We start from the raw sequence: 72,089 nt of genomic DNA, 5'->3' as shown, positions 1-72,089 counted from the left end.
CTATCTATCTAAATTGCCTCTAGTGTCCAGGATAACATAAGATTCGTAAGGCACAAAGCCATTTTTGCTCCTCTCCCACATAATGTGCTTTTTGTGGTGCATTAGATTTTATATGTAAAATTAATTTATTTTTAAAGACACTTAAGCACCCTAATCTTTGGAAAACAGAAGCCCAAATACTTTTAAAAGTCTAGCCCATTATCAGCTGGAAACCTGGTCAGATTCAAGAAATTGGTAAAAACAATTTCAGTCACTTCTTTCTTTTCTCTGTTCATCATCAATACATCTTTTTCATATATTGGTCTAATTTAGACTGCAAGCTCTACTGAGCAGGGAATATGTTTTTACATTTATAGAGTGCCCCATAAATTTATGGCACTAGATGTGATTTTATAATAATAAGTAAGAAAAAAAAATCAATTATTTCAGTGAAATGATACTTTCCTCACACTAGCAATTGATATTAACGCCTCCAGCAATAGCTGATGCTGGCTATGTCAATATCAGAGCTTCAGAAATATCCTGGAAATTGTGCTCGTGTTTCTGTAGTGTTTGCATTTTAGACTCTTGGAAAGTAATAAAGCATTGCAATACAAGATGTCTCTTGGCTCTTTGCTGACATAAAGGTACTCTGCTTATCAGTGAATTAAAGGCAACTTCTTACATTCACATGGCGAAATCATTACTGATACAAGACCATTACATCAAATGACTAGGACACGTGCAAGTGCAACACACTCAGCTTTTGTTTTATTATAAATTTCTTTGAACACTGATACAACGGCTGTACCTCCCTTTATGTAGGCCTTTTGTCCTCTCTCAGCTTTTTTAAGTGCTTCTCTGGCCCATGTTGCAGGACACACAGCGTGGTTTCAGGCATATAGTTTGCTCTAATGGTATGCATGCAAAATGAATGCAAAATACGAAGCCAAGATAAGCCCTGGCAGATCTGCAAAGCAGAGCAGAAGAAATAATTTTGCTCCTAAATCGTTACCTTTAAAATCTCTTCCACTTGAAAATTATACAACCGATAGAGGGAGAAAAGCACTTTTCTTTGCCAGAGGTGTGTATTTTCCTGTAATCATGTAGAACTTTCCAGGATGCCTACTCCCTATTCAAATCCTTAGGAATTAATTGTTTTATCCACCCATTTCCACAGGACAAGGCCCCTAAATAATGAGACCCATAACCCTTTATAATTAAGGAAAATACAGATAACATAGAAACAGGCAGAGCCTTTGGTGGCATAAAAGGACACCCCTAGCTAGTTAACAGAAATAGCCAATGCATTTCTGATCATAAGTGCAATGATTTTAACAGCTGGTCTCACAAAATAGATCCCATAATTAATACATTTGAAACAAACTTGAGTTGCTAGATTAGGGCACTCTGTTCAAGCAGTGGGAGCATTCGTTAAATTGCACATCAGATATCCATTGTCTGAACGTGGTACTGATAGTCGCATTGTAAAGCTGATTCTCTAATATTCTTGGGATGCAATGTACTGCATTTTTTTCATCATTTCCTCTACATGTAAACTGATCTCCTGCGTTGAAGCAGTACTATTTAAAACAAAAGGGTTTGATTTATAGCCAGTCCCCAGCCTCATAAATCACACCTGCAGTGTGGTGCTCTGAGCTCCCTGTGTTCTGCCAGCATTTACCTTTTATAAATGATTTGGGTTTACCTCCCATTGTGATGGAGCCTAATACAATTGCATTCTTCTCTCCCAGCATTCACTCTTGCTGTTGCTCATTATTCCCACTGGGAATTCAGACCTAGTTTTTGCAAGCTTGTCGGGGGGAGGGGACTGGTGGTGGTGTGGTTTTTTTAAATTAAGGAATGTTGAATTAAAAATGTATGTTCGCATTCTGTAGCTTTTTCTATCGCTAGACATACTATGCAGCAGACTTTTTTTCCTCCCCATTGCCTATGCTTATATTTAAGTTCCCATTTGCTAAGCTAATGATTTGGAACTTAAGCAGGACAGCAGCTTGAAATGTCCAATATACAGAGTATTTGACCTTCAGAGTAACCCAGGTATGCACATCAGCCATTGTACAGACTGCATAAGGAGCTTAAATTCTCATTTAAAAAAAAAAAAAAGAAAAAATTACTTGAGTCCCCCAAGAGACTAAGTGCAAGGATTTTCTTTTTAACTCTCAGAATCTACTGAGGTGCCCAAAAGATGTTTATATAATATTTTGCAATTGTGTCTCAAGTTCTCAACCATATAACAGTTCTAGTTGGTTAAGCACAGTTCAGATGCTTGGAGAAAACAAGACTTGCTCCTTAGAGCTGACAGCCTTAAGTCCTGATTCAGGGAATTATTCCTAAGTCATGGAACCATTTAACTGAGATTGATGGGATTTGTGCACATGCCTTGATTTCCTCTGTACCAAAACAATCAATGATTTAATTTGTTCAATTAATGACCATCATCGCTGCCATTTTTACTGTTAAAGAATACTGCTGCTACCATACCTGCAGCCAACAAAGAATTAATTGTAGTTTGAGATTGGTAAAAGCCAGAAAATCTAAGTTACATTTCTGTCACAAATACTCAATACAGCTTAGATTCAGTTTTGGAGTCCAGTCTTCCGAGCATTTAAAACAGAGTCTGTTATTTGATGAGATGGTTGCAAAATTTAGACTTGAGATTTGGAAGGTTGCAATGCATGTCAATTGAGATCAGGCTCAGACCTAAAGTAGTTGGAAAAATATTTCTGAAATGAATAGCAGTTATTCAGAAAAGCTACTACTTTTCCAACATAACTCACAGGTGGACTGGAATAAGTGGACCTGTTCCAGTTCAATGAAGGATTAAGCTAAACACTTCTATTTTCAAAGTAGATTAAGTGAAACAAGAAGACATTTTGATTCCCAAATTAGAACTGTCCACACATGCACTTATGCAGCAAGAGCTTTTGCTCTTTAAATGCAGACCTTACTTTCATCCAAATTAACTTTCAAATGAAGGCAGCAAGCTTTGAATTATTGTGTCCATTGTATGAAAATTCATATAAAAGTATTTGTATGAAAAGTAGGCTTCCCAAGTTCATAGTGTGGGCATAAAGATAATCAGTTGTAACAGTTCTTGATAGGTAATGACTAGCCTAATTTTTAGAACCTATTTTGGATTTACAGTGTCTGATGTGTAAAAACTAGTGATTCCAATACGTGCTTCCAAAAAAGAATTTAGTGAATTCAAATGTTCTGAACAACTGTTTTAATTCTTCAGCAGTTCAAAACCAGACTTTATTCTGAGAAAAAAAAAAAATAACAACCTAAAAATCGACTCACAATTACTGATTGCAAACACCAAATTTTTAATGCCAACATTTGTTACCTCAAGTTTAAATTTCTTGGATTTGTAACCCAAATTTCACAGAGCCATGAGAAGAGATGGTAACTTTGCAAATATTGTCCATCTGATATTTTATCTTACTGCAGGACAAGGTAGGAAAATCACTGCATGAACCTCCTCCCTCATTGCAATTATTGTTTTATCCACAGGTTAGTTTTACCATTGGATTTAACTGCAGTAGGGTGCAATTATGCAAATCTTGGTACACATGCATAAGGTTAAATTACGTCTTACTGTCTAGCCTTGTGCTGCCCCAAAAGCAACTCTGCAAAGTATGTAACTCCATGGGCTGTTACAAGTCCTCTATTCCAATTTGGTTTATGAAGTACCTTCATATATTCAGCCTCTCATGAAAAGAGGTCCAGGATTATGGGCGTCATTTGGAAGTAGCTTTACATGCAACCACGTCCACTGAAATATTAGAAAGTTTTATTGCAGGTTTAGTCCAGCAGTATTTCAAGTCCTTTTTATCCAACTGCATGTGAGGCAGCATAGTCATGACATATAACATATCCTTATACATTCATTTCAAACAACCCTAAAATTCCAATGTTTCTTCCTGAAGGCAATGTCTTTATACAAGTTCCTATCAAAAATAAACCTGCAACAAAAAAATGTTTTTGTAAAAAAAGAGATTTTTAGTTGAATACATAAAGCCTGCTCCTCCATTAAAGCAGTCATTTGGGTTAACTTTGAAGCTTGATTTAAATGTTAGCAAATGTGCAAGATTTATTGTTGTCTTTACACAAAGCAAAAAGGCATTAAATATGCCCCAATGTCTTCAATGAATGAAACTCATTTCAGTAAATGTAGATATGTTTCAGTTAATGGCTTTGTTTATAATGTGAAGCAGCAATTATAAGCTATATCTGGAACACTGATAAACTCATCCAATCACCTCTCAGATACTGGCACAACCAATTTAAAGGGGACTACTAAACTTACGCCTGCTAAATTTCCATTTGCACACACAACTGTGTTAGCTGGAAATGTGTAGTTTGATTTGTATACACAGCTTTGACTTCTTCACGGACAGCACAGTTACCTAGAACTCTACTGGAAATTTGGCCCCCTGTGATTCCTTACATGCTAGTATTCTTGACATGGTCCATCCAGCTGTTTTCTGAGTTCACATTTATATAATAAAAAGTCTTGCAATCCATTATGTTATTGGAATCCATATGCCTGCCCCAAATGTTCCTGTAATAGATCTGATACTTTGAAAATACATTTAAATATCTAGACCTAGCAAAAGAGGACTGCCTATTTCCACTTCTGCAGCTCATTTACCCCTGGAAGAAATCAATAAAGAAAATTTAACCAAAAAACTTGCAAAATAAGTATCTGATAGATCCATTAATATGCAATAATAATCAATAAGGAGGGCTTTCCTGACAGTAAATGACTAGCTGGAGGAACCATTAACTCTGAGAAATTTCCAATGCAGAGTGCAATCTGATCCTGAAAACACTTATTCACATTATCAGTCCTTATTCTTACAAAATAATCCTGATTTGTGAGAGCCAGATTTACTCATTAAAGTAACATCCTAAGTACTGTAACACACCTATTGTTTCTTAGGTACGTTAATAAAGTACCACTTTTAGACCATTTTTTTAAAAGTTCTGCAAATACTACTTATAAAATTACTTTAAAAGAAAAAAAAAAAAGGCAGTTGCTTCCTTAAGAGCTTTAAATTTTAAAGCTGAGTTCTATGTTCCTATGGTTACACTGCTGTGGTCCTATAATGGTCTTGCTTCAGCACAGTAAGCAGTAGGGAAACGGGACTTACTCTCAACATTTCAATTGGCTTAGCACCTTCATTAGCTACATGCTCCTCCAGTGGTGCCCAATGGGATACATTTTTTTTTTCCTTTTCATTCTCAGAAAGAACTAATTGTTGTTTGTGGCCCCGCAGTTGATCTCAGCACAATAAATACACAACTGTGTAATTTCTCCCCAATACACCCCAGGCACCTTTCTCTGGCTGGGTCACACAGTGTCAGGTGGTTGCAAACTACTTATCATCATCCCAGATCATTTGTACAACAGTAAATATCATCACTGACACCCCCCCAGAAATGTGAAGTTTTTAGTTTATACACAGAACCTTGTTTTCTAGAAGAATTCCTGGAATGATGGAATGATTATCAATGCAAATAACAATCAAATGCCTCTGCTCCAAAAGAAATGAGTTATTCTCAGATGTTGCATCAATCCCATCTTAGCCAATTGTACGTGAGGAATAATTCTCTGATGCTACAGGTTGTTCTGCTTTCTTGTTCTTTGATGATGATCAGTATGCTCCCCAGGATAGGTCTCAAAGACATTTTTAAAGAAAGTTCTTGACAAAGAGAGAGCAATCTTGGAAGAAAAAGAGCCTATAAAGAAAAATAATTTTCTTTAGATGCAAAGGAGGCAGAGAAGGGTAACGTATTTCTCAAAGGGCCAGTAATGGAATACACAGCTTTTCATCTCTATGTCACTAGTTCAGATATAGCTGAGGTTGTCAGTGATCAGAAGTGGTGAGTCTACAAATCCTGGTAGGCTGCAAAACATCTAAGAGGCAGAGTGATTATTTACAGCAGCATTGGAGATGGAAAGGAGGTGAAATAGGGTTAAATTAATGTTAGCTTTCAAAATAACATGAAAAGACATCTCTAGACAGAATACAGTTAAGAGAAATCCTGTCTTCAGGGAGAGGTGGACTAGTGACCTAACAGCTGTTTTCTACAAGATGTTTTCAGATCTAACAGGACCATTGCTACACTCAGGTCAAATGAAAATTTTCCCTAGACTAACTTCTAAGATTGCTGCTGATCTCTCAAACATTCATCAAAACTCCTCTATCATCTGGTCCATAAAAAATTAATCATCTATGTTTGCTAGGTTCAGAATGGCCAGCAAAGTTCATTATAAAGTTCTTTTTAATTAAATATTATTGTCAAGTTCAGTATTTAAAAAAATCATTACTACATTCAGTATTTTTAAGGTCTTCCAAGTGATGCTGAATCTCAATGACCATAAAGCTAGCCTGTGCATCCCGTATCACCATCAACACCATTGTTTTTGCTTTTTACTGTCTTCTTTCAAGTTTCATGTAGCCTCTTCAGCCCTGGGGCTATGTCATCCTATCTACTAACTAGTACATTGGATTCTGATACTGCCTGGGCTTTCAGGACACTGCTGCAGAACAAATCGCCATCATGATCAATATCTGGGGGGCTGTGACATTGCTAGATGTGAGCTTGGCTCAGTGACTCCATTAGCGCCATCAATACACATCCAATGGCCATGTGAGCAGCTATGTGATATAGTAGCAGTCACTTCAGAATAATCATTGACTGACTTGTGCACAGACACAGAACTGACAATTAAATGAACTAACAGCTTCAATTTACTTGCCATGATCAATTCAAGCTACAGTGCAGTCATGCGGGGAAAAGTTAGGAGCAGCATGACCAAGCCTGAACCACAGCTCCCATTTTGTGCCACAGTCTCCCAATAGAGAGCTTTTCTGTCAAGGGCAAATAAGACATCTTAAAAATAATTTTTCACAGTTAATCTTAAAGGTACTCTTTCACACACAAGGAAGATGATTTTGGCCAAGGAAACTATGGAACAATTAAGTGGATCAGCTGCTGAGTGGGCTGCAGATCTTGCCTGCAGTGAGCAGGGAAACCTCCTGCATCTAGAAGGGAGTCTACTGAGTATTTGCATATAACCCATACCTGGGTCTGATTCTTTGCTGTCTCGCATAATGGTATTTAAATCTGTGCAAGGACCGTGAAACATGGCCACTCTGAGCAGACTTTTACAGCCACTTTTCAGCCCACAGAACAGGACAGTGGAGAGCTGGTCCACATGCCAACACAGCAGCTCTGTGCCATTACATGCAGTAAAACCTACAACATTTACAATATGTTTTTCCATGCTCTCCTCATCACATTTTTTTCTTCCTTCTGGATACAAGAATGTATTATTTACTTTTCATATCCCTATCCTGTCTGAAAAAGGTACAGCACATGTTAAAACTGATAAACAACTAAGTCACACTGAAGTGGTTTTGTGAAACTCATCCAAGTTCTTCAGTACAATTGACGTGGTTTCCTTTTAACATAGATGTGGCAGAGTTGAATAGACTCCCTGGAGATTCCACAGTTATTTTCAGTAGTGACAAGAGCCCATCCCAAACATAACTTTCAATCTGTTCATCCCTCCTTGAACACTAAGTAGAGCCTTTTCCTCTTATAATGTACTGAAACCAACTCTGTATAACAAAAACACCTCCAGCACTCCAATACCACCTGAATTACTTTCTAAGATATGTGTCCTAATGCCACAATTGCTCCCATTGTTAGATGTAGATCGGGCCAAAAGGACTGCACACTACCTTTTATCCAACCCTACCAGCATGGGAAGTTCCACTGCGAGATACACATTTGTGTCAGAGGCAGCATATAGCATCTTGAAACTTAAAAGAAGCACTAATGAAGAGAGGATGCACCCAGAGGACAACCAAGATTTAATGCAAGCCAGAAAGTGTTGGGAGTCCTAAAAAAAACAAGTTAACTTTTAAAATAAAGTGCCAACTTAGTAGTAATTCTATGTAACAGCATCAGTCAAAAGCAACAACAGAGAGAATTTACACCTTTTTGTTGTTGTTGTTGTTGCCAGTGACTCATATTTTTACAGGCAAGTAAGACAATTCTCCACCATTGGTCTTTTAACCCATTTGTATAGATATAGGATCTCTGCAAATGTAATGCAAATTCAGTTTTGGCAAAGCCATGGTTATTATGGAAGCAGTAACTTTTGATTTTCCCAGTAACTGCCTGCACATAATCTCACTAAAGCCTTACACTACAACAATAAAGTTTGGAGACTGTTTTCACGGTGTTCATATTATTTTCTTCTGGATTGCAAGATTATTCTAAAGAAAAGAAAAAAATGAAGATGCATTGTTTCATTGTGATCACTCATTCAAACAAATGCATCATTTACAGAACACATTCTTCTCACATTTTACATGCTCCAAGTTTATATAACAGTGTGCCCCCTCTTTCCAACAATTTGCATGCAAAGTCTGAAAAATTTCTCTCCTACTAGGAAAAAAATGCTACCCACATACATGCTAGACCCCTTTTAATGTCTTTTCAAAAGGATATGGGTCTCAGGATAAAATGCAAACATGAAAGGCCAAAGACTGCATGCAATTCTCTTGTGAAACAAGAGACATGATGCTCTGACTGCAGCCAGCCTTTAAGCATTACTATACGTCTGCAACTCAACCTGTCTCCAGTCCCGCAGCACAGCTGCAGTCCCAGGGGGTGGTTTCCCCCAAGCCCATAACGCCAGGCTGGTTACTGGCTCTGACATCCCTGGCACCAGCCCTTTCACAATGCCGCGTGTCTCAGCCCCTCTTCCAAGTGCACGTATCCGAGTGCCGGGGGCTGATCAGCCACAGTACCCAGCACAGAGGACAGTGCATACCTAGAATATAAAAGGGGATCTGAAGAATAACTTACCCTGACAGATAACAGAGCCAATTAAAAACAGTGACACGACATATGCACAGCTATACAGAAATCTATGACAAAGGAAGAGAAGCGCAGTGCTATCCTGCTATCTCTGCTCAGAAGAGAAATTCTACCGACTTTGCTGAGCATTGTATCAGTCAAAAAGTAGCAAAGACACAGTATTTTGTTGTCTTAAGAGACTTCTCAGTTGCATGACACATGCATTCAAAAGATAACAACTTCAGTTTCCTGTTACTAATAATGCATGAAGCTGTGTTTAATAACAAGCACAGCATCATAAATATTCCTGAAACCATTTTGTTTATCTTCTGGCATTGAATTTGATATGACTAGAAACACTTCAAAATTTGTTAAAATAATTTGTAAGCCAAATATTATCATCATGGAAGCTCATGCAAGTGCTCATGCCCATGTACTGGAAAAATAAGAATATCACGTTATATTTTGCATGATTATTGGGTGGCAGTAAAATATTGTAGAACAATTTAGAGTGGTACCGAATGATTGTATTATTAAATTTCATCATATTGCTTCAGACAGCAAGTACATGGTCTCTTTCTACTTTTTAAATTATTATTTATATGGACTTAGCTGTCCTCTGTTAAATAATATATACCCACTGGCCCAAAAAAGCAATCGATCAGCTAAACAACATAGAAAGATTTAGCATCTGTATACAACACAGCAACCTTTTTGCAGTTTGTGTACCTAAGATGAAGTACTATATAACACCACCAGTGCCGTTCAGAAAAATGCATCTCCAAAGGAAATTAATTAGAATTACTTTAGTTACCTTGTTCTAGGATTGCAGCCTAATGCCAAATTTTGCCAGGAAACCAGTCCTGATCTCTTCCTATTCCTATTGCTCACTGGGGGCAGGCAGGAGGTGCAGGGGAATGGACACTTTATTTTGCATACATTATTGACTTCCCAGTTCACAGTTCACTGTCAGTTTCACTTCAGTGGGAGTAGTGACCAAAAAGTAGATAAGATTTGGTGTGTGATCAGCTCAAAAGACAGTTCATTCTCTGACTACTAAACATTATGTAGAATATGAAGAACAAACTTTTGCAAAACTTAACCAGTATAGGCTTTGTTGCAACTGCTGAAAGGTGTACGTTACCAATGTTTACACTACCAGCCGTTTACTAGTGTTCACGCTACCTCCTATAGTCTTCACACGTCCTCCTTGGACAGGCAGTCTCAATGCAATGGTCCATCCTGCACACTCAAAAGCTACACCACCAAGAGTCAAAACAGTTCTCCCTCCTATTCTGTACTGAAGGAACTATTATTTTAATGTGCCACACAACTCACTGCTGATACCAAAGGCCACATTCCCAAGAACAAGATTGGGTAACAGATTTTGTTCAACGCTTTTAAGCCTTTGAATGACAAGATGTCAGCAGCCCTGATCAAGCAGTCATAGAATCACAGAGTCATAGAATGGTTGGGGTTGGAAAGCACCTCTGGAGGTCATCTGATCCAACCACCCTGCTCAAGTAGGGCTACCTGAAGCAGGTTGCCCAGGACCATGCCCAGACAGCTTTTGAATATCTCCAAGGACAGAGACTTCACAGCCTCTCTGGCCAACCTGAGCCAGTGTTTGACCACCCTCACAGTGAAAAAGTGTTTCCTGATGTTCAGACAGCACCTCCTGTGTTCCAGTTTGTGCCTGTTTGAGTCCATAGCCTGATAAAAAGATGACAGGGAACGACCAGCTGGGGTACTAGGCAGAGTGGCAAGACAAGCAAGCATTGCTATATGAGAAGACAGAAACTACTCCAAACCTTTCTATGCACAGTTATATGCTCCATACACATAGGTACCAGTTTTTCACTCCTTCAGTGGTTCTGTCATGAGGTTTGTGATACAGCTTCTGTGAAAAGCTCAACTTGCACCCTTCATGCTCTCCTACCCCTATCAGAAGATCAGCCTCAATCTCTGTAGTGACGGGCACACTTAAATAAATTACAGTGAAACTTCTGCAAAACGTCATCTGGAAAGGGCCAAAAAGACTAATTTTCTTCATTATGGAAGCTTGGAGGCAGGAGTTTGAATCTTTGTTCTGTTTTTTTTTCTCTGGTAAAATATCAGTTTAATGTTTTTGGAAAGATTTTGCCTTTTTTTTTTGTGGGCATATCATCAAAGCCTATTAGTGTAATACTTGCTATCATTCATTTACTGGAGAAAACTCGTTAAACACATGTCACTGCAAAACTGCATGACATAACATGAAATTGAAATGACCTTTATTTTGGCACACTACTGCACTGAGTTAGAGTATTACTAAGTCCCAAGCGTTGCCTGTTTACGAATGCCAGTCAGGCTACTACTATGGCTCTAATGTGCTCAGAGATTGTGCAGCCTATGAGCAACTGTAACTAACTGCAAATAGTGAAGTAGCTGTGGGGGAAGATACACAGCTTACCAGGGGGAAAAACCACTACTTGGAGACAATGGATTAATTTATGTTGGAAATTTGACCAAATAGAAGTGGAAACTTTGACCAATTATTCACTTTTGTCAGATGCTGTTTCAGTGTTTGGCCTCCTGTCTTGCAATATCTGTGAACTTGCATCTTGGGTCTAGGTTACTTCTTCCCATCCATATGGTTCTCACACCAAGTCTGTAAGAGTGACAGCTGAATGAGTCACGGTCATGCTTAACTTCAAGCACAAAGGTGTCTAATTCTTAGCCTTAAAAATGCACATGACTGCATCATAAAAAGCCACAGGCTACAACACAGATCTTCAAAGCACTGCCACAGAGTGCACAGATGTGTACGTCAACCCTCTTGCACCCACCGTCCCATTTTCAGGACTCAGGATAGTCAAACAAGAGTCAGATTTCCACTCATTTCCTGAGGTTGCTCAACAGCTTTGGACAGCATCAGATGGATGCTGTGGATCACTAAGTTTCTGTCCCCTAGACCTTTTAACACACATTCAGCCGTCCCCCTCTCTCATCAGGGGACTCCTCCTGAAGAGGTACCGAGCTCCAAGACAAAGACATGACTGATTCTTATATCTGTTCCAACAAGGGGCTCCACAGCTATAGCAAATGCAGCATTTCACTGTGTCCAACTGAGGTCCTTCTCCTGAGGCCTAACACCACAAAAGACATTTTGTAATAGCTCCCTTTGAAATCAAATTAGTAATGTTTCAAGGCGTGACCCGTAAAAGGCTGCTGTCCAGAATCTACATGTGTTTGACAGATACATCTTCCACCTAACGGGCCTCTTCAAGAGTACAGATGGAATCAAGATGTGTGAACAGAGCTCCAAAAAGAGAGCCATGGGATATCAGGATACACAGCAAAGCATTCTATCTCAACAGATAAAAAGGAAACAATATCAGATATAGTGTGAAATAGCTCACTCCAGCTGGTAGGACAGATTCTGACAGCATTATATAGGTGAGATTATTGCAGAGGAAGATGCTATTCCATATGTGCAAAAGCTAGCAAAATACAGCCCAAAGTAAACTACATAACCTTGTGCCAACTCCTTACAAAGGTCATACAAAGTCACAATCTCCTTTCCACATATGTCCATACACTGCAAAATGCTAGAAGTTACTGTGGGCTCTACCTCTATATACTCAGGTACCCTGATGGGCTGGAGACTAGAGTCTTTAGGGACTAGCTTATTTTTACCTAGCTAGCTAGCCATTTGTTAGCTGAAGGACTAAGCACAGTAACTTATGCACAGTGTGTGTTTGGTTTCAAAGGGCTAATAAAGATCGGGCGACAATGTTTCAGAGACAAACACTAGTGTACCTCATGGCACAGAAACTGTGGGTCTTGAGGGTAAAACAAAATTAACAGAAAAGTTAGAAAAGAATATGAGTTTTCAAGTTTGCCATGATGTATTTGCTTATCTGCCAGAAAACTAACCACCCCACTGTCCTGCAGGGTGAATCTCTCTGGAGCAGGAGCATGAAGATGAGAACTCCTTCCCGTAGTGTATGAAAATGGGAAAACATTTGGTGGTTGGCCTTTCCAAACACCCAAAGGTCCCATTTGGCTGTACAGAGAATTAATTTAAAGCAGGGCAACTTCCTAATGTCGGCCAGGCCTCAGCTCCATAATTCATTTTCACATGAATTCACAAACAAGAAAAAAAAAAAATCACGCTAGTATATCAAAACCCCCTATAGCAGCCAAATAAAATGAAACACCTGCTGGCAGGAATTCCACCAGCTACTTCTTGTTTCCAGCACTTCCCACCTGAAAAGGAGACACAACTAGAGATGAACTATGTGTATTTTACAAGATGAAACGGAGTCCAAGGCAAAGCACTAAAAACAGATAGGCTGTGCAAGCTACACTATGTCACGACCAGCCACTTCTGAAAACAAACCAGATCATTTAGACTAGGACTAGGAGCCAAGGCTAAAACACCACAGAGGAATGCCTGTGATTGACAATGCCAGAGTTCACCAATGGTATAACTCAACTTCTAGCAGACCCCCAGTGGCTCATTTCTTCAATGACCTTCAAGTTCTGTCTCTGCTAACAAGAGGAATGGCAATCATTTCAGGAAATGGAACAAATTTCTGCCTTCTCACAAAAAGGACAGAGGAGCATGCAGTACTCTTACACCGTCCTGAGATAAGGTTATAGCCAAGATTTGGCCTACGTTCTTACACATTAATATTTTCAGCTGCATTTGATTACTTAAAAATGCCCTAAATCACTAACACTCATGGTTTTCACACTATTTTTCCAGGAAGTTACTTTAGTGACCACGGAACTGTCACATTGATTACAGAACTATATGAGAGTGCCATCCTGATAAACCTGGAGAATGACATCCTCATGAGACACACGCAATACAAGATTCAAATCCTGATATGAAGGACCAGCCCAAAAGAGGTAGGAATTCAGCTCACTCTCCATGTTCAAACAGATCTCCCTGCTTGGACTGTGAAGGCGGTCAGTTGTTGCATTGACTTTGGTCATTAACAGCTGTCTCGTGGGACAGGAATGAGAAAACCAAACCACTACCACTAGAATTTGAAGGTGAATGACTTTGCACATGAATCCTGGTGTGGCCACAGCACGCTGTCTTGGATTATAAACCTAGTTAAACCTTTGATTAAGGAGTTAGTAAATGAATGGTAACCTGATCATTCTCATCAGTGTGTCTGTATCAGCAGCAGAGTAACACCCTCCCATTGTATCTGAAGCAGTAACTAGTGTTCTCCATGTGATTTATTTATAAGCTTGGCCCTGGAAACTGTGCTGTTGGAGTAGTGGGTAAGAGGAAGCTTTAAAAAAAATTTTTTTAACAAAATAATGCATTAAAACTAGGACTAAAGCCCAAAGGCAAGGATCAGTCTGTCTCACAGATTGTCACTAAGGTCAGGGAACATGAGCCGATGCTTAAGCACTGAGTTCCCCCCTAGAGTAGTACCTCTTTCTTTTCAGTCTATCATGACATATTTACAGCTTTGTTTCTCAGCAGTCCCTACTGAGACTCCAGGGATCCACACTGGCCCGTCATGAAAGTTATTTTTCTTGTGCTACTACTGCTTAGAGCCAATAGAAGATATTCAGCAAGGAATTAAGAGTCTGTGTTAATGTGATTTCTGTCATCCCCATATATCCTGGATTAGGTTAAACATATTCTTTCTCCCCTTCCCCGTTTCAGCACTGCTTCCAAATGTGTATGGTATAGAAGTAGGCTTGCATTAGCTACATCTGTACTAGAAAACTGAACAAGCATGGGACTGTTCTTCGGGTTCACAGCTACTGTTTGCAGATAGCTCCTATTCTTTACTATTTAACCCTTTTAGCCTCCAAAACAAGATGATCAGGTACCTGTTCAGAGCGAGTCCCTGGTTGGAGCTAATCCGAGAACGGTGCCTGTAAATTATTTGGGAGAATCCTTGATGGCCCAGGTCTAAAGCCTGCCAGGGACTCTTCTAACACTAAGTCTAGACAATGCCGTGCTTGGGAATGTTTCCTCAGTTTTTTAAATAGTATAGACATTGCTGTAGAGCACAGAAAAAGAAACTCAAAGTCATACAGAATCCAACGTCTAGTGCTTTGGTTTTACAGTTGCTTTCTTTTGTTTTCATTTAAACTCCTGGTCAAAACTGCCTTAGAACCTGCCAATATCATATCCTACTGGTTTTCAAAACTATTCAATGCTCCTGTGAACACCTTGACTAGCTGTAACATATTATCAAACCTAACTCATTATATTAGACACAGGAAACACTATAGGTACATAAATTATACAATCACACCCATAAATGATACAACCCTTTCAGACCAGAATGGGTCTAACTGTCTTTCAGACCTCCATGGAGAAAGAGAAGAGACTGAGTCTCTCCTAAGGGGGTACCCAAACTGTATCATTCAGCAGACCTAAAACAGAAACTGAGTCATATTAGAGAGCAAGCAAGCATTTACAGGTCTCTACTCTAGGACAGAGTTCCCCAGATCTTGTCTGAGTGTGACAGGTCCCATGCTAAGGTCACTGGTTATTGGGTTATTGAAGCATTCACTGTTGATGTAGAGTCAATCTGTTCCTGCTCAGTTACGCAGCTAGGCCACATCACCCCGCAGTTTCACTGTCCTTTCTCAAACAGATATGCAGACACAAGGACAGTGGTTTCAAATCTTTACAGAGTGGAAAAGATCTTCTCTGCTCAGAGACAAAAAAAAATCCCTATCCCTCCTTGGTATCATTACTTAGTAGCAATAACTTCAAGGTGTTGAGACCACATTTAGCTTTACGGAATAAAACATAACAAGCTGTCAAAATGTGCATAAATAAATTAGAGTCATTATTCCAGCTTAAGGTTCTGGGGACATAAACAATCCTCTTGAAGTTCACTGTGACATATTTTGCAGCGGGAGCCAGGCATTAAAATTACGTCCTGTATACAGAGAGCTGTAAATGCATTCTGTCTTAGGGCCTGGCACCGCGGCACAGAAATCAACAGGCCTGCCTTGGAATAAAAAATAAAGCAGTCCAGGGCCAATTCCCTGTCCCTGAGCACAAGTTTTATGGCACAGCCCATGTCCATATGGCTAAACTCCGTCCTTCTGCTCACTCCCCAAAGAGGAGTCCTCATCCGTATCTATCTGCCTGCTTGGAATAGTCCCTGGCTCACACTGCTGCCCTAACCCGTATCCAGACACCACTGGGGAGAGTGCTGGCTGGCACAGGCAAAACCATGCAATGGAGCGTGCTAACAGTTAAACAGGTCACTACATGCCATTACTCCTGGCCCTCTCCAGGTTACTAACACAGATACAGTCTGGGAGTTCTACTAGGATATTAACCTAAAACATGTTTACCTTTCCATAAGTGACTTTCAGTTGCATAATAAGAAATACAGTAAGCGAGATCCAAAAAAAGGCAGGAGGAATGAAGACATACATATGTTTTGTGTGTATAGGGACATAAAGGAGCTGTACCAGGTGAGACCACAGATCCATTGTGCCTCTAGCACTAACCAACGGCACAAACTTAGGAAAAAGTATGAGATCAGGGTAAGCGTGCGGTGATACTTCCTCAGTAGTAGATACCTCCTGCAGCACTTTGTGACCCAGGGACTTCCTGAACAAAAAGTGATATCTTGGTATTTAATAGCCCTCTGAGGATTCTTCTGAAAGAAAATGAACTCTGGATTTAAATGCTGCATAATTAAAAAGTCAGTGAAAATAGGCTTTAGCAATTTTAATTATAAACAAGGAGCAAACCTATTCATTCAGAAAATGAATTTTACATCAAAAGAACATCAAAACAAGGATGAACAAGAGTAGTGTCATTACAAGACAGCATCAAGCTGAAAGCTACAATCTCTAAGAGCAAAATGGCACTGACATCTTCACAGAAGGCTTTTGCTTTGGCTCAGTGCACACAAAACAAAACCAAAACAAACTTCATAGCATATTCTAGGCAGAACCTGCTGTGACAGAAATAAAAACAAATGGCTAATAACTCAGTGGCAAAATATAGGATCTTTTCTATTTTGCAACCAACAATTTTTATAGCAATGTTTTCTCCTGATGTTTTTTGGTATGCCCCTTTAAAGTTTTGAAAAACCACCATAGCAGCTGTGTCTTTGGGTCCTGATGGGTATTTTTGAGCTACTTGCTAAATCCATATTAGGAGCTGAGGCAGCCGTGGCAGTATGAAGAACTGTTCCATTCCTGAGTGGGAAATTCCATGAGATAAAACATTCTTGCATTTTGTCCAGCAGAAATACTGTATTTCCACTGAAAATGCCATACTAATAAGCTCACTAGTGACGTTTTTTCTAGAAATAAGTAAGACAGAAAAACTTCTGTTGTTCTCCCTGACTCCCCATTTTTTCTCCCCCTCTTCCTTTCTTGTCTCTTCAAAATGGGAGCAAGTTGGTCAAAACAAAAATCTAAATGCATTTTCCCCCTAATAGTAAAGAAATTGATATTGCCTTACTTTTGCCTTGATGTATCAAAAACATACCAAAGGAAAACCATCCTGCTTTCCAAAACTTGTTGTTGACCACAGAGAGGAAAGACTCCCTAGAAACACACCTAGCACAGAAAGGTTCTTGCTTACCCTGTGCTTACTCACAGCTCGGTCACAGCCATGCAGGTGCAAGTTTTAACATCCATGACCTGACTCCTCTGAGGCTTCCCATCACCTCCATGTACTTTGTAAACATGACACAAAAGTGTTCCAATATTTTTATTTGGGAAATTAGGGAAAACCTACAGAAATTAGTTTGGAGCAGATGATGGAGCAATTCTGACTATGACAGAAATCAAGAAGAATGCCAAGCCTTCAGCCAAACTTGGGAAGGAGGTATAAGGTGCTGCAATGTAGAATTCCCATATTCTATATATCACCATCTGATACATAGATTAGAGGAATACTGGTTATGTAATTTGATTCTCTTCTGCCAAAAATTTCCTCATCTGCAAAACAGTGACAGCAGTACTACCAACCTCACAGGGATCCTGTGAGGACAATGAACTACTTTGCAGTGCTCCTACACCAGGCAAATATTAAATGAAGGGTAAGGGAGTCCATCACCACCCTATGGCCTCCCCATATGTCAGAGAAGCATATAGGAGTCCTGGCATGAAAAGCATCCCTATTCACTCTCACTGGTAAATACTGTTATTGATTATCAGCTACTCAAAGGAGCAAAACATAAGCCCAAGGTTTTGCCGGCAAAGGTTGTGAAGCAAAAGCAGTTGACGCTGTGATCAGTAGATACTGGCCAGGGCAACACAAAAAAAACAATATCCAAAGACACACAGGAGTAGGATGGGATCAATTTATGAGCCAACAAACTCAATATAATTATCACTAGCTAGAAACAGTACTATTGAAACCTAGTAAATTGCATTTTCTTTCACCAGGAGGAACAATATTTGCTCTGGTGCTCTACTCTGGATTGACAGGAAGGTAGGGAACCATGCATGCCACTGGGGAAAGATCGGTGATCATTTTACCTGAGTCAGCATTGATCTGGCTTCCTCAGATCACTAATCAGCTTCAGATCAGAACACAAACACTACACCAATGCAAGACATAAAAATACACTGTTTACAGTTATATGTGTAAGATCAAATTAAATAGGGAAAGGGGAGGAGGGGAGTGCAGGACAAATGAATCTAATAAAATCAGATCAGAATACATTTGGGTTGCAAAGCATTTAAGAGAAAAATCAGAAAAAAAAAGAAGTGTAAAATGATCCTTCAAACTAATCAATAACTCTAGTAAGTCAGCCATACAGCAAGGGCTCAATGTTCAATACTAGCTTTATAGGGAAGGGAAGTATTTTTATGATGTGGAAACTATAGTGAGGGTAGCAGGTGACACAAGCCCCCCAAAAACACGGCATTTTCAAAACAGTTTCAAACGTCCTCTCAGAAGGAAAAGTTTTATACGACAGTGTTCCTGAGCCTCTCACAGCCCGTTAGCAATCTCCACGTCTTGGAACATACATGGAAAAAACAGAGGCATCTCTACAAGTTATCCCTGGAAATGGGCTAATACACAGGAGAGGCAGCTTTACAGAAAGACACCATGAGGTTCCCCATTTCTTTTCCCCTCAGCCAACGTTGTGGCAGGAGGAAGGGCAGACATCATAAATATGGGAATCCCCCAAAAAAACTAAGAAAGGCTTTTCTGAAAATACTGTGTGTACATTATAACCTACTCCTTTCCCCTCTGGTGGTTACAGTCCAGATTACACAGGCACGCCTTATCACTGAAGACAGACAATTAAATATGGGAACGGCTGTCAAGCAAATGGCCTGCATTCTTGTGAAACCATTTCACCATTCTTCCACAAACAGGAAAATATTTAGCAAGAGGTGTGCAAACTGGGCACAGATGCAAGAGTGCGATTGAAAGGTGGGTGTCATCTGCTGAAAACAGATCTAGACAGAAGGATTCAGCATGAAAAATATTTCCTTTGTCCTCTAGACTTAGAGTTTTCTTCCTCTGGCCTGAAAATATTTGTTACTTGTATTCTGAAATTTCGAGTGTTTTCTATTCACACTTCCAGCAACAAACTGTCAACTGCGGTCCCATATTTACTGAGTATTTCTCAGAAAAACCTATTGACCACAGAAAAATATTCCCCTGCTTGCTCACATAGACCAAAGCATTTGAGCCATTGGAAAATACAGCAGAGAATAAAACATTCAGCTGTTAAAACCCACTTACCCAGTTAGTTTCTCTCTAACAGCTCTTCAGAGCTTCAGTTCAGTGACAGGAGAAACTCCCAAATCTGGAAAGTGGTCAGTCTACAGAGAAAGCACTTTCCAATGGCTTTTATGTGTTCTGGTGAGACTCTATCTTACCCCAGAAGCACTGGGGACATACACTGTAGTAATAAAAGGGTTGAAATTTGTCCTTATATTTTTGCACCACTAAAATCCTGCATAATCCTCATTTTGAAGACTTAAGTGAGACTTAAGCAGTACATAGCCTCATACCAGGTCTTCTTTGTGTTGGCACAAATTTCACCCAGGCAAGACAATATTTGCTCAGGTGCAGCACCTTGGGTGAGAGTTAATCCCTTTCATTTCTGACACAATAGTTATTATGTACAATAACTAATAACAGCCACTCTTGAGATCGACAACCTACACATTTTCAATTTCCTCTCATGTACTCTAGCCTTTCATAAGCTCCTTTGATCCTGTGTAGGTGTCAATCTTTGCGTGCATATAGGTCATAAGAAAGTTCATCTCATGCTAATAGCCTGGTCATCTTCGGATGCATTGATTTTAAGCCATTTCCATTTCCAAATTTCAATTTATCATCTTATTTCAGTCACTCCATTATTCTCAAAGACGCCACGCTACAGGGACTGGGATTTTGCTTGGACTCCATATTAAAGTAGAAAAAGTCAAGTCAAATGTCAAAGCTTCCTTCTTGCCTGGCCAGTTGGAGACATGCGCACACACTGTACCCTTCCCTGTCAAAGGAAAGGTGGGCCATCTGAGGCAGGGTTTACTGGAGCTCCTAATGCAGGTGCAATATTCCTGAGACAGTGATCAGACGGAAATCACACAAAATGCAGAATCGAATAATGCAGGCTCAGGATGCCTCATGAAATCTGCACCCAGGACTCTGAATGTGGGGAAAGGCAGAGACTGCCTGACGCAGGCACCCCTAGAAGAGCTCTAATGAAGGCAGGGTGCTGCTTTGGGTTTCTGCACGGAGCATGACCATCCCCTGTTCTCCCTCCAGCCCCAGAGGCTGAGCACAGCCCTTCACAAGTGTACAAGCTGGACCCTGCCACAGCCTGGATGCCCCCCGCCCCCGCCAAGTAAGATGTCCTCCATAGTTTTTCCCCTTTTTCCACAAACCACCAGTATCAGATCAATGCACCAAAAGTCCTGCCTTCTTTGCTGTTTCAAACAGGACCAGATGCTGCCAGCAACAGCGTACAAGGCAAGAGGGACTGAACTTAATATTTTCTGGGAAGGCAAACCTTATAGAAATGTTTGTTTTCACTCTGCTGTTCAACATTCCAGCTGGTGGGAAGCTTCAGGAACTTGTTCCAATGGCTTGTTTCTCCTGCTCCCTCCCATGGCAAATTGAAATCAATATTTTTAGATTCTTGTCATTCCCTTAAAGACGCTCTCTTTCTCTCTCCCTCCCTTTCCGAGGTCACACAAACTTTGCTTTGGACTCCAAACTATTAATTTTTCACATTACTCATTTTAGGTGTCTGAAAAGCTTCTTACTCATCACCCCATAGAAGGAAGTGTTCCTTTTAATTTTTTTTTCTTTTTTAAGACAAATAAGAGATACGTATCTCAGCAACAGAAATGAAGTATCCTCCATGCCATCGCAACAAGGTGTCTCCAAGCCTGATTTGCAGTCCCCCCCTTGGCACACACTTGCTGGCTTTGCTTCACGGCTCACTCAGAGCCCTTTATTTCTGTAGGCACAGCAAAAAACTGTGCCAATTGAGGAAATCTGGGGTGCCTTTTCATCCAGGTAAAGTACCTGTAGGGAATCGTAGTGAAGTTGAATTCATCTCTAACAGGCCACCGAACACTGTGCCGCATGTTAATGCCTTTTGGTAGCCATGAGCTTAAGCTACACTCTTAACTAGAGCTTAAAAGCTGCATAGCCCAGTGCTGGCCTCCGGAGCTCAGCAAGGACTCCTGTCAGCAATGCCTGGAAAAGAGATGAGCATGTAACACAGGAAGTGGCTTGTGAAGCAAGACGCTGCCTTCCTCATTTACCAAAAGTTCCCTTTTCTTCTCAGCTCCTCTCCCAGACTCGTTTGGACTAGCAGCGGAATATACCAGTGCAGCCCTACCTGTCAGCAGGGAATAATGTTTGTGCATCTGATTCCTCTATCTCTCTACCAGAGCTTTGCTCTTGGATCTCCTCAGGCTCCTGATAACCTCCTGATGTTACCGCAGCTGTTTGTTTAACATAAACCCACAAAATTCTTGAGGTTGCCACATCGCCCTTTTCTCCTGTCCACACCCAGGACCTCCTCATCTTCTTACATACAGTAAACAATTCCCTGCAGGGTTCACATTTATTGTGATAACTAACAAGCCCATTAAAACTTCAGCTCTGACGCACACTATACAGAAAGCTTCAGTGCACTGCTGTCAGGTAAGACTTTGCTGATACATTCAGACTTTACCAATAAAATAATATTTGTGTTCTCACAGCCATCTACTGAAGTCTCCCAGAATGCCATAGCAAGAGTTACAAAGTATTTTTAAGAAAGAAAGGGAAAAAAAAAAAGAGAAAATATTTTTCCCCATAGAGACTTCAGCAAGTCTAAGCTTACGTAGACAGGGTGGAAAGCATTTCGCAAAGGCAAAAAGCAGATGTTGTCACAAAGTCAGTTTTGTCCAGCTCACCTATACAATTCCTTTGGTTCAGAACAAATCATACGCAAGTAGCACCATAATCAAGTATTTCTGGTTTGGCCCCTGGGTGGACAGAATACAGCTGAAATCCAGACAATCCACATTTTTTACATCAGGTAAGCCAGGATCACATACAGGGCAAAACAAAGCAATTTTCAAATGCCCCTATCTAGACTTCAGGTCTGAAAAATATGCTGAACTGCTTGTGCTTGTTTGGAAACACTCTTAAGTCTAAGTCAGCAAGGTCTTTACTTGCTGCATTGCTTCATGCCTACCTGGGACAACATCCTGTGCAATTGTTTGTACAGCTGGGTAGAGCATTCAGGATATCTGTTTGAGGTGCGAGTCCTAATTCCCCTCCCCTGCAGACACTTAAGAATATATTCTGCGACAGACTATATTATGCACAGTTTCTTCATTCAGTTTTCTCTCAAGCTGACTACCTTTTTTATAAATACATAGGTCTATGTTTACACAAATGCATAGGCATACACAGCAAAAAGAGAGAGAATGAAAATACTAGTCAATCTGTATTAACAACCTTTGTTTTAATAATACAAATATCTGAAAGCATTTCTTTGTACATACCTTTCCATAAGTCCACAGCCTATTTCCCAGTCAAAGACAACATGTTGCCCATGCAACAGCAATAAAACTGTCATACTGCCTTTGGCTGTAACTTGCAATCTGTCCGTATCCAATACTCCACTGAAAAAGAAAAGGTGCAGGCCCTAAATCTGGATGAATTGACTGGCAAAGGGCTGTGCTACCTAAAGTTCAGATCACTTTTTTCTTGGCAAAAGCATTTAAATCCTCTAATGTAGATTTATGTCATTTTGTCTGGGTGCCTTCCCCACAGAGGCTTCAGAAATTAATCATGCTTCCTCCACAATCATGGAAACATCCCCGAGTTAGCATGAAATTACTTTTCAAATTTTTTTTGCTTCATTTTTTCCACCTCTTCCCTCTCCCCCAAAATACCTGCCCTGGCTTAAAATATCACATGCTATATTTTACTCTTACAGAGAATTTTGTCTGTGATAGTTAACAAGATTCTGCAAATGATTATTAAGACTGTAACATCTTTGACATTTCTTAAGTTGTTTTACAGACTTTGCTGCTCTTTGGTCAGACACATGCACACCTGTAAATTCAGTATGTTGAGAGACATTTTCCTATTTCACAATTTCAAAATGTTCCAGACTTGTGATTCATTTCAGAGATAAATGGCCAGCAATAAACTACTCCCTTATTTAGTTTTTTTGCTACGTTTCATGTTTCATTAGAAGATGCAAAACACCCTGACAAACAGGAACTGAAAAATAAAATATTGGAGCAGGGAGATGTGTTTGTAAAGATGTCAGTTTAATGTATGCAAAAGGAAAGATATTTTATAAAATCTATTAATAAAAAATATTCCCAACCTAAACCAAAGTCAACTGCAGTATTTCTGCTCTAAACAATATTAGTTTCATAACTAATTATCTCACAATTACTAATATTTTTCCTTGATGAACCCTGTGCTGCCTCATCCTAATGAAAGTGCTGCAAGGTAATTCAGCAGTTACATGACAATGCAAATAGGACCCATTCAATTTGCACAAAAAAAGGTTGCAAGGAGCAATTAGCACTTCATTAATATGATATAAAATGCTAATTTGCCATATATCCCAAGTGACTCAAAACTCCTTTCCATCCATATGTGCAAATAATAGTTAATATGATGCAGTGCATGTGAACCAGGTTCATGGTGCATTAGCTGGAATCCCTGTGTCAGTTTTCTGTATAATAGCTATTAGTTAATATGAACAGTAGCTCATATTTAACCTATGACAGCAGTGTTAAATGATAAAAGGATCTGTTGGCAGCAATATCTCATAATCCCATCCCTGTAAAGTTCTCCCTTCCTTGCTATCCAGGATGAAGTATTGGAAACTGACTTCTAATCTAATTTATAAAGCAGATTGAAATGAAGTGCTGGTAGCACTCAGCTCGGCTGCTCAGCATTTTGAGAGGCAAGATCATTCCTGGTGAATCGCACAGCTCAGGCATTCAAGCACTCACTGGCAGCTTCTAATGATCAAAGTATTTGACTTAAATAATTGATTTATTTATACCAGTAAAGAAGCTCCAGGGGGTTGTGAATATTATGAGATATAATCACACCACTAGGGAATTAGAGACACTCAGATGTGCCTTGTGCCTGCTAATGCCCTGCGGGTGTGATTAGGATATCACACATCAAAGGAATGTGCTCTAAAATTTTTCATATAATAAATTAATAAAAATAATTTATTTAAATAATTCCACTGATTTAACGGGACAGATCTGATGCAAGATGCAGTATGCGGAGAACTACAATGAAGCGTCTTGATCTAGGACAGTACAGAAGCCCTGACCAGTTAACGCCCAAGTACCAGCAGGATCCTCAGGCTAGCGGGTCCTTTACGAGGTATTAGCATCATCTCAAAGCTTACTGTCTGTGATGAGCATTCCCAGAGATTTTAGCCAAACTGCATTGTCTGAGATGGAGTAAAACTCAAAAGCTCCTTCAACAAATCCTTTCAGGAAAGGAAATGTTGATTAACAGTGACATATAAGGTGGTACAGCACGCTGGCACACACAGGCTCAGCAATGGCTGCAATACCTCACAGAGAACCCAGGCTCTTTTGGCCAGATTATTTTTTCAGGTATTTTAACAGCTACCTTAATGTTTTATATGGCTTGACCATTGCAGACTACAAGTATTTTACAGTCTTCGATGCACTTCTCACCCTTGCATACAAAGACGATCCCTCACATACAAAGACAATAGGGAAGTGCCCTTATTTCAGTTGTACTCATAAGAAATTGAGCTATACAGAGACCAACTAGCTTGCTCAAGGGCAGGCTGAGAGTCTATGGCAGACCAAGGGATTAAACTTGTGCTGAGTTTCTGCAGTATGCCTCTATTCCAGAAAGACACTGGCTTTTCCACAAGGATATTACAGAGCATATTACAGCAACAGGCAATTAACATAATGTTATCTTTAACCTAGCGTGCTGCAAGGGAAGTATATAGATGTTCCACTTGCAGAAGAAGTACAATCCTTTCCTATATCCCAGGACCCACAGAGAAGCAATTATGGCAGTGACAGGAAACACAAAGGCATCCTTTTAGAGAAGAGATGTGCATAACCCCTGTAGATCCTTTCAAGGAACATTTGGGGGCAACTTGTGCCTTGGACAAACCAGTACTCCAGGTGCAAAACATGATGGCTGTCCTTGGGTTGCAGAAAGAACAAGGGAATAAGACTTTTTGAACCCATGTCTCAACTCCCCTGGGGTCAGGCCTAGTCTGTCTTATACTGCTTTAATGCCCTTCAAAGATGTTGCAAAAGAACTCCAGAACTGCAATGCTGTTTAAACAAGTCACGCAAGTTCTAAGTAAAGAAATCAACAGCAATTATAAATTCCTGCAAAAGCACCATCTCTATCACTAAAATTAGAAAGGGAGAGGCTTCAAGGGATTTGTTCATGCCTATGAGAAAAGCCTGATACTGTGTTCAATTTTTCCACACTTAAGCTTCATTCCCATCCTTGCATATCTGCTCTGATTTTGGCCCAAGAATCATTGTGTGCGCCAGCTGGGCGCATTATCAACTCATGCCACAGAATGAGGTACCCAGGGGCATATCACAAATCAGATATCAACCATATCATATTGCAAGGGTCAGACCTGAAATCAGCTTCAAATGCACCCAAAATTCAGTCTCTCTCACTTAGCAAGTTCAAAAGAAACTCTTCTGTCTTGGAATTTCGGGATTTAAACTGAGCCTGGAGTCATGCAGTCCACTACCAATTAGCCTGCCAGTGCTACATGTAGCATGCTGTGTTGAAAACAAATGTACACACTTCTTTATGTTTATAACCTCTTTCTGTTTATTTACTTTATTTTTCCAGTATGCACATAATAAACACAGCCTGTCCTACAGATGCAGCTTCACTAAGGTACGCAGCAAGAGGACTTTTTTCTCCCCAGCAGTAGGGAATACAGCACCATTCACTTGACGGGATGTGGCAGGGGCTATGAGGGTGCAGCCCTCACATTTAGGTAGGGCTGAATCTGCCCAATATGGTCTTGTAACATGACGTGTATTTGCTTTGTCCTACTTATGGTTCTCTTCTGCCTGGGTTCTCCCATGCCAATTTACCCCTGTGGAATCAAGTTGAATACAATTACGATGAGGAATCAGAAAAACTCAGAAATAGTCTTCATATCTAGGCCCACCTTTAAAAAGTAAGTACAAAAAGTCAGTAAATCCCTGACATATCTATCATGATTAGAGACAGAGTCATGTCACCAACTCCAGCCCCAATTTCAAATTCTTCCTGTTTTCTGTGAATGCCAACTTGAGCTTCAACAGCTACCTGATCTGAGGGAGTCTCATGTTCACTGGGAAATCTCAGATGTGATCCCGGGTTAGATTATAACACACTTCAGTAATTTTGATCCTAATGATATCCCAACACACAGCTGCCTGTTAGGTAAATTGCAAATACCAACAGTCCACCCTTGAAGCACACTATCAAGCTTGCAAGCAGCCAGTGAAGATCAAGGATTATTAACATCGGCTCTCAGAACTGAGGGGGTTTTTTAAACAGTGTCTGTTTTGTTATCTATATCAGCCATGACCTGTGTGTTACTCTCAAGGATAACAACAGCTACAACACCTTGAGCAAACCAACTACTTAGGAGCCCAGAGAAGTGAATCACCGAGAGAGCTCACAACAGAAAGCAGCCCCTGAATGTCTCAGCAGTGAAAATACCTATTCTTGATTGGAGACAAAACTTGAGTGTCAAGGAACATAACAGTATTAAAAGCTGAAACTTATCAATATGCTAGAATTTCCCATGTTTATTTATAAGTGCAAATATTATTTATATCTATACATGAAGGTCTATAAGGGACTATGAAATTCTCCCTCTTTGCATACAACACTGCCCTTTGCTTTAGCTGAAGTGGGAGGTGGATAGCATTTCTCAAAACCAAACCTCAGCAGAACAATAAGCAACGTGGAGGGGCCCGGCGTCTACTATTAATGTAACAACTGGCAAGCCATGGCTGAGCTCAGAGGCAGGAACAGAATTGCATGCCAATACAGGCATATGAATCACAGGACAAAGGTGACTAAACAGGAGCTTTCATGAGCAGGACCTGTCCTTGAAGGCTTAGCTGAAGTGAATCAAGGATGGTAGTGACTAACGTATGGCTCTGATGAGCCAGACCACAGCCAATAGCCTGGGAGCCAGGAGGAAGGTCAAAGCTTGGGGTGGCAGTGGCTTGTCTTCCCAAGGATACAAAGGTGTCATATTTGCAAAAGCTGAGTCTCCGACTTGCCTCCATCCTCATCCTCCACTGCAGGAATTCAGTCTGAAGGTTACAGACGTGAATTGCCATGCCAAATCACATCCAAGTGGAAGACGCAAAGTCAAAAAATATCTAGAGTTGGAAAAGAAACATTTCAGGGCATAAGAAACCAACAACAGACACAGCAAGGGCAGTGGGTTTTGTAAATGAAAAGCAGGGGGCAGCTCTCCTCCGATGAGCGGCTTTCCCTTCTGCAGAAAGTCACCCCTCCTTACAGCCTCTCTCATTGCCTGAATTCAGTTAGAAGCCGTTCTCCTTCATCCCAGTGGTTGTGTCCCAGGCATTGTGAAATCTTAGTGCTGGCAGCATTTGCATCTGTAGGAAGTCAGATATAAGCCCTAGTGCCATCAATATGCTGCTGGCAATGGAGCCTGGCAGCCCTATCACCAGCTAGGGCCTTCAGCACATGAAAAACAGTTAAGTAAACCACAGACTTGGTGATCAGCAACAGACCTGCCTGCTCTTTCTGCCTGGAAAGGAAATTCCCTCCTTTTGAGCTGGCTGTTAATGTACTGCTCTTCTCTGAAGAATACCTGACGTAACATGGCATCCTCTGTCCGAACCAGCCAGGCCCCTCAGCAAAAGTTTTAAATTTGGTCCTTAAGTTAGATGACTGAATCCACACTTACTCCCCTGAAAAAGAGAGGATTTTTAGGGGCACTGACCGCTCAGCAGCTCTGAAAGGCAAGCAATATGAGAGATATAAGTGCCAACATGAGGCACTGCAGCTCGAAAGTGTCACTCCCGGTACTGATCTCCTGGACTGGCCACCCCCTAGTCATGGAGGAAGACACCTTACCTTGAACAGCTGCCTGCTCTATATTCCTCCTCCCCACTTCATGGGCCAGTTAGGCCTTCCTTTTGAGTAGAGGTTCTGCGAATTGAATAAACAAAATGTTAACTGTAGGACCAAATTCAGTCCTGGGTGTATGCTTGTAAAGATACAGCCAATACCATACAGGGAGGAACCCAATCACATATTTTCACATGAGGTAGAAAGAAATTTAGGGCTTTATACTGCTCCTGATAAAATCAGTAGGAAATTTGTCTTTGGTTTCGAAGGGAGTAGAAGCTGCACTATAAATTTTAAATGGAGTTTGCAAGGGGTTTTTTTTAAATCTTGCCTTTTTCAATAAACTTACAAAATGAGAAAAGTTTCTTTGCAACCAATAAAAAGACAACAAACGTAGAACTCATTACTTCTTAGCAGCCATTGTACATGACAGAAGCACTGTTTTTTAAAGGGCACCCCCCTTTTGATGAAGAACTGCAATGATTTCTAGTAAAATGCTTAAAACTAACTCCTCGTTACTCGAAGTTCCCCACCCCCCTGCCAGCCTTGGATCCTGTGAAAGGAGGAATGTAATGAGTATACATTAATGTTATATACTTTCCACAGTTCTTGTTCTGGTGTGACCAGATTTATGTATGGAGTAGCTTGAATGTAATCCATCATGATTATACATAGCATTGGCTTCAACATTTCTGCAGGTAGCACCGTCTCCAAACTCTCTTAGCTGCGGCTGTATGAAAGCAACTAAGATGTGGTGACACAATGTTCATTTGTTTTGGTGGCAAGACTCAATTAAAACAACATAACGGGGTTTAAAAAAATACTAATCTGTAAAAAAATGTGAAAGTGAGTTAAGTAAAACCTTCAAATATTCCCTTGTTCAGGACAAGCTGTGTGGGCTGACAGCTTCTCCCAAGGGAGCGAGAGGTCTTAGAAAAAGCCCTGCTACGAAAGGACTGGCTGTTAAGGCAAATCCCCACCAGTTGGAGCCCCGAGGAGGGTGAAGCCCAGCTATTGATGCCCAAACACAGAGAAGACATTGTAAAGGAAATATGGGGGATGAGAATGGCAGTGGAGGAAACAAAATAGGGACTGCCTCCCACACGGGGACAAGAAACCTGTGAAAATAAGAAACTGCTTTTTCACTCGACAGATTTTTAAGGAAGAAAGACATGTCCCATCGCTTTCAAAATGCGACCTGGGCTGTTAGGGAACTCCATGCTATCACTGCTTGAGGCATGAAGGGAGACAAGAAGGCAGGTTATTAAAAGTAAAACAGAAATACAAGAATTCTTACTTCTTTGCAAGTAAGAATCATTTCAGTTCCTGCTGTCTTTGGTGGGGACAAAAAAATATAAAGTATTGCTGACTTCCCATTTTTATCCCAAGTTTTGCACTAGCCAGTGTTGTTCCCAGAGCCCCAAGATCCTCGGGTCTTGTCACCAGCGCTCTCATTTTTCAAAAAGGATTGTAGTCCAACCAAGTCATGTTTTAAAGCCTTTTCTTTTCATGCACAAGCTATAATCATGAATGTAATGCAAACTGTTAGAAATAAAGTCATTTTAGACAGTCTCAATTGGGAGTGGGCGAGGGAGAGGGAGGAGGCCCATGTAAGGAGCTTTGAGTCTCCAGAGCTGAGAGTAGCTCCACAGACCTAGGACTGCTGAAGGGAAGAAAAGCTCTCTCATTGTTGGTATACGTTGTCCAGAGCCATAAATGGATTGTAATTGAAGGCAATAATAATTTACATTTAGAGAGTGCTTTTCATTTAAGAACTTACAGGTAATTTTACATATCTGCAGTTCTCATATGCCACTACACTGCTCTATATAGTTACTCCTATAGCTGTTTCAGGGCATACTGAACAGGAGCCCTGAAAGCCAAAATGCTATGCCCCAGGACACAGTCAGAGCAGCTAACAGGACCACAAAAGCCCTCCTCCCAGACCCCAGGTCTCACCAAAAGTCCCCAACTTATCTGTACAGGCAGTGCTGGTAAGTGATGACTATAACGACTAAAGACAGAAGAAAACATTGAAGAAGGATTCAACACTAAAGAAAGACAAGGAGTTTCCTTATTTAGTACTGTAATGTTGTATCTCTAAGTCTCTTGTACTGCTCCTAAGTTCTTCTAATACATGAGCTGTGAGAGAACAAATTACTGGAGGCCTACACATGAAAGAATGTGTCCCATGTGTCAGGTTGGATTTACTTCCCCAGAACTTTACTCCCCCAGAACCTTTTTCCATTAAATAAATCCACTAAGGGAGAGGAACCTATTTGCAACCTCTGTTCTTCACAGTGAATTACCTAAGATGGAGGCTGTTCCCACAAAGTAAGCAGGATATTCAGCTGTGGAAGTATAATTAAAAGACATCTGTACAGTTCTTGGAGTCCTCAAAGAGAAGATGTGGCCAGCAAGATCCAGGACAGCCCATTAGCAGCCCGGTTTTCTCATGACATGAACTTTCTTGCATACCCCATGGCGGTTTCCATTAAAAGCAGTGTTGCATTTGTTTAAATTTGCATTAAGAACAGTAATGCTTTGTTTCTTAGAAGGCAAAATCATCCCAGCAATTACTTTACTAGACAAGCATCTCTGCTTTTATTTTAAAAAATAAAAAGAGCTGTCTCTGGTGTGTGTGGAGAGCTGCAGGAACTACATGGAGCTGGGAACACCGAGACTACCAAAGAGGCTGAAGGCAGCTCACAGCCCGAAGACAATGCCAGCAGGGCACTCGCAGGGAGGTGACAACAGGACAGGTCCATGGCCCTACAGTATCCCTGACAGCCCTGCCCTGACCCTCTGGTAGCCTCCAGAGAGTCATGAGAAGGGATGTGTGCCCAATGAGCACTGCTCCTTACCCTTCCTATTTTCTACAGCTCCTGCCTGGGCCCAGTAATGCTGAAGTTCAGCTCTCTGTGCACAGCAGAATAAAATGTTAGGTTTAGCATCAATAATGGCTAATACACCTCACCTCCAAATGCTCCCACCCATTCCAATGAGCTGCACAATTCTAAGTGCCCCAAATGTGACATCCCTCTCACACATACAACAGGCCTTTATCTTGAGACACTGAGACAAAGCTGGGAAAGGGATGTAGCAGGTGTTGCTTTAACATATTCAAAGTTTCTTTTGGATCTCCGTCTCCTGTGTTGGCACTTCTGTGCTCAGGAACTGACAGCCACAAACAGTGCACGACTCAGTTGAGGTGACACTGGATGGGCCATTGCATTATGAATATTATGAATTTGCAACGTGGTGCTGCTTAGGAACTCCAGCCACAGGCTCCGCAGCACTGTGGGCACTCTGTGAACTGTAATAAATGCGGCAGAACAGATCATTAGCTACTGGACTTATGACAGATCATTTCTTGTAGAGGCAGCATATATATGTGTCAAAAATGGGTGTGCTGCTTTTGAACAAATCACATGGAGAGAGAAAGCACTGTTTCTGTTTGCAAAGGCCTCACACAACGAACTAACACTATTTCCAAATAACTACCCTAGCTGACCACACAACAGCAAGTACCTCTGTTGATGCCGACACAAAGAAAAGTGCATTAACATAGGAAGAGTTTGGGAACCTCAGACTCTCTTTTCCCAGGTCCCAGTTGTTACTTTATTACTATTACCATCTCAAAATCCCAGAGAAAGATCTAGGGATTTAAAACAGATTAGCAACATTATAGCAACATTTGTAGAACTTAGATGTAAGTAGAAAAGTTGTAAGAGGGAAGACTTTGGAGGAATTACTTGGAAGTTGGTCTGTGTGCACTGCTGGAATGCTTAATGCTTCTCCAACAAAGTTTCAGTTTAGTTTTACAAGCATGGCATCCTTTTCACATTAGCACATGGTATGTGAAACATCACCCTGCTTTCCCAAAATAGCAGCTCTAATGAGTTTCATGGTAGACATCCTGCTGATCAAACATGGGTTTATGAGCAATACAAAGAATCAATAGGATGCTTGCGCTCCATGCATCAGCCCAAGTACAAGCACACTGCAGAATGCCTGCTTTCTGCCCACACAAGCGCTATTTGCTGGCTAATGAACAAGGAGACACAAATACAGTCATACTACAGCTCATGCATAAGTTCAGCTGAAGTAGTAACATACAGTTGAAATTGTCCAACAAAGTATTTCAAAATGCAATAGGCTGGATACAACGTTCTGTTGGAAAAAGGAAGCTAAGGTTCAGCAGTACATGTATCACAAAGGTGTATCCTCTCTCCTCCAGTGGCGATATGAGAGAGAGAAGGAAAGAGACAAAAAGGTAGCATGCTTCCCACCCTCTCCCTTCTTCACTAAATGTACACAAGCCCCTTCCACAAGCCAACAGTAAGCTTGGGCTCCACCTGAGGGCATCATCTTGACACAGGGACACGTCACGGTTATATGCAGCACTGAATCCCTAAATGGGAATATTAATACTTATCCTCCATACTTTAAGGCTCCTGTAACAGGGCACAAGAGTTATGAAAAGCAACACAGCTCATGAGGAGATACCAGTCGTTGATATAACTGGAACTTCAAGAGCTCTGAAGACAAATTTCTCTGGCAAGGTGGATCCCATTGCTTCTTATGGAAGTATGAAAAGGCAGCTGACATACTGTGATCCCCATTCCTAACATATGATCAGGCACATCCTAGTCTTCTGTTCAAAACATCACTATTTTGCCACATGACAAGAAATACACTCATGCAACCAGAGAGAGAAATGGAATGACAAAAATGTCACTTTGGTCCATGACCAGGGTGAAGGTGCATGGCCAAAGCCCCATCACGCAGCTGAGAGAGATCCTGATAACGTAACTAGAGCAGAAGCATCCCAAGCACACGGCTATAAGTCCATAAGTCCATATACCACAGAGTCCAGCATGCTGCCATTGTACAAGGCAAGGGTTTTTCACATATGACAATTACACAAGAGGGAGTGCCCCATCAAAAAACCCAGGCAGCCTGCAAACCACTCCCTGCCTACAGCTGCAGGGACTTTGAGGCTGCAGGGAGCTGGCCTTGAGCTGGATGAATTATGCAGCCCAGGTTGGATATGACTTGCAAGACCTTAAATTGGGCAAATCTACTGCAGAGGGACAAAGGAGAAGTATTGCATAGTTGCTAAGCTCTCCCCACCACCCAAAGAAGCTCAGCAAGGTGAACTGCTGTGTTCCCAGCAATTTTCCTCTACGATATCTATTTCCCAGGAGGCAGGGATGAGGCCTAGTTAAAATAATCAGGTCCCAGCTCATAACATCTTGCCCTCCTTTCTGCACTGGGAGCACCATTATGCTGGTATGCATTGCTCAGCCTCTCACTATCACACATACAATTAAGTTCAGCTTCTAAAAGCCCTACCTGTAATTGGAGCCAGCTGCAACCTTTCTGACACATACTAATTGCCAGTAATGACTTAAGTGCAGTAAATTCACATGCTGCAATTGTTTTAAATAAAGGAATCTCTCGTAGCTTTTCCCTGAGAAAAATCTGTTAATCTTTGCTGCTGACTTATCAAATCCTCCAGTCACCTGTTTGCCATCATTTTCATGAGCTGATAACGTGTTTATTAGAGCCATAATATGCAGGTGGAAGCGTAAAGGTCTCATTTGGTGGCGTATGAATTCTGTCTCATATATCTGTATGGAAAAAGCTTAGTTTCACCACTCAGCTGTGCCTCAGAAAAGAATAAGATCCAAAATAGTATCTTTTATTCTTTTCAAACAGAATATTAGTTCTTTTAAGCTCAGTACATATCTCAAAATACCATTGGGATTCACATGACAGGTTGGTTTTAGTTACGCCCTAGATATCATTACTTCCTATGGTGAATCTATCCAGCCTTAGTTAATTTCAACTTAATTGTATTCCCCTTTTAATTATTTTTCATATATAAATGCAAGTTCTACAAAACAATAAATTGTCACGTTGATTCTACAAGGCTGGTTTAAAAGTTCTTCCCACAAACTATTTTAGTTTCCTGCAGAAGACCTTACCTAAGATATTGCACACAATACACTTCTGGCAATATCTCCTTGGACCCAATACCCAATATCTTGAACCCAATATCTCCTTGGAATTTTTGCTCTCCCTTCTGCAGTTTGAGGTTTATGGTTGTGTTTTGGAGGGATGGTTGGGGGGGAGGTGTTTGTTTGTTTTTTTAAGGCATGCTAGTGAAATTACTACAGTTTGGAAATCAGTGCACAGGGTTTATCAGTCTACTTTTTCCACCAGTGAGTTGCTCAGAGTGGACAATCACATAGCAAATAGATGTTCAGCTGCAGCTGAGTTCACTGGCTCTTCAGCTGGTTTATATGTGATGTACTGAATGCCCTCAGCTCCTGGGGCAGTGTGTACTAAAACCCAGCCTTAAATGGGGCCTACCCCAGGTATCTGCCATCTCCAGAAAGATGTTCATAACCCTTGCCTCCCCTGTGAGATTGCAGGAGAAAAAAAATGTATGGACCAGAATGTGAGGTAAAGATGCTCAACCAAATGTCTGTGACTATATGAAAGAGAAGAGAGATAAGTACCAAAAGAAAAGTACTGACCAGCCACTCAGGGAATCAAGGCAGATTTTTCAGGTGAAAGAGCAAGCCTGAATCCAAAGAGAAAATAAATGAGAAAGAAAAGAAACTGTAAACAAGAAGCCAAGTGAAAACCTAAATTATGTTTGGGACAGCCAAACTTTCCAACTGCAAGAGGAGTTTCATCTGAGTGAGGACTCCTTGACTTGGCTCCTGAGAATGTAAAGTAGGGGCCTAATTCTAGGACAGTATGTGGTTTACTATAAAACAAATCTAGCATATAATAATTTCCTTCCACAATTCCCATGACTTATGGCACAGACCCAAAACCTCTTCCATGATTCATGTCCAAACCTCCCAGGAGAGATGTGATGGCCAAATTGTTAGTTTTAGTGCATGAGTAGTTTGGGTGAAATGACAAATGCTAACACTCAGTCATATGGTGGAGAAGAGATGACCACAGTTATGAGCAGACGGCAGAGCTCCACTGATGGTTTATTATTAGCATCTTGAATATGTGTAAAAAACATTGCGTTTTTTTAAGGTAAATAACATTTTCCTACCTAACTGGACAGTCCTCAGGGACAATTTGTGAGTCATTCCACAGCATGGGCCAATTCCTCTTTTCCAGAGAGGAGAACAGAACGTCTCAGCAGATCCAATAGTCCAATGGGCTGACATTCCGAGGTGCCTTACAACTCCTAAAGTCTGCTTCTATGCCCAGTAATCTCCTGAATCTGCATTTTATACAAACTCTGAGCCAGTGCTGACCATGCCCAGACTAACACCTCCTGGAATAGCTTTCCCTACCGCTGAAAACCTTGCCAGAGTAAATAATGTACCAGTTTGCTGATGCAGCCTATTCCAGAACTCCTCCTAGCTTTAACCTTTCCAAATAGTCTCTGAATCCAAAAATACAGTTAATCTACGGCTTTGACTAGTCAAATTACGCACTCCAAATTTCATGTTTGTTGTTAATTATCCCCTTTTTCTTCCTGTTTGCAGATTAATCACAGATCAAGCCATCAAATCATGCAGAGAAACAAGTCCCAGCCTCATGGTCTCTGCTCATTGCTCCTGATACAAGAGTGATCACTTATACCACATGTTATTTCCTCCTTGTCCCTGACTACATGGCTGAAACTCTTGAATTGAGGAGAATACTGACAAGTATTAAATAATGTATGCACCTTTGGCATAGCTTTGCAGAAAAAAAAAAAAGGCATTTCTACTAAAATTTGTGAGGATTCTGGATTCACCAGTCTTTCTAAAAATACCTCCTAGACATCCTAGTATTAGCAAACAAAAAGATTAGAGAATACAAAGAGGAAAAAGATGAAGAAAGAAATGGAAAAACCTTGCAACGTTTGACTGTAAAAGCTATCACTGGAGAGATCATATTATGCAGTTAGCTCTATCTAACCACCTCACCTAAAACTTGTGGCAGTTAGAGATAATTCAACAGTGGAAAGCAGAAAGGCAGAGATGTGCCTCAGAGGACCAGCAACATCCTTTTTTTTCTCTCAGAGCAGTTCCTACTTCACGTGTGGTGTCCCACACACCCAGTGGACCACGAGCTCTGAGCAGGAGCAGCAAGCTAGTTATTCCTGTTTTTCAAGGGGAAGTGAGGGCAGAGACAGGAGGAGGCGAGAACAGTGGTGACCACTGGACAAGTAGAATTTGAAGAGCAAGATCTCCTGATTGAGGTTAGAAGAAAAGATGACTAAAGAAAGAACTATGTCTCCTAGGATATTTTCCGACACCTCCCAAAAACGTATCTAAACAGCACTGGTCTTATCAGATAGAGGCACTGAGAAATGGAGGTGAGCCAGCGGACAGCCACGTGAGCAAAGGAGGGCAGGAGACCGGCAACACAGAAAGCTCATGCTACTGCAGAGCAGGAGAAAGCATACGGTGCTTACTTCCCAGGCAGCCCCTTAAGCATGGAGAAAGGAGAGGAATACCACAGAGACAAAGACAGGCCATGCCTGAAACCCTGGGTGCTAAACATTCAAGGACACGATGGAAAGGAGTTGCTTGGAGCCATTACAAACCCAGCAGTGCTGCTAGGAGTAAGAGTTCAGTCCTGGCCAAGGCACTGCAGCCCAGCTTGCCAAACTTGGAATTCACTTCATACAAACCTAAGCAGCCTCTTACCCTCCTATCTGATGGGCTCTTAATGCAGTTCCCTGATCTCCCACGTGTCAATAGACAGTTGTAATGTTATGTTCTTACTTGCTATAGAATACTAGAGCTGTAATAGCAGTGGAAAGGCTGGAGAGAATTCAGGACAAGAGCCAAGGATTTAAGAAAAATGCCTGGTTAATTGTCATTAATAAAAAATCCTTCACAGAGTGGCAAGTTTCTATATTCTATTTATCATGTGAAGTTCCCTTGAAAACAAACAACTGCTAGCCCCCTGAGGACTTTTCCAACAGTCACAGAAGATATCTTATGAGGCAATGTTTAAGAGACCTAATTATAAGAAAAAATAAACCTTGATAACCATCTTATCCCATGTACAGCTCAAATATGACTCAGTTTATTTTAATAATCCTCATAGGTTAACACAGCACAGTCCAAGCTGCACTGCAGCAATGCAGCTACTGAGACATCATGAAAAGGAGCTGGGAACTCACCCACAACAGGATGCCTGACCAAATGGAGGTGAAAGAACAGAGACTATGTCCTATATGCTATGGAGGGCTGAAAATAGCAGCCTTGAGAAAGCACGGCTTTGCATTGGAAACTAATATCATTATATCAATTTTGGCCACTTTGCTCTGATCACCTGTGTCAACAAGGCATTTCCTCTGTTCTGTACCTTGAGCCACATTGCTGCACCTGCCCTTGAGGGAGGAGTTATTGGATTAACCCAGCTTCCTCTTATCTGTGTTTACTCACCAAAACTACTCTGCAGAGAAAACTCCCTGAATCAGTCCCGGAGCTGCAGTTTCACTCATATGCAAAAACCCAGATGTAGCATTAAACATGCAGAGCTAAAAAAAAGAAGAAAAAAAATAGAAAAAAATATGACCTCATTGTGAGTAACCACCACAAGCCAAGCTGGGTGAAGTCACTGGGGATTTTTCTTTCCAGCACGCCCACACCGCTGGGACTCTTGCAGAGGGACAGACACCTGCAGTGCTGCTGGGCACAGGCGAACCTTTCTTCCCCACTTTCCCTGAACTGGGGGAGAAGAAAGTGGGTAACCAACGCAACAGACAAGGAAACGAGTTCAGACATGTTACTTTTGCTGCCTGCGCTGGGCCAATAGCAAAAAAAAAAAAAATACGGTGGAGTCGTAAGGAATTCTGCTTGCTAACACCACTGCTGGCTCTGCTCCAAACCCATGACCCTTACAACATGTCACTGTAGGATTGCTGGGCAAGCTGCTAGAGTCACTGAAGCAAGGGAGAGAAGTCCCCAGATTTCCTACTGCGTGTAATTTTGTATAGCATGAGCTAACCATAAAACCCCTGAGATACCTCTTGGTTTTAATCTTAAAATGGGCCCAAAAAAAGAAACAGAAGAAAAGAAAAAATAAAAACCACACAACCTTTAGCTTTAAAGCAAGTAAGTTCTGATGGCCAAAGATACCAGGCTTCAGCAACATTTTGTTACGTAAAGCAGCCGTTCAATCCAGAACTGGGAATAAAACCTCAGGGCTGACTGCCCAATTGCTGAGGTGGAGCGAGATGCAGTTCCTAATGAGTCTTCCCACCAAACAATCGGCTTCTTCAAGGTGAGCAGAGATTTCAACTGAAGGATAAACAGGAAACTGTTAAAGACAATCTTAAAAGGTTAGATAAGAAAACAGGTGCCAAAGTACCTTATATTTATCTACTTGGCTTTCACCTGCAGATACTTGTCACCACTTACTGCCTCCTCTGTGGACCTTTAATGACCTACCATATTGCTTACAAAAGCCTTCATGTAAGTCGTTTGTGTTCAAGAACTGTAAAGTTGTATCTACTTGTGAAAAAACTGAAAATGTTCTCCTTAAAGGCAAAGGAAGCTGGACGTTTCTCTCACCTGTAAACGGTATTTTGCTTCTGCTGAGGCCATTCTCTAATAATATAAGCCTGTACTTACATCAAAAACAGTGACTTGCATCTTAAACCCAGGAATCCAAAAGTTATTCATTCAATACATCTGCTGAACCTTTAACATACTGATTTCTAAGGGGCAGAGTTCCCTTCACAGCATCCTGAAGCTCAGGAAGCTCTCATCATGACATAAAGGCCAATTCAAAATTCACCAAAGACAAAGCATACCGATGTACCTGATGCAAGTTTAAAGTTGCATCTTGCAGCTTTCCAAGCCCTTGTGCCCTTTCTGCTGACAAATGAGTAAACCCTGGCCAAAACCAGCCTACGCCCACTAGTATGCCAAACTGCAGTTTCAAAGAAATACGCCACCATTTTCCAAAAGTGGGCAGGAGAGTATGGTATCAGCACACTGAAATATTTTCTCAGCCTAAGTACTTATAGCAGTACTTCTGAAGTCCCCTTCTTCTATCAAGTGGAAAATTTCTGAGATTCCAGAGGCCCACAGGTAACTTGGCTAGAAAAATGCAAGGCTCAACCTTTTAGCACACAGGCCACCCACACGAAGAGATCACTCACAGGACCTGGCATAAGAGGTCTGAACTCACAAACAAATCAAGAGTTTTATCTTGTGCAGGTTTAGCAGAGCTTAGAGTCACATCTAGGGAGTCAAACAGACGTGATCAGAATACTCTGGCCCTTTGCTGCTAAAGCTTTGTGATAGAAGACAATGATCAATACTGAAGAATAACTCAATAATGGGAATGTAAACCGGTGGCAGAGGTACACTGGAATACTAGACATTTTGAGTTGTAGGGGAAGAGGAGATGGGAAAACACAATTTCTCACCAGGGGAAGGAAAATTAGGACAGAAGTAAAAAAGAGTAGTTGACAAGCAAACAGCACTCTCAAATAAAACCTGCTGAATTGAGATGTTCTCCATATCTAGAACACAGAATGTATCTAAGGTATTGTGATGCCTTGGTACCACATCATTTTCTGGTTGTCTGTAGGTTTACATAGCTGTAAGGCAACAGTCTTCCCCGATAAAATCATTCAGCAAGCAGGTTTCTAGTGATTCACTCAACTTCTAAAATAAACACTATCACAGTTGATTATAAGCACTTACCCATGCTGTAACTGCCATCATGTTCAGATACACAGGAGTATAACACTACCTTCAATAACAACACCAGGAAAATGACATTAGTTTTCTGAGTCAAGCAAGGTCTTACTTTCAGCTCAAGGGCATTCATCTGTCTGCCTGTAACATGGCAACTTTTGAATGTCATCTCCAGGCAAGCCCAATGTTCAGGAGAAGTTCTACAAATCAAAGCACAGACCATATGATTTTGATGACAACCCATTCACCCAAAGAGAAAAGTGCAGGATGCGTGCAATCCCTCCCCTCTCCCCAGCCAAACCTGCAATGGCTTATATACTGAAAAGAAAAATAACAGTTGCTATTAACCATCTGCTTCTCACCCCATTGCAGCTAAAATGTGGGCAAGTGAATAATTTACTTCTTCTTTTTGCTCTGTCTGGGAGATAAGACTGGTGGGAAGGAAAAGCGTATTCCCAGCTCCTAGCACAGAAACAAATAAGGGACCTCCAGCAAATGTGAGGGAGATGAGAGATAAGAAAGCCCCTATTTCCTGGCAGAGATGGAAATTGGGATACTCCAAGCACAAGAGGGCAAAACTGCAGCCAGCAGGAATGCCTGAAGAAGCAGTAGATGGGAGAGGAACCTGGAGAGAGCCCACAAGGGGAAAAGCATGATGCAAGGAGCTCTCAGTGCCTACAGCACATTCAGGGCTGCAGAATGCACACCGTGTGGTGATTTCCAATAACACTACTTTTCAAAACTAGTTAAAAGGGCCCCTCTGACAGCCTGAGAACTTTTTATGAGCCAAGTTTGGTGAAAGAAGTGGGTTGAAATGCATTCACGAGGGATGCTGGACTTACTCTGTGTCATGAAGAGCACTGGAGAGGCAGAAAGAGATGGGTGGGCAAAGGTACAGGCTGACTGTCACACCTGGGGAGGGCCAGGGAGCACGGTGTTGGCCTGCACGTATGCATCTCAGGGCTGGTGCTTGCTGATAAAGAGGTGGCATTTTTACCTCAGGGTAGCTAACACGCATGGCAGCTACCTTGAGGTAAAAAAATAGTGAGGATGAGGCACTACAAGTTTTACCATGAGGTGACTTGCTAAGATGAGTGTTGTACCGCTGCCTGGGGTTGACCTGAGGGAGTTTACCTCATGGTAAAACTAAAGTGTGTTGCCTTCACTGAGCTTTCGTATTCAGACAGTTGACATGTACCTTTGTTACCCTGAGGAAAAACCACTCAGGTTTTTCTGACAGTGAAAATATAATGATTCACATCTAGGTGCCCTGTTCAAGAAACTGAAACCATTTTGCACTGGCTCTGGGTGTCATTAGTATTTTTTCTACACTTACTTTCACTTAAAAGCAAATAATTTGACTAATACACAGATGCATATGTACACGAGACAACCTTCCGCAAATTCTGCAAAGAATTTTTTCATACGCTGCACATTTAGTTTATAAAGATCTGCAGATACTAAGCGAGGAGTTTTGATTTCTGCACACAATCTAAACATTTCACCATGTCCTTGTCTTGCAAACAGTTAAGAGGAAATTAATACAACACAAATTAAATTTTTTACCACCATCACTCTGGAGGAATAACCCATCATCTTATTATAATTCAGAATAAACCTTATTGTTCAGCATAAAAAAAAAGAATTAAAAGTCAACATGCAGGTGAAAATGCTTTCATGCATACACAACCCCTTATTATTCTGCTCATATGCCGGTATCGCAACATACTCAATAAATACATATTAAACCTTTCACAAGCGTTAATTATTGAGAAGAAAGATAAATTTTTACACTTAGTCCATATTATTAAAACATTACCAGAAGCTTCCACACTAAACTAATTGGGGATCATTTTCATATTCCCTGCATCACCCAATACATATGCTGGGCAATAACTGTAAGCGCTTCAGGGTAGGGACTGGCCCTTCTTTATTTAAGAAATGGCAGTACCATACAGATTTTTGCTCATAGTTCACTGTGAACAATGATCAGTGACAATTAGTGGCAATCTTAATGATTTGTAAATGCTCTTTATAAAGGATTTTAGAGAGAGGTCTTTTAACAAAAGTTCATTTAATTAAAGCAATCTTGGCCTTTCTGTAGAAATAAACCACAGGAATTGGATTGCTTTTAATGTGCCTCATTCAACCAAGCAAGATACAACAGGCTGGTCAAGTTTCCTCTGACCCCCTTCCACACTCTCCTGCCCCAGTAAAATGACCTTTCCCATTCTGCGGTACCACAAGCAGCTGGCTGATGGATATAACTGGTGGCTGCCCCAGTTCAAAACTCTAAAAGGTTGTGTATCTGTACACAGCAATCAGAAACACATGGTGTGTCTGCTAGAAGTGTTTTATACTCAGTGGTAGATAAGCTCTCAGCTGGTGCCCCTGGCATGTCCCACCAGGATAACAGAATACATCTGCAGGCACATCCTGGCCAAGATCCAACACCTCACATCTGCCCTGCATCGACCGAGCCACCGTTTCAGATGGCCCTTTGCATGCCCCTTCAGATGTCCCCTTTGCATGACCACGTTAGGACCTCAAGAATGTGGGAGATCTAGGCAGCAACACAAGTCTCCAGGAAGCTGGGTCATATACCAGGTAGGAGTTAAGCAAGCATAGACAAACATCTAGCTTTAGGCTTAGATTCTCCTCTCAACCATCCCAAAAGACTGAAGCTTTCGAGGCTTCCAGCTACATGAACACTGAATGGGTAGAAATAGTTCTGCAGTCACTAGTGCAGCCATGAAGAACATGCAGGCATAAAAACCATCTTCTTATCCATCTCTCAGAGCACTTCAAAGGTCAGGAGCATTATCCCACTTGATTCATTTGTTTTCATTACAAGACAAGGTTATGGATTACGTAGTTGCTCTGAGTTGTGACATGCAAAGACATTATTAGCAACCAATGCAATATACAATGCAGTAGAATATGGTCTGGGTTTTCTTCTATTTCAGACATTTTGGTCACGTTTCCAAACCTTACTGTACTGATAGGAGGGCTAAAAAATTAATATCCTGGTGAAAGCCGAGATTCTCAATGCCATTACCTTCATCCAGGAGCTAGAAAAACATCAAGTATTGCAAGAATCACAATAAAAATCACAAGGGAAACCAACTGACAATCTAAAGGAAGACCAAATCTGCCATGCCACATCAGGCCAACCACTGATGTCCGGCATCCCACTCCTAGCAGAGGTATTTAATCACTACCTCAGATTTAGAAAAAGACAATAACCCCATAATGCACCTGGCCAATTATGAAATGCTGTATATGCATAAGGGAAAATCCTTCCTGACCCCTACAGAGACTAGCCAATGTCCTGAAATATGAGATTCAATTAAGCCTGTCTGTTACAAATGTTCATAACATTTTCTAGGCCCTTTTCAATCCAGCATGGCATTCACATTTACAGTCTCCCGTGGCACGGAAGTCCACTGACTCAACCTCATACTGTGAGGCACCTTCTGTGGATGAATGAAATTTACTGGCCGTTTTGCCTCATTTTCTTAATACAAAGCTATACCAGCCAGAAATGTATGGCTTTTCTGATGATGTCACCTACCTCAGAGTCACTCCCAAGTCCACACAGCTGTTGGCCTGGTGATACAGCAGGGAGGGTAAGAGAAGGAAAGGAGACCAATTTAGATGATGCACCAGGACTAGCAACACAGCCCCTTCTCAAGCTTGCCTAGGACTCTGAGTTTGCCTGCATGGGAAAAAGTAGGATTATATCTATAATGGATATTATTAATGGAATTTTGGAACTATTAATGGAATTAATAATGGAAATTATTAATAAAACCTAATAATTAATTATATTACTGTTACTTTAACATCCCCTCTGGAGCATCCTCTGCTTTCTGCCTCTGCAATCCCACAAAAATTCACTATTAACATGTTGAAAGCAGCAGATAAGAGAGAAATGCAAAACCTTAGGTCCAACTATAAAGAGAAAAGGAAGGAAGGAAGAGGGAAGGCTACAAGTTAATAATTGTTCAGAATCTGAAGTCTACAGTAAAGAGGGAAATAGTTTTGTTCTGTTAAACAAACACCTTACTAATGACAGGGTCTCCTGCCCGTTTCTCACAATACTCTAGGTAAATGAAAATAAAAGGATTTGTAGGTTCAGCCTGTGCCTTACGCAAAGTCAATTCTGAAGAAAATTACTTTGGGGGGTGGGGTGGGGAAGGGGAACTGAAGGAGAAATCAATTTGGAGAAGAAAATGTTGCAGTTTTGGAAATTCTCCTCCCTGAAATTACACAGTACCTCATTTTGGAAACTCCGGAGTAATGTTTCAGCAGTCCTGGAACTGAGTGAGAGCCTTGGCAACACCAGCTGACAATCTGCCCCAACCACAGCTGCAATGCTGCAGAGCCAGTGAGGCCAGAAGCCCTGCAGTCCATCGGCTGACTGCATGGACCACATTTGAACTGGAAACAGTTTTCTACAGCGAAAACAGAAATTTCCCATGGAAATTTTTCATTTTGAAGGAATTAGGCTTCTTCCTGTAAATCTGTATGACAGAGAAGCAGTACATCAACAAACCAGAGTGCGTTCAGCAGAAGGCCACCAGGGCTGGAGCACTTGCCCAATGAGAAGAGGCTGAGGGAGGTGTGCTTGTTCAGCCTGGAGAAGACATGGCTTTGGAGGTACTAACAGCAGCCCCCCAGTACTTATGAGGAGGTTATCAAGGAGACGGAGGCAGGTTCTTCACAGTGGTACAGAGTGGGAGGATGAGAGACAACAAGCATAAGTTATAAGAAGAGGGGTTCAGACTGGATCTGAGGAAAAAGATTTCTTTTCAATGAAAAGCAGTAGAACTCAAGCATGGGAACAGGTTGCCCAAAGAGGTTGTGCAATCTCCATTCTTGGGGGTTTTCAATACCTGACTGGACAAAGCCCTGAGCAACCTGGTCTGATCTTTTAGCTGATCCCACTTTGAGTAGAAGGTTTGACAAGAGACCTTCTAAGGTCCCTTCTAACCTAAATGATCCTATGATCTTAAAACTTCCAACCTGCTCCACAAACACAGATTTAAGAACTGAACCATTTGGAGCAGATGAACTCATTCAGGTGCAAAACACACCATCCCCTTCCATTTCCTCTAAATTGTGTTAGAAACCATTCAGCTTCTCATCATCATCGGTGCCTCTCGATCTGCAGTCTGTGTGACTGAAGAGCTCATCAAGTTCTTCTTCTGTTATCAGACACTTGTTTATAAACACTTGTACAGCATTCACAAATGCTGTGCAAACAGATAATGAATCAAGGTTCCTGGAATATCCAGAGCACAGCCTGCAGCCACTGACTCCCTGCAAGGCTTGGAGAGGCTCCATCCCCTCCTTGTAGTTGTCTTGTCCTATGAATGATATTGCCTGTGATACTGAGGGTTCTGTTTGTCCTCCCGTAACGCAGCATGATAGTGGTAGGCTTTACCTTTCTATTGTTAGCTATCTGAAAGTTTTGAGGAGCAAGTGGAGCAAATGGAGCAATCCTTTTTAGGTACTAAATGCTTTCCTTCCTGTTAGCGTCATGCTTTTGAAATTTGTGGATATCAAACATGCGCATAGTATCTAATGAAATGTTGACTTTGACAAGCTCTCAGCCAGCTTGAGATCAGCCTCTGAAATGTGAGGATGTTCAGCACGCAACAATAAATACATTGGTCCATACAGTCCTGAGGTCATTAAAGTCCAACACAAAGTATATTAAGCCACTGCAAAGATTCTAATAAAACTTTACAGGCTTTGGAGCATGCAAACAGAACAGGAACAGCAGATTGCTATGATTTTAGAGAACTTTGTGATTGTCCCCGTTTGGCAAAGCAAAATGTGAAGAATAGTAATCCAGGGAACAACAAATGTACAGCCTTCAGACTTTTCACTGTCCTATACAACCACGGTAGAGTACATCACACTCTTCAATGTACTGATCTCTGCAACACCTCTGCAAGGTAAACACAACACCCCTGTTTTACAGATGCTGAGGTGAGGCACCAGAAAACTAAAAGTGATTTGTTGAAAATCATACAAAGAACAGAGAATTGAATCCAGGTCTCCCAAATCCCAGGCCAGTGTCTAGACCTGGTAAACATTGTTAACATATATTTTCTTACAAAAATTAAGGTGTTTTCATCCTCAGAAAAGGTCTGCAAAGGTTTTAAAAAACTTAATTTTCTCTCATTTTACCAAGAGTTCAATTTGTGAAAATTTAGACAAGCATTTGACTGAAACGTAACCCAATAAATGTTCAAACTAGATCACTTTTGAACACTGAAATGGAATTACCTTGGAAATTTTGAATTGCACATGCTTTTTCTACATTTTTATTTCCATTTTTTTACAGCAAGAATAAACTTTTGCTGGTTGAATAAATCCAGAAACTGAGGTGGTGGTGTCTAGAAACTACAAGATTAGACAAGTAAAATCTACCACAACTCTGCTGCTCTTCTAAATGCCCCACACGCAGCATTTTTTGCAAGAATTACTGAGTCAAGAGATAACTAATTAACACTTAGTCCTTGTGCTTTCCAAGTCTGACCCAGGTGCAGCAGTGAATATGCTAGCTGAAGTTTCAGTTTTCTAGCTCTCAGTTTTTAATGAAAAAAATATTTTTCTGTCAAACAACAGTTTTAATAGAAGTTTTTTTGAGCAGTCCCATTGCCAAGTGCTCTCAAGCCCCATTAATTCACTGAGTAAGGACATTTAGTATCTCTAAGTGCTCAATACTTTCGTACTTGACCCTCTGGGATCAACATAACATGATACTTAGAGCCAGAAAAGTAGTTCCAAGTAGCACAAAACCTAAAAGTGTTGATTCACATTCACTGGCAGATTTAACTGGGACGGATGAAGCATTTACCGTTGCCAGCTGTCGCCTCTGTCCCTCTGTTGGAAGCTACCATCCCAGGGACAGTTTAGCAGAACAAGCATCCCCTCTTGAGTCAGCAGGGTTTACAGCCTGAAATCAGCAGGAGCTCACATGAGTACAGCAGGCAATAAGCTCCCCTGGCCAGGGTGCAGGCACACATTCACGTTCAGCCAGCCCTGTGGCAAGGCAGCATCCCCAGCAGAGGGTAGGGAAGATAGCTAGGAGATGTTTCTACTTCAGCTATCTCTGATTTAACTCTGTCACCAAGCATGAGTCAACACCCAAAGCCGGTTAGCTGGCTGCTAGCATATAGCACTGCTGGTTTATAAAAAGGAATGACCCTATAAAAATACTTAGGGCTCAAACTTTCAGTGTGCACATCTGTTCTTGGAGACAGACTCTAAGGTCACTTTGAATCACGGAATGAAATATATGGCTAGTGAAATCCAAGAAAAATGACTGCCTTTCCCCTTGTGTATGAACTTTTATCTGCTCATCTGAACATTTTGCAAAAACCAACAGAAAACCTATTACAAAGATTGCTGGTGCATGAAATGATTGAGAAATATTTGCAGTTTGAAAGCAGTTTCGCTTCCTGCCTGATACCACAAAGAAGCTTTTTAATAAAGTTAACATCACTGTTATTTGTTTTACATCTATGTCCTTACTTTGTCTATTTTAGATTTCTTGAACACTTATGTTAAAACAAAAAAAAAAACCCTGCTCCTAAACCCAGAAGTTCAAGGTTTTTCATTGTAAGCCACACTGCTGATAATGTAATAATGTTTCTAATAATAATACTTTGTGCTTACACTGTAAAGCAGCTTTCATCCAAATACTTCAATGCATGCTACCAATTTTAGTTAAGCTACCTAAATATATGCATACCATTTTACAGCTGGGCAGACTGAAAGATTTTGTGACCCTCTTTCCACAAGCATAGAGGCTGAAAAACTAGGTTGTGGAGTCCTGAGTTAAAATACCCCAGGAACCATTAAACTATACTGCCTGTGCAACACCTATTCACAGTAGTTAAGCTCCAGAGCTGGTAGAATACTAATTACATTAATTTTGCGAATGCTTCTGTGCTGCTATGTGCAAGGTTGTGTTCCAATATGCAGACAAGCTGTTAGATAGTCATAAAATATATTTGTGAGTCCTGAAAGTAATGAATTTCAGCATGAATAACTAGCTAAAGACTGTCCTATGAAATAAAAATCATAACAAAAAGCTATCGTATGTTCCCTACTATTATTTTTGGTTACTTAAAATGTTTCAGCTACCCACTCAAAGAGCCACGTGACCAGTATCATAATCTTGCAGGCTATGTCTTTCTAGAAACTACTTGCACTGTGACCAGAATAAAAAGGCTAAATTTGCTCATTACAGTTTTGACCAATACAGTTAAATACAAAACTAAATACCGTTCTGGCCCACAAGGGAATTGCCACAGGAATGGCTGACCAATAGTTCTTGCTTTTAGTTCAAAAGGAGGGTCACCAGTTTCTATGACAGCCTCTTCCAAGGTTGTGTCATTGGCAGTGGTAGCATGTGGCAATTACCTGGCTAAAATCACATGGCCAGTCTTTGCTAACATGGTGATACTTCAGCTCATGTTCTGCATCGCATCAGAGGTCATGTTTCTTGCATCTTCTGAAGCCATCTAGGGGCACCTTGCTGGCTGTTGGACTTGCTGGACCCTGGGTCATTTCTTGCAGGATACTGGCCATTCCTACATAACTAACTAATGTGACACATGTACGTTAAAAGTCTTTTTTTCCACCATTTTTTTCCAAAAGGGAAAGTTAGACATGCATATTTAAACTCACGGGTTTTATTCCTATAGGGCTAAATGAGTTGCAAGCCCCACACCAAAACATCATTCTGGTTAGTGACAAATGTGGGAAAAATGCAGTAAGACGGGGCATGAAGGGCAGGAAGCAAAGATGGTATCTAGGCCATTCGTGTGTGCCTCTTTCTTCCATGCAAAAATTTCATTGCCTAGGGATAATCCCAGAATGAGATGAAGGGTGTGAAACTATAATGAGTATATTCCTCCTGCATAGGTTGACCTGTGTAATTTAGATCCTTCCAGTGTGCTACACTGGAAGGTTTATGTACCAGGACCTGAAACAACTGGAAATAGCAGAAATCCTAGATAAAAGCTTTTTCTGATGTGCAGAGACTTCCTTCCCCCTCGGGGCGTCCTCGCAGCAGGCTGAGGCTTTCGCTGCTCTGTCTCAGCTCTCACATTGCCTACTGCCCACTGCCCACCATGCAGCAGGGAAAGGCTGCACTGCTATCGGGCACACAGGATTTGCAGCACATGTTTCCAGATGGGAAGTGTCACTATGGGACCTGAAGAATCCCTGATGCTTTGAAATTCTGCTTTTATCCTTCTTTCTGTCTTTAAGCATACAATTTCTTTTTAATTCCCTGATCCTGACCATGCACTCAATCACACAAAGATCATCAGGTCACTGGAGGCAGGGCCGGGCTGGCAGTAACCCTCTGTGCCTGCAGATGTGTGTACGCACACACCTGGCAGGATGACCATGTTTCAAACTGGAAAGCAAGACACGAACAGTGGATGACCATTCAAGTGGAATATATGAAAGGAAACTTGGAAATCAGAGGACAACCTTTCCTCGTTTCAGTAGGGAAAACAGGGTCAATTTATAACAAGAGAGAAGGTGTTATAATGATGGAATTATCCCTGTATAATACTTTTTTTCTGCCAATTCCCAGCATTTTCAGTGTCTATGCCAGGACATCTTCTATATCCATACCCCTCATCCTTGCATTGCAACCCACTAACCCAGTACCCTCTTACCCCAGTACCTTCATATCCCCCACTCCAGCTTCTTATAACTCTTAAAACTCCATACAGACCTATCTATATATATGGAACATATAGAACATACATACCTATGTTCCTTTTCACCCATATGAAGAACCTTTAGGCAACACTCTCCACTGCTCTGAACCTCCTTTGCTCTCCAAATCCTCTTCTCTGCATTACACAAGGTTTAGGACCAAACCTTATATGTCCTTCTAGAAATAGACATAGGCACAAACTGCAATGTTAAGAGTGCTGGGAATTGCATCTCTTCATACCTACTTTCCACTAGACCTGAGCACTTGTCATTCAGGGTATTAGCTTGGCTTCTCGGGTCTCTGGAGCTAAGAGCTAAGAGCTAAGAGCTAAAGCTAAGAGCTCCAGAGAAGTCACACTGTATTTGTTCACACTGTTTGGCTAACATATATAAAATATATTTGCACCCATCATATGAAGAATGGATGTCACTATGTTGATGGGCACTGTAATAAATAACAGGTTACACAATAAAACAAAACAATCACCCATGCCATAGGAATAACAACTGGTAAACATGCTGGCTCCCTTTTTATGGAGCATTTCATATTTTGTCTGGGTTTTACTGCACTGCAAGCAACATTTGCTTTGTGTTAGGTTACTCTTCTCTTTTATTTTCTTTTAAAAGCAATGGAGAATTGTTTTATAGTTACTGAATTTTTATTCTTATCTTATATACCACTGCACTATCCATATAAATGCAGCAAGATTAACCGTTCAAGTGTGACTAAAGCAATCTTGGAAATAACAGGAATAAAGTGATATATTCCCCAACCCCCACTTCAGCACACAAACAAAAAGTTGCTAAACAGTACAAGCCAGCCAACATAGAAATCTCCAGCATTGTTCTCTTCTTGATCTTGATTTAAAAGGCAGAAAAATTGGAAAATGTGGGAGAAAAAAAAAGGCATAGACAAGTACAGTTATGAGGACAAAGAGAAATTCTCACATAGTGCATTCTATCCAATTTCCAAAGCTTTTTCTAGTGTATACGAAACACCTCCTCATTGATTCAACTAACAGAGGAAATCACAGTGTATTGATCCCGCTAGCATAGCTGCAAGTTGTATGTGAGTATGCAGACACATATTAAACACATTTTGGAAACAAAAAGTAGTTTTTAGTACATCGCCCCTCTCAACATGGCTGTAGCAATGCTGCCAATTGTGCTGCAGTTTAATATAGATTCCCTATGGAAATTAATTCCACATGCTGATGGCTTACTAGTTAATGCCTACGAGTTACTCATTTATCTGTTTTGCATTTATCGACTGTCAATTTCATAGAATACCCCCCACCTTCTCATGTTATGAGACAGTGAATAGTAGCTCCTCATGTTTCCTCTACTCAGTAGTTTCCAATAACTCTTATGCTTCTCAAGGAAATTTTACTGTGTTTTAAATCTCTTTATACAGGCCTCTTAACTAGGATCATTACACTCTTACTTAGTCTATTTCATTTCATACAAAGTTTCTGAGGCAATCAAATACCTTTAGTATAATTGATAAGCTTCTAAATTGTAGAGGATATTGTTAGTATTTTCCTTATCAATCTGTTTATTTGCAGATAAAAAGCAGTTGTTAGGTGAACACATGTAAACATCATTTTAAAATTATAGAGGACGAGCCGTATATTCGCTTTCTCCATGTGATCTCATGTATTTCTGTAGGACTGACTGAGTGTGTTAAGGCTATAATTTGGTTTGAGATCTACTTTTGCAAGGAAAGCATTGTTAACCAAAGCTGGATCCTCTTACTCTGCTTTTTATTCTACTTTATTCTACTCCATCAAGACTTCACCTGGGAGATTTGCAGCTCTGAAACAGCCTGAAGTCATTGTCTCACATTAAGGAAGCATATCTAGGGAGACCAATTTCCCTTCTGTATTATCAGTGCTCTTCATGTACGTGATAATTATAGGTCAGGGCCTGATTCTCAGCTTACCACAACAATAGTGAAACTCTATTAATGTCCACTGAGTTGCTCCCAATACAATAGAGATTTCCAAACCCTACAATCAGTTAAGATAAATATTACTATTTTGTGAATGACCTTGTGTGGATCTTGGTGGCCATATGTTTGAATTCTAACATTCATCCTGGACATAAACATCAGCACATTTCTTTCAAACAAATTGTTAAAAGCAACATTTGGTAAAAAGTCCTTTAGTGGATGAATTTCTGCACTTAACAGAAAGCAAGAAAACAATTGTTTCCTGTAATTGGACAGTTTGATTAGAGGCAGGTGGTGCAGAGCTGAGAAAAGTGGAGCCACGAAGCCAATTTTATCGTCAAGCACATTTCCTTTTGCTTTAGGATCCAGAAGCATAACATGTAAATTGCTTCCAAAAAGAAAAGAAAAGAAAAAAAAAGAAGAATGTAAATTTAGTTCCTATTTATTATCCCTACTGGTACTCTATCCATAGTAGGAGTTTGCAGCTTGGAAAGAGGAGCATACTTGATGTTCATAATACACAATGTACACAGAATCACAGGTATAAAAAGAACATAGACTTAAGAGAAAAAAAAAAAGTCTTTAAGATTTCCTTGAAAAGGTAGGCAACAGACATGATGAGGATCTGTTCTTGTAAACCCCAGTTCAAACACCACACCTTCACTAAACTATTACTAGCTGTAGCTTTCTACTTATTATTTTTATTACCAGTGCACTGAGGAGTCCCAGTGATGGACCACTGTGCTGGGCACCATAAAAAGCAGCACCTTTGACTGCAATAGAATTAAATTTCATTCAACTCTTGCTGAGATTTCAGTGGGTATCAATCTCAATTACTGCACAAGTAAATACAATAACCAGGTCTACTCAACCAGCCTCAGTACACATTAAGCCAGACACCATATCTAATCAAGGAGAAACTAAAGTCCTGCCATGGGATGAGAAAGAGGTTGACCATTTTATATACAGCTGATTTAAAGTACACAGAATACCTAACATTGAACTGAGATAGATAGAATTCATTTTCTTCTGCATAGTCCACTTCACACTGATCATTCATAAGAGTATGGTTTAAACAACTAAAGGATGAAAACCCCAGGGACAAATTTGCTGCTGGTGTAGACCAACATGTAACTTTGGTCACTATTCAGTGTAAGAAATAAGTCTGAACAAAGGGAACTTGCTCCTCAGAGGATGACAACACACCGGGAACTGCCAGTGCCACCAAACCTCTCTGAAAGCTGACTCCTCATGCACTGAGATGAGAGATGCTCGTCACTCCCATTGTGACATGGTACAGAGGACATGACCTCATCCCACCCGCTCCGACCGAGAGCCCGCTGCACATCTTGACAGCAAGCGAGAACAGAAAAGCGATCCAAGCGGCACTGTGTTCACAGCACTTCTCAGCTGGGCCCTGCGCGTGGGAGGAGGAAGCCGTCTTGGTTAGCTGTCACCCAGCGCGACTGTGAGCGATTGCACACTCCCACTCCCACCACCTGCATCCTACTCAAGCGAGCTACACCTCTGATCTGGACTTAGACGCTGTGTGAGCACAAACTCTCCTCCCCAGCACTGCTGGGAAGGGGACGGGGAAGGCCCGTGCGAACAGCGGCACTAAACCACCAAGCGCTGTGACCAACACACAGGCAGGAAGGAGCTGAGCTTCTCAAGTGCATGGCAAAACTTGCAAGGGCTATTCTTAGGCTTCTGAACCCGATGTATCACACACAGCTTACCGTTGGGCCTAATGCCCCCACCTAACCTTGAGCATGGGAGTGCCTTCAGGCAAAGCTTCATCCAGAAGCACTGCCTGGTGAGCTACCTTAATGAAAGGCAGACAGATCAAGTTAGAAGTGTCAGCAGTGTGGTCACAGGCACAGCTGACACTCTTGCAAAATATAGGAGGGTGATTTGCAACCAAGGTAAGAGGCACCATTTACACGTGTGATGGGGCAGAATGAACTTCCCCAGCTGGTGCTTGCATGAGAGACAACTGACACACATAGATATGTTGGTACTATTACAATAGTAATATTTTCACAAGGAAGATAAGTACCGAACACTTTCTTTACTGTACTGGGCACAACCATAGCTTCAATCAACACCTGCCACGCAGGACCTCTTCTCCATCTATTCTTTCCCTCAAAGAGATATTTATTGCGGGCAACACCAGGCATACTTGCAGGGCAAGTGACTTTTTGCATCAATACTTGCACCTTTTAGATGAGGGTAACATGCTGTATATTACACCTTTTAGATGAAGGTAACATCCTGGATATTACACCCTCAATATTTATAAGTTAGGCTTAGTAATAACATAAGAGTAAGGGGCAACAGACATTCCAAGTGGTTTCTTAATGTCAGAAAAAATGCTCTTTGTTAAAGAAAACTACTAATTCTGAGAGATAGAAGTGAGGCTCTATGAAATCCAGGAGTGCCTATGTGTCTCTGACACAGTTCAGTGGTCAGCACTAGTAACTTGTTAGTTCTAGCTCAAAATATTCTCTGGCTTTTTCTTAGTTGTCCAAAAATTGTTCTTACTTCGGACATTAATTCTTCAAGAGCAGTCCAACCAGGATCCAGCAAGATGATTGTCAAGCCCATCATTGGTTCAGTTGTGATCAGACAAAAGGATTTGACGTAAGAGGAACAGTCATTACCAACAACATGGGAAATGAAGCACCTTTTGAGCATCTCCTAGAGCTCATGCTTCCCTTGGCAAGTCTCTGTGACATCCACTAAGAGGAGAGAGAAAGGATCAGTTCTGATCATAACACTCTGGACACTGGTCTGGAAGAGGCTCCCTAAAACTAGGATCCTGCTCCTCAGCACTAAATAAGCTTGATCACCCTGTGTTACATTTATAATACCCAGTTGTTCCATAAGGTCTGTAAGTTAAATTCTAATCACAATGACAATCCACTGGAATTCTTTTCATTTCCTCAGAGAAGTCAAAACCAAACAGATTCTCTTTGGTAGACATAGTATTTCTCACTCAATCATGCTGACTATGAGTAATCAGACCACAGTATTTAAACTGTCTCACTATATTCCTCTTCAGCTTTTCCAGCACCTTCCCTATGGCTATTGTCTCTTTTCATACTACAGTATTTACCTAAATGATGCAAAAGCACAGGGACACTGTGTACACTTGTGCAATTGCTAGATGGACAAAATTGGAATAAAGTCAACACAGATTTTAAAGATGTTTAGGCATTTAGCTCCCATGGCATTAAGAACAAGACATCTCACAAAATCTGGTTGTTAGACTGGGACTGGAACAGAACTGCATTCCTCTGTACAGCTGGAGTCTGATGGTCATGTCTGAAAAGGGTCTTTATCCCTAAAGCGGAGAGAAAGCAGGTGCAAATCAGCTGGAGATAAGGTCACCAGCTATGGTGAGGGAGGAGGAACTCCTGTCCTTAGTTTGCTAAATCTCGAGCAATTTCCAGTCCAACCAGACCTTGTCCAGAAGCAACTAATACTGTGAAATGGAGTCTCCTCCCTAACCTACAACCTTCCAGCTCAGGCACAAGACCCATTTCTCAGCCCATCCTGTTGCAACAAATGTTCTACAATACACATGCTAATAATAACAAAAAAATGCTCCTGAAACAAGGCCCTCCAAGACACACTTGTTCTTCCAAGAAGAGAGGCTGAAAGAGCTAAGACCATGTTGCTGATGTTACTGAAGGTGCTCAGGTACTCCAGCGATGACTGCAGTGCTGAAACACACATAAAATAGAAACCACTCAGCTGACAATACTCTGATGTGCTCCTGATTCTCTCTAGGTCATCACTGACATTACACTCTTACCAGTCCTCCAGCACCTCACAGTTTTCTCATTTTGTCCCATTTGCTTCAGAATTCAGAGAAGCTGGTTACCTAGGCATGGGTTATATCGACCTTGAGAAATTGAGTTTTCAGGCATTTCGATTTCATGATCACCTGTGCAGGTCTGATCCTGATCTTCTCTAGTAATTCTCTTCTCTCCCTTGGGAAATTTCTGCCATCTGTCCTCTTATTCCTTCCTGAAAATGGAGGCAAAAATACAGCTTTTAGCAACATCCTCAGTAAATGCTTTCACTTTCTCTCACAGGCCCCATCATCCCTTTCAGTAGCCTGTCATTCCAAATGCACTGCAAGCAAATATATTTAATTATCTTTAAAAGTGAGCAAAGGTTTCGATTACCAGTTTCGTTCTTGCCCACTGCATATATTTATTTCAAACACTTATGCACGTTTCCTTTCATTCTCCATCTGTCTTTTTTTATTTCCATTCATTCTTTCTGTTGTGGATTGTCATCTAATGTAGAGCATTATAATGGAAGTCAGCTGCTTATCCCTCAAACTTCTGGTGTGACTCCGTGTGTGTCATTAAGCCTCAATAAGCCTCAGTCTCCTACCTTTAAAAAGGATGTTGTTTGTTTGAACCATTATATTAAAATTGTTTAATTGAATCAGAATAATAATACTTTATAAATGCTAAGTACTGTTTCTATTTCATGCCAATCACGCCACCCACATTAATAAACTCCTTTGTGTTTACCTCTGGGCTGATACATTTGCCATAATCGATTGTCAGGCTCTGGGTTCACAGTGAATAGATAAATTTAATTTCATGGAGATCTCCCTTGCTCCTGAGCCCTTTCTCCTCCTGCATGACTTTCCTCCAAAAGTGTTTCATGAAACCACGCAGAGAAAACCTGTTAAAGACAAACTGAATTTTTAAGCTGAACAACAGATAATGTAAATAGTATGGTCCCCTATACTGCTAACTGTTCTCATTCTTTAGACATTTCAGTAAAGAGTATCTGAATGCATGCATTCGCCAAAGCATTTTCAACATAATGCCACCATCTTGAAATGAGGAAGGAGAACCTAGTACAGATAACAGGGGCATGGATCCCATCTATTTATTTGTGTCTCAGAGAGATGCAGAAAGCACATAACACTCAAATAATGTTAACAAAAATTGATACAATGTGTTTTGCTTTGGTTTGTTTGGGATTTTGAGGGTTTTTTTTAACTTTAGTATGATATTCAAATTAATTGACAGAAATAGGCTACTCTTATTTTAGTTTTGAATGGTCTCATTAACATTCAGCTCCAAAAATTCTACTGTTTCTTTTAGCAAAGCAAAAACATTCTTCCTACTCAGAGCAACTCAACAAACTCTCATTTGGTTACTGCCACTGGAACCTTTGTAGACACAAGTCCAGGTGCCCTTTGCGCTTCATGCAATAATTTGCCAACACCTTTTACATGTTGAACCTTAGCTGCATTCCCCACGTGCCCAAAACTCCTCTTAACATTATTTGCACATTAGAATATTCAAGAAATGCATGATCAGACCCAAGGATAACAGAGCATGTGTTGTACAATTTATTGGGATAGAAACATCTTGGTCATCATTTGTCCTTGCTTATAGAAGGTTATACTACCTCTTCAGCTCTGGTTGCTCTAGCAGAGAGAATGGCCTATCTGTTGCTTTCTACTATAATGTCAGATAGCGTCTGCTCTGGGCACCTTTAGTAACACACATCTGTGGGAGACAGTGCATAAGGGGAAGAGTGTGAGGATTTTCATTATTTCTTTGAAATATGAAGGCTTGATCAATGGCTTGATCCTAGCCATTGAGAGGACTGGAGCAGAGCTGAGTGCCTGTTTCATGTCCGGTATTTCTCTGCTCGCACCAGATAAAAAGGGACAGTGAGAAAACACAGCCATGATGCTCTGCCTCAGTAAACCTGTCAGGCAAAATGACCCATAGCAGGAGCACTCCAGGAAACTCTGAAGTTCTGCAAACCACAACTTTTTATCTAAGATGCACCTCACCTCTTTTTTTTAGTGATTTTTTTAGTGATTCCTGATGAGGCTGTTACAAAACTCAACACGTGTTCATAGTTTCCATATATGCCTCCACAAGGATGCTACTTTTGTGCCATGGCCTCTTAGACATTATCCCCTACCCAACATTCACAATTTTTTTCTTGGATTTTGTTTTCTAAAACTTTTCTTCTCCCTCCAGCATCAAAGTTATCTATTCTTCAGGTCACCTGGTGTCTCAAGTGCTCACCACTAGTTTCTCCCTGTCTGTCTGATTGTCTAAACCTCCTGCAGGGATCTCTGCCTGTCTCCTCCCGCTAATCAGTATTAAAGAGCAGGTAGGAGCTGCAGAAGATGCTGACTTCTCAGCAACTACTTTGTTTGTTCTCAAAGACTAAGTGACTGCTATTTTTTGTTCATCATTCAAAGATAATCATACATATTTATCAGCAAGCAAGAGTATGGCTACTCAAATATAAGTGTTAATGTTACAGAGACTGTTACATCAATCCAAGAGGGATACCCTTTCCCTGTTGCCTTCTGCAAGCCTCTTTGACTTCAGGCTTTATTTTTTCCTTTTTCCCTACATGAGGATATTTCCCCCTCTGCTCTGTTTCACAACAATGCAGCACTTTCCAAGAGAGTAAGGATTGATTTGGCAACATCAGGCTCTTCCACCCCATCTTCCCCACTGGTTCCTCACCCCTAGAGCTCAGTCCTCAGCCAACAACCTGCTGAGACTTTTACCCCGCAGCCTGCTCTGTCTCCAACCCACTTAGCTGGCTTCTGCTCTCCATATCTCTACCTGAGAAGTGCTGAGTAGCACAACTTGCTTGAACCTCTCACGTTTGCATTCATGCAGCTTTGGAGGCCTGCTACCAAGGCACATCCTCCTGCGGTGCAATATCCACCCCCTTTAGACTCACACCTTGCAGACTTCCCTCTCGGAAAAAAAGGGAAAGGGCTTGTCTCACCCACAGACCTTATAGGCTCAGCTGATCCTCTGGTAGAGGAAAATACTTAGAATATATATTGCTGCCATAAATTGTAGGTAGTTAAAAGAAAAGGAACCCTGTGGAGATATCTGAAACCTAAACTCAGACAGGCAGCAAATCTAAAATAAACTACAGCCAGTGTTTCAGCTTTGATTCTGCTGCTACCAAAGGCAAATGGCACAATTCCCATTGATTCCAATTAAATCGTAGACTAGATCCTCTTCTTACTCATCTTTTTTTTTTAGATGTCTCTATTTGCTTTTCAGTAGTAAGTTTTCCTGCAGTACAGCGTAGCTCTCATAACCATGAAAATTTTTCAAAGAAATCCATAGAAGTGCAAATCTTGGTATTATTTTTTTATAAAGAAAGTAAGTAAGATTTTTAACTCCCCTAATTAGTGGCATGGAAGAAAAAGCAGCATGGTTTTGTGCTCATGGTTTAGTTGGTTTCTGTTTGCTCTATAATCTGTCCTAAAATCCAACATACTTTCTGCACATCTCTTTACTTAAGAAAAAAACCACTCTCTTATGACACTAAGTAGTGACATAGCATAAATGCTAAAATGGAACTGTTACCCATTTTGCAGTGAGATGGGTGTTTAACCCTTACACATCTAGCTTGATCTTGACATGCCTTATCTCAAAGCAGAACCCTCACACACACATTTTTAGGCTGCACTTTGCACACATGCGTACAAAGGAAGCCATGCTGACGTGCGACATCCCTGCATTGGTGCTGCCATTCTTGTGGGAGCTGTGTCGCCACAAGCTATGCAGCTCTTTGCTTCACTCTCTGTTCTTACAAGGTCAGCAAGAGGGTCTCCTGGTTTACATTTCAATGGTGACACAGAGCGTGATACCGAATCTGTGCTGTGGGCAGTTCAGTTGCAGCTGTTTTGAGACATTTGGGAGTAAAGTTTCAAGGTTGGCGGCTCCCATGCTTTGCTGGGCTGACAGTCCTCCTTCCTGGAGGTTATTACCCGCTCTCCTTGAAACTCTGGCCTTCCTGGTTGCAGAGAAAAGCCTGAAAACATGGAATCTTACAGTATTTTGAAGTGTGACTCATGACTTTTTACCATGAAGGGCACATACTATTGCCTCCTTTCAACTTCCCTTTGTCTCTTTGCATGCAGCCGCACCTGCAGATGTTCAGGGAGGAGTGCTTGCACTCATGCACCCTAAAAGCAGCTTCTGTGTATGCAAAAGTCAGCACCCGCGTGCACAGGTGTCACTATTCCCAACGGGCGGGTGCAGGGGTTCTGCTTGACAGGGCTGCATGTGTATAAGCAGTTGCCCCTTTGGGCAAACTAGTCTCTAAATATCACATTTTAGCAAAGTAGCGTAGCTTCTTCCATGTGGTTCCTTCCACAGCACATTTTCGAAAGTAGTTTTATAGTGTTAGATATACAGATGTCTATTCGGACTTTTTCTTTTTTTCCACTTTTACTATCTGACACTACTATGCAGAGCTTATAGTTTTATGCCACTGATGGATCCTGGGATGAATTTGTTCTCTTTTGCTCATCAGAGTTCTTAAAACGGTCATTGTAAGTTGTGAATTTTTAGGACAAGATTAGATCCATTTCCTGCACGTGTACCCAAGCAGGGCACAGGGTACAAAGAGCCTCCCAGAAACAAAATACTGTCTTTCAGGCACAGAAAAAGATGTAAATATCAAAACTGTCTTTGTCATTGTCTGTCACCCCTTCAAGATCCTCCCTTCTCCACTTGGTTCACTCCTGCCTCTTTTTGTGTGTGTGTGTGTGTGTGTGTGTTATTGTATCTCTCTCATCCCACCCTCCATGATCAGGCCAGCCACTATCTTCCTGCATTTCCTTCTCTTTTGTATCTTCTGCCAATCTCCCCAATACACAGCTTTCCCCTGAAGAAGAGGATGGGAGGGAGGATGACCCCTGTTTGACTCTGTGAACGAAACACTGATAGCAAAGGGAAACAAGGACCACAACACAAGCCAACCTTCTCTCTGTATCCTGCCTGAGTGGCTGTGCCTCAGAGAGTGGCCATCTTGAGGCAGGAAACGCCTCAGTGTTTTTGTTCCACACAGCACCATCGGCACCAGATCTCAAAAAGAAAAGAATCATTATATAATTCAGAGATTGTTGCAGAGAGAAGGAGGATAGAGGATGCCAAGGTGAGCTGGCACGGGATCCCAACAGCGCGGGGCAGGCAGCCCTCGCTCGGCTCCTTGGGGAGCTGCTGCCACAACGCCCGGGTCGCAGAGCCCCTTCCCTCCCTCCGTATCTCCACCCTGCACACCTACCCCGGATGGCACCTCAGGAAATGACAACCGTAATTGGTGCTCAGGCTATCTATCAGGCATAAACAATGCTGTTGATGAGGGTAATTTTCAGATGAGTTGAGATAAGTGTGTTGTGTTTTACTCTGACCTTCACAGCTATTTCGCACAAAGCCCAGGGCTCAGTTAACTGTTTCTAATGTTTGCTGCTGAGAGCACTCAGCGCACAGAGGAAGAACCAGCCCAAGCAAACGGCCAGGGTGGAAGGGCTTAGAAGTGCCCGGCCTCATTGCCACCGGTCCCCCTCAGCTTCCTCCGAGCTCTCCGGGGCTGGAGGGACGCGTGGCCTTGCTCCACACCCGATGTGGCTGGGATGCTGGCAGGACAGACAAGGACCAGGAGGCTCTGCCCTGCAGACCCCTCCCAAAAGACCAGCCCTCCTGACTTCACAGCATGCCGGGGTCATGTACCAACACACAACCAAAAACCTTCTTAATTAAAATTCATCTTAAGACGGATTTTTGAAAGATGTACCGACAAAAATGTCAGAGCACTGTAATTTTGCCTCAGAGATGGCAGAATTGGTTTGCTCCTTCTCCACATCAAAAGGCAGGAGCTCTGTCCCTCCAGCAGAGTCACATCCTGGGATGCTGCTGGCAGAAGACCTTCTGCAAGCTGGCAACAAGTTTTTTATATCAGGTGGATCACTCAAAACACCCTTGCTGTTTTCAGAACAGTATAGAGGGAGCACAGATCCTCGTTTCTCTTTATACTCCCTGGATCATTTCATCCAGAAGTGACACTAGATGATGACACTGACACCACAGCAGCCCCCGGGGGAACCTGCCCAGAATGGCCTCAGCCACCTTCAGCATGAAGCTGCCCAAAGAAATCATCACTCCAGATACCTTTAATAACAACGCCTATGACTCAGATAGCACTTCTCATCAGTAAACGTCAAAGATAGCTAAGCATCATTACCCCATACAGATGGGGAAAACCAGACCCGCTGGGCTAAGTGATTTGCCTGCAGCCCCGTAGCACCTGGCAGACCTCAGAGCAGAAACTAGGGCCAGGGCCATGTTGTGCTAATTCACGGCAGAGAGCCAGTGCATCCCACCTGCCTCAGAGGGGTTACAGCCTGCTTGTTCCTCTGCATGCATGAGCTGAGTGTGACCCCAAAAATTCTTTTGCCTGGAGACAGGATGAAATATAAATTTAACTGGTTATTTTTGCCATTAAATGCATTCCACCAGCCTAGTCCCACCATATAGTATACATGAATACAAAGCAAAACATAATGTTAAAAATTAAAGTGTAAGTGGCTGAATTCAGTAAAGCCAATAGTTGCATTCAATGAAGTAGCATATTTGTGATTATGGAGTTTTGTTAGACACATTTTTAAGATAACATCTTATTTGTACAATGTAGTTAAAATGAATGGTTAGACTAATCAGTGCAAGGGTTTAAATAGTCTTAAGTACATTAGCATAATCACTCATGAAGCACATGTAGTTTATAAATGAATTAACAGCTACAAATTAAAGAAGAAAAGTCTGTTTTTTAAAGCATCTGCCCAATTTAAAGGGAAAAAAAGGGGAAGTTGGGCATTCTGATTTTCAAATGCTGTCAGCCTGTGCACTGTGGAAATGCCTGTTTGTGCCCTCTGCTCCTCAACCTGCCTGGCCCCTCACGGGGCTCCAGGGGCAGCTCACAGGAGGTAGGACTCCGTGCATGAATGAAGCTTTGCAGCCCCCAGTCCTGAACTCTAATCAGTTCTACCTTACCCAACTTCAAGATTTTTTATGTTATGTTGTGTTGGGATTAAACTGTTCTCAGTTTTTAAAGTGCTTCTACCTTCCCAGAATTTAGAAAAGGTGTATTTTTATTAATAGGATGATTTTACAGACCTGTTGAGCCTTCTGAAGTGAGCAGGATGCTTGGTTCCCACTCTGTGCTCCCTCATCCCTGCACCTCTTTCACATGCATTAAACAAACGAGGATGAATTCTTCACTGCTCCCTGAGGTCAGACACACCTCAGCCGACCTGACTGCCCATTTCCCTTGGAGTTGAGGAAGACAAGTTCCTATATGGCTGCTCTGCAGTCAAGGAAGGAGTCACCTTAAGCCTATACTGAAGAAATCCCTGCTGGAAAGATCCTCTTCAGCCTCATCTCACAGCCTCCATTGAGCATGCAAAGGTGCACACATGATGGAGGTTCAGATGTTTCATTTCCTGGAATAGAAAATTAAGGGGTATGATTCTTGCAAAAAGTGACATAGAAAAGGTGAATAAGAAATGCTTACTGAGAATGAGGGACACAAAATAGAAACCAGGAGACAGAGCCAAAACAAGGAGAGGTACTTCTCAACAGAACTGGTACTTAAATGGAGGAGCTCCTTGCCAAAGGATATTGTGAATAGTACATGGTCTCAAGATGCAGTTACACAAATTCACAAGACAGACATCCATTGGGGTACTAGACACAGACTTCTGTGGCTTAGGAGGGAAGGACATTTGTAAGGAAATGTTCCTGTATTTGCCCTGTATACTCTTCCCTAGGCATCTGGTTGACCATTATCAAAAGACAGAGCCAGACCAGCCGTTTTATGTTCTTGTATTTTTTACTCCAAGCTGGCACAAGTGGGAGTTGAGAACTGCATTTTCCTAAAGGGAAAGCAAGGGGGAACGTTTTACCCGAAGGAGGCAGATGTTCCCTTAGTGCTTTGCTGCACAAGATCGCTTGAACAAGCTCGTTAACCTTCCCTTCCTTAACATCCACCCCACCCACAAAACGCACTGGCAGTGGGTGTGTTGGGGCTGTGGTAAACACCTCTTGTCCCCTCCCTGCCCACCCCAGCCTGCACACAGCCCTGATGGAGGAGACCAACAGGTTCGTTAGTCCTGCTCATGCTACAGTTTCATTGTGGGCAATTGTCAACCACTGTGTGTAGAGCAAAAATTTAGTAAACATGTTGCCCTTTTGGCTATACTAGTACTTTTTTTTTTTCTTATGAAAAAAGATACCACTAGAGCATATTTAGCCCTTCACACACACTAAGTCATCAAAGGTGAATTTGCCTTGTATTTTGGATGGATATGTTTGTTTTCTTTATCTTCCTGACTGACTGGGAACCACTGCGAGGCAGTAATCAGGAGCCCTGCACTAGAAGTCCAACCTTCTGGCTCAACTCCCTAGTAAATTTACTGTTATTTTCATGTTTGGCTAAGGGCAGCCCAGTCACCACTCACACTGAGAGGTATTAAAAATACTTCCCCAATTCTCAGAAAGAGAATAATCTAAAGTCTCAAACTAACTGAACTGAAAAAGAAAAAAAAGAAAAAAAAGAAAAAAGAGGAAGCCTTAACATGAAGAGCTATTATTATGTCTTCTCACATTTTGCTGTAGCTAAAAGCATGAGTTGTATATATAACTAATGCACCACCCACCCAAGCAAAAAATACTTTCTTGAAAAAGTAAAGGCATGCCTGTCAGAACTCATCCTCTTCCATTCAGTCTCCATTGTATATTTTTGTTCCTGTGATAAACTAGCCCACTACTTCTCAGGTGATTCTAGCATTTCAAATTTTAACACAGGACATACTCAAGTAAAATCATCAGTGCTTTCTTAAATTCACTAGCAGGCTGAAATCACAGGGCATCTAGTACTCAGCAAAGCAAAACCGAAATGTGAAGGTAATGGGGTGAAAGTTTGAGGCCTGCCCTCCACTTGCACTCACTCACACACATAAATGTTTCCATCCTGGCAGCTATAAACACTGTTTACCATCAAACACCTGCAACAGATTTCCAATACTCTCATGCTTGCAGTCTAGGTTAGGATGTAATCTGTCTTGTATGCTAGTACATAGCAGAAACCTGAGATTGCCCTGGAGGGTTACAGTTTGTAGGTGGAGCTGCCTGTTCACATCTTTCTTCTTAGTATTCTCATTTCTGTCTTTCTCCTTCAAGATTCTAAGTGTTCTTCTCAGTGTCACCACTGACTTAAATTATTTTTTCATTAAGCATAGCTAACCTCTACTTCAGTCTAAGCTGTAGTCATTTTCTAGTGTACACAGGCAGACTTTCCAGCCAGTGAAAAGGAACACAAGATACAGAGACACCTCTCAGTCAGTAAAATAGTGTCTTTGCACCAGCATCTTGCAATTTTAGCTCTAGCACCATGCTTACAAATATAGAGAGCAAAATAAGGCGATTTTACTTTATCTTTTCATGGAAAGATGGCACAGTCTGTGAACAATTATACTTTTGGAAGGCAGTGGTGACAAATTCTTGGAATTTCTTCGAATAGTAAAACAAGGTTGAGAATTTCTAGACAAGTCTCCAGACATTCAAAATATTTAGCAACTTCACAGGTGGTTTTACAAGGATATTCCAGTAGATCTTGAACCTCTGCTGTGTACCATTACTAACATCAGGGTAGAGAACAGGTCTTCTCACTAGTTCTGCTGCTTTCAGAATCTCAAAACGAACTCAAGTTCAACATAGTTGGCCCAGCTTCTAACTTTCATGTAAAAGGAAACTATTATCCTGTAAGATAATGTCCAGGGAAAACCATAATGTCATGCACTATTCCTGGACCAGGTCACCTCCCCAGTCATCATATGCTTCTCCATCATGCCCTTATGATGTACTCCTTAACAACCCACCACAGACACCTAGGTAGAGTGGGCTGAGAATCAATTTCATCATTGCTAGGGCAACTGTTCCTCCAGTACATCTGATATATAGAGCAAAGCTGCATGGACTCCAAGGGAGAGTTTTAATAAGTATCTGGACTGAGTTAGAAAAGGTATAAAATTTTCGAGCAAGATGCTCCAGCAAGCACCATTATGCACATATTTGCAGCTTGTAGCTGAGGTCAGCATTAACATGTTGACATACATTAACTGCTGGCATGCAAGGACAGAATAAAACATTCCAGAAGATCTCTTCTAAGATGAACTATTTGAATCTGCTCTCTAGCGCTGCAAGGTATAATTGCATTCAGGTATTTATAAGTTCATGAAGTTCAAAGCCATTCCAAGCCTTTGCTGGGTCACAAACAGTGACGGATGTGATCATACAGTAGAATAAAACTCTCGTCCAAGACTTGTGTACTGGTTTGGTCTGAAACCACAGACATAGCTCTGCTCAACATGGGAAGAGTCCCTGGGAATATTCCCTGTGTATATTTTTGCGATACAGAGCCTATACTTCCTAGGTTTGGGGTGCACAGGAAGGCCTATGTGCTACTGAGCCCTTCAGAAAAGTGGGTTTTAGTTTCCCTATGCTGATTTTTCTACCTTTGTTATGATATAAGTTTAACGCTTTTAAATCATGCAAATGTGTCTAGAGATTGCGATGGGTGTGTGTTTGAGAAATCCAAAAATAAAATAATGTAATGCAGCCAAATACTTAATTACCAACATGTGCATCTGTTGTCAAACCATACGCTAAGTGAGTGGCACTGCTCATTAGTTCTGCTTTCAGGAGCTACCAGGCGTTCGTGTCATCACTACCAAGAGTCTTCTGAGTCTGAATCATCTCCGGAAGGGACAGATTCTGTCACTCATGCAGTCACTGTTAACAAGAATGCTGATGGCGTAGCAGATGTTTCCTCCACTTCTCTAAACCTGGAAAGGTTCTGGCACAGCTTCCCTCCAATTTTCCCTCTTCAGAAAGGAAAAACAATCCTTCTCTCCTGGCTCACATGAACAGGCAGGCATGTTCCAATAACTCAGGTATCAGATACAATTGCTCCTATTCTCTCTGTTGCCTACAATACTGTGTGATTATTGTGCTGTGCTAGGTCCTCAGGAAAGACTGCTGGTTTATCCAGTCCAATCCCTTTTCATGCAATAAAACTCTAGGCCCAGTGAAACAGAAGGGGGTCTGTGACACACAACAGTAAAAAAGATTCACTCATTGTTTACCTGACCCATTAATTCTGCAGAATGTTTGAAATGCTCTTGCAAAGTCACTGACTGATAAGCCCTTTCAAACCTTAAGGGCATCTGATTGTTCTGAAACAGACTTGGAGAACTTCCTGCGCTCTGTCCACATCAAGCAAATGCCAGCTGGGATCCAAAGAGCAGAGTACCACTACCAAGAAAACAACATTCAAGCGCCAAAGAACAGTAGTGGGGGAGGAAGGACCTGAGCAATCCCAATATGGGTCACAGCCTGATGAAACATTACAGTAAAAGCTCTACAAAACTGGCTGCTCCTTGCAGCCTGAAGACCCCACAGCTTTGGATAAGGAGCAAAAGGCATTAATGAGCAGTAGAGACTGAATGTAGCTCCTGCTTAGCTCTTGTGGTACTGAGGGACTCTAGGGCTCACCCACTCCCTTCTGGGGATTGCCCAGAGATGGGGCTGACCCCCACAGCTTGTGCAGTCAGTGTAGCCTCCTGTGGTTTAGGGTGGGCTGTAGAAGGGCGCTGCTTGCCTCACACCTCATTCTGGCTACTCTCCTTTGGTAGCTAGCCGTCTACCATGGTGTACAAGAGCTGATCCAGCCCACACTAGGGATGCAGCAGAGAACCAAGGAGCCATAGCTGGGCTTCATCCCAGATGGGGCTTTGCTACATGCCAGTTAAATCTCAGCCCAGTTCCACTCAGCTCTCCCACACTGCCTCTGAGCCAGCAAGCCACAACTTATGTCTCTTCCCTCACTCATGAAATGCCTCGTGGCCACACAAGGCTTTTTACACAGGGAAAAACTCAGTAGCTGGCCAACACTGAATGTGGCCAAGCCCAGGCTCAGGTTGTGGCATTTGCGTGGGCACAGCAATTCCAGGTTGCACCCAGGGTGCTACTGCAGAGCTGGAGAGGGCAGGGATTCTCCCTCCTTCCCTCCCTGTGCCCCACTTTTCTGTGCAACAAAAAGGCCAAACCAAATACTTTTTTTCAAATTGCTGAAGATGGCTCAGGCACTCCTTTTCACTCATAATCAAATACACATTTTATTTTTCAGTACAGTGGCTCCCAAGAGCCCAAGAGCTGATGTACCCAGTTTGGACCTGTTCAGGGCTTGGACAGTACTGGAACCCCATGCTCTAGAGCTCCCTTCTGCAAGCTTTCCTGTCCCTGCCAGCTGCAGCAACCAACACTGCCTACAGCAAATGGGTCATATGTAGGTAGGTCACTAAATATCATGCCCAAATGCAACACAGGACCAGATGCCATTAAAAAAAAAATAAAATCCTGTTGATGTAAGCACTATGCTTTTACTTCCCCAAGTCTGACAAGCCTCCTACACAGCCAGCAGCAAGCAGCTATTTCCCTTGTAATATCATCAGCCTTCAGTAATGTTCACTTGCCTGTTTTTAATCCTTCTGCAGCCCTTCCTACCATCCCATGATAAATCTCTTCCCCTCTACCATTTCACAACTGCCCAGATCTTTTCCTCTCTCTCCCCACCACATCTGGCTTCTAGACTGTTCTCCACTTCTTTCTGTTAACATTTTCAAAGTTTATCTAGGGCTTGACAGACTTTTTTTCCCTTCTTGGTGGTGGAGGGAAGAGGAGGGGGAACCTGCTGCTCAGCTGGCTTTGGCAAGCCTGGGCAGCTCTAGCTGAACTCCCCAGCCCTCTGCCAAGAACAGTCTAAATAGGAGCACCAGAAACATCTTTTAATGTCATTTGTATTAATATTTTTGGAATCTTCACATGCACATTTGAAATGGCTTTAAAAACATGAAAAAATAGAGGGAAAGGGTTGGCAACCATGTGAAGCTCAGACTGTATCATATACAATACTGTCACAGGGAAGCAGCTACAGCAGGATGACGGTCTAAGCCATTTGTATCAAAGGCCTGTTTTCCCATCACTTTATTTAATAAAGTCATTCTTAAAACAACAAGGTTGCTCTTAGCCTTTGGACAGAAGAAACCATTTCTGTCTTTGCTCATCCTAAGCAAGGTTCATCAACAGTGTACATGTTCTTGAGGAGAAAGAGACCCTGTCCCCTCGAGGTACGTCCAAAAGGAAAAAAAGGCAGACCAGGATGAAAGGGACCTATATGCCTTTTCCCTCTCCAGCTCCTTTCCTTACTCACCCGTTCACCCTGCCAGGGAAGCAGGGTGGGTCTCTGGAAGGCCCCTGGCTTGCTACCTACTCACATCATCAGGCCCAAAGAGCTCCTCAGAATTTCACTCTGTGTGCCTTAACCTCAGTTCTGTAATCATCAGAGATTTCCTGTGTAACTCGCTGGACCACCTGCTTTAACATCTTACAGGATCTGGTAAAGGAGCACTCAGCCAGCGATTTTTAGGAGAGTTAAAGCCAGCCAGATTCCTGGCACCCTCCTTCCTTCTCAATCTTTGTCTTCAGAGGGGTGGTAGAGCCAGCACTGTGAGATAGATTCAAAAGATCACCTTTCAAGGAGCACAGTCTGGGTTTCCGTCTGGTTTTCTGATGTCCAAAGCAGAGTACAAACCAGGCCATTAAAATTTCAGGTATGAGGGAAGTGGAGACACTTCTCATGCTAGAGGTGTGGCCGGACAGGGAGAGGGGTTGTTAAGCCTTGGACCTAGGGCACTGCATAGTTCACAAGTTCATGCTACCTTCCCCTTCGTCCTCCCATACACAATGCAGCAGAAAGGCTTCAGCCAGTGCTGCAAGGGTGTCACGTAAGAGCCCCAATGAGATAAACTAAATGCCCCCATCACAGAGGTCTGCCAGTGACTATGCACACCTTCGGTCTGTGTCTCCAATACGATGATCACACCCATCTCCATGCTTGAACTCCAGTCCAGATACAGCCAGCAGGTCCACTTTGGGACAGTCTCCACAGCAACTTGCAACCACAAGTGAAAAGCCTCCTTACAACAGCAAAACATAGGTTTTGAAGCATGAAAGGAAGCAAAATAATCTGTATGACTAATCTAGATATATATGCACACTTTAGGAGGGAAAACAGATAAGAATCTTTCAGGTGAATTAGAGGGCATATACTTGCAGAGAAATAATGCTTCTCGAGTCTACAATCCTTTAATGATTACATCTGCTTCCCTGGCCAAGGAATGCTGGTTTCTATTTTTCCATAGCCCAACCCTTGTTCCTAGCTTCTAGATGGGCTTTTGCATTTTAGTTGTCCCAGCAGGAGACATCATACTCGTTCCAGCTTAGTTTGCATTTAACAAATTTCTGAGGCTCTTATTTGTCCCCTTAAATTTATTCTATCTCAATTAAAGATTACAAGCAATTAAAAATTGCTAGATTTCTGCTAGACTTCTGATCATCTGTCTCTCAGTTGCTGTTATCAATATGGATCACAGAACAATTTATATGGTCACAGGCAGAAGAGAAAGAGTCTATGAATTTCATAATTATTTAGAAGTCCCCCAAAGCTTGAAAGAGAACTTGTCAAAGCCTTTTAAATATTTTGGCCTCATCTTGTGATTTCTCCTTTCTGAGAAGAACTTTTCTGAGGTCCTTGCAAGACTGAAAAGTTCCTTTTTCTTTCATCAAAGAGAACACCTTTCTCCTAACGAAAAACAAAAGTTGCCATAGAACAAGTGTTGTTATTTGAAGGCTGGTTTGGGATAATGTAAAACTTGTCTTTGGCTTCTGTGGCAAAAGGCAGCCCGGTTCAGGAGATCAGTTAAGTGTGTGCCTCATTTACGCATGTGACCTAGTAATCTGCAGTACTGAAAAGCTTTTCTTGCTAAGATGACAAGAAGGTTGTACACTCAGGCCTCTCCCATACTTCATGGGAACTGGGAGAGCTTAAACATAATGACACAATCTGCACTTTTCTAGAAAGCAATGGGATTTAGGGGTTTTTTTTTCATTTCTTTCTGCCATATGCTAAAAGTGACTCTCATTTTACATTTATTATAATATTTTGAGTTGTTTTTATGTACTGTACATTCTTTCTTCTGTAAAACAAGATCTGTGCAGGAAATTTGATAAAGTCATTTTATGTCTTCTATTCATTGCTACTAATTTCACTTGCTGACAAATTAAATTCCAGTCATCTGAGTCAGCCTCTAATTTCAGATCATCATCCCATTTTCCCAGTGTTTTGTCAAATAAATACACTTGTATGTGTAACTACACACAGAAACCTACAAATGATCTACATGACACTCGCTAGCTTTGCAAATTAGAAGAAATTAGTTCTTCTAGAATAAGTTATTTAGGTTTCATAATCACTTTCCATCCCACTTTCCAAAGCTATAGCATTAACAAACTTCTATTGCCTTCTGCATACAGAAGGCATTTTATTAGCTGAGACCCACTTCCTTGCTTCAAAGTTATTACAGCCTAAGAACTTGGCTATGACTGGGAAATGACAGCTCGGAGAATTGCCCTGTGAATGCTTCCGCATCGTGGTCCATACATGCACTAGTGTGTTGAGGCAGGGCACTGACCCTTTTACTCTTCACGCACCATCCAGCCAAGCGTACAGCCCTGCGCTTCCCACTGTGCCAAAGGACTGCATGTCTCCCTCTGCTCATTAAGCAGCCAGTGATGGGCTGGGTGATCTGACCCGCTCCAGAAGGCAGTTCAGATCCTGGCAATGCTATATTGAGACAAACAAAACAAGAATTCAAGCCAAGAATTCAAGGAAGGGCTGAAGGAACAGTAGGATGCAGCCGAGACTCAGAGACATATGGGCTATCTGCACTAGGCAACCAAAGAGGGGCAGGGCATGGGTCCAAGTACTGGCACAGCATCACCCTGCTGCTCGACTGTCAGTGCAGTCCTTGGCACGGACCTGTCCCATGGCAACCAGTGCTCTCGGACAATGCCTGGACACTTTTCAGCAATAGCCAGGGACCATTCCGATACACAGTTTGGATGGGCCACCTTGTTGGGGTGGAAGATGAAGAGAATTTATGGTCAAAAGCCATGACACTCCAGCTGGCCTTGGAGCCAGCAAACAGTGGCCTATTTTATTTACTAGTGTAGAAGTAATCTTGAATACCACAATTCATTCCGCACAGAGAAGTTCCCAGAACGGGCACTGCCTCCTACTAGGACTGCCCCAACTGCTCCAACATAGTGAACTCAGTTTCTTCGTATTCTTTTGTTCCCTGAGATATTTCTGTAGATTCTATTTAATCTCCCCAGTCTTCATGCATTGTCTGGGCTGA

The 72,089-nt window shown here is 41.6% G+C and overlaps 1 long non-coding RNA gene across 1 annotated transcript; it reads right to left on the bottom strand.

The window, feature by feature from the left end:
• Positions 1 to 28,167: 28,167 nt before the first annotated feature.
• Positions 28,168 to 55,932, bottom strand: LOC140648796 (uncharacterized). The gene is made up of 3 exons (XR_012041332.1): positions 55,848 to 55,932; positions 28,496 to 28,570; positions 28,168 to 28,329 (listed from the first exon to the last, which is right to left on the bottom strand). It is a non-coding gene; the product is annotated as an uncharacterized lncRNA (long non-coding RNA).
• Between the last annotated feature and the right edge of the window lie 16,157 nt (positions 55,933 to 72,089).

The sequence above is a fragment of the Ciconia boyciana genome, chromosome 3 (genome assembly GCF_034638445.1).
Source record: "Ciconia boyciana chromosome 3, ASM3463844v1, whole genome shotgun sequence".
Taxonomy (NCBI): domain Eukaryota; kingdom Metazoa; phylum Chordata; class Aves; order Ciconiiformes; family Ciconiidae; genus Ciconia; species Ciconia boyciana.
The sequence above is the reverse complement of the archived record's forward strand: the minus strand, read 5'-3'. Positions and strand labels throughout refer to the sequence as shown.